At 36.5% G+C, this 72,089-nt stretch overlaps 2 pseudogenes; one reads left to right on the top strand and one right to left on the bottom strand.

Annotated features, from left to right (window-relative positions):
* The first annotated feature begins 24,985 nt into the window (after nucleotides 1-24,985).
* Nucleotides 24,986-25,103, top strand: LOC117716672 (small nucleolar RNA SNORA40; annotated as a pseudogene).
* Nucleotides 25,104-25,753: 650 nt separating this feature from the next.
* Nucleotides 25,754-26,094, bottom strand: LOC117715956 (synaptojanin-2-binding protein pseudogene; annotated as a pseudogene).
* Nucleotides 26,095-72,089: the final 45,995 nt, after the last annotated feature.

Genomic DNA, 72,089 nt, shown 5'->3' on the forward strand with positions numbered 1-72,089 from the left:
GCTAGATATTTCTTATTTACTTTACTGTCAGAGATGGCTGACTTGTTTTTAATTACTACCATTTTTCTTGGACAGTATTAATAACATATTTTCTTTGGTCAAAGGATCATATAATGAATTTTGCATTCCAAAGCATTTGTAAAACCAGCCTAACTTTAATCCTGACATCAATAGTCATACATTGTTTTCTGTGTGTGTGTGTGTTTGTGTGTGTGTGTGTGTGTGTGTGTGTGTGTGTGTTACATTGTAATTTCAATTTCAGAAGAAATAAACTGATTTGATTGGACAACAATCTATACTCATTAACCATGATTTACTCTAAGTCTTGGATTTAGGTAGTAAGCTTCTTAGGATAAAGAAATGATTGACCAATAGAATGACAGTTCTGAGAGTCACACACTTGAGTCAGCTTCTTACTTTAACTTGGATACAGAAAGACATAGGCACTTTAGAGGGAAAAAAAGATGACAGAATGCCCCCAACAATGCCTCTGACCACAGGAGGTATTTTATATTTTGGCCTGCAAGTCAGTTCATTTTCATCACGTAGCAATCTGTTCGAACACATTGCTGTGCTATGGCAACATGTGTTGCTATCACTTCCATGGCTATTTGGCTGATATCAACTGGGCTGACCTCATTGTGTTCTATCCTGTGCTGGATTAGTTGACTTTCACATTAGTGGTCAGGAACCAATACAAGAAAGAAAATTTGGCCATTCTATTGCTGATATGTCCTGTTGTCAAATGGTTGCTTCCAGGATAAGAGAGTTATGTGAGCATATCCCATTCATCATAGCCTGCTAGTTCACCTTGTTCATAATGTTCTCATAAGGAACAAATGAGGCACATTTCCATTGAAAACCAATGTTCTCTACTATCCTTATGTCATATTTCATGATATCTCATTGGCCAAAGCAAATCATATGGTGAAATCTTATTTTATATAGAAAACGAAGAGCCTCTACTATCTGCTAATGCAATTGGCTCAAAGGCACACTGAATGGCATCCCTGCTAAGATAGATGTAGATACTTACAACCAAGCATTGGGTTGATGTTTGGGACCCTATTGAAGAGTTAGGTGAAGGATTGAAAAAGTTGAAGGGGATGATAACCCCATAAAAAGACCAAGAGTATCAACAAATCCAGGCCTCAGAGAGCTCCCAGAGACTAAACTACCAACCAAAGAGCATACATGGGCTGGTCTGTGGACCCTGGCACATATGTAGTAGAGGACTGCCTTTTCTGGCCTCAGTGGGAAATGATGCACCTAATCCTGTATAGACTTGGTGCCCCAGGTAAAGGGGATGCAGGTAATGTTAGAAGGAATAGGAGGTTGGTGACAGAAGTGAAGGGGTTGAGGGAGCACCCTTTTAGAGGCAAATGGGAGGGTGGATAGGGTAAAGAACTGTTGGAAAGTGGTCCAGGAAGGTGGCAACATTTAGAATGTGAATAAATAAAAACAATTAAAATTATAAAAGAAGTGTGAACTTTGACTGTTCATTCTTGCCATTTACTGCAACTCATTCTGCTTCATGAACTATAGAAACCAGATTGCATGGACTTGGGTCCTGGTGCATTCCCATAGTATTCACTTGACCTTGACAAGCTTCTAATTCTTTCTGTACTGATAACCTAATAAAATATATGTTTATGATATCTTCCTATAGAGAAGGCTTAAGGACTAAATGCCATTTAAAATAATGCATTGAAGGATTTTTGGCAAAATAAGATTAACTATTATTATATTACTATTGAGAACCGATCTGCCCCATGCTTGGGGCCAAAATGTCATGGACTGCTCTGTCAAATGTTGGAACCCACACGGCCAAAAGCCTTGGGGGCAAAGTTGTTAGAGATTGCAGTGCCCCAAGCTGCTCCGGTCCATGAGTTGGGGTTCAGCAAGAGAAAGAGAGTGAGTATGGATATGAGTAATGGAGACCAGACAGAGTGTAATTCATTCCCATTTATTCTTCAGTCTCTCTTCTTCTCTCCAAGTTCCTAGTTCCTAACACCAAGTCTTAAGTCCTAATCCTGGTTCTAAGTTGCTAGTCTCTTTCCCAATTCCAAGTTCTTCTTCCAAGTTCAAGTCTCAAGTATAAGTGTCTAATCCTAGTTGCCTGTCTCGAGTCTCAAGTGCCTACTAATTTCTTCTGTGTGCCTATCACCTTTTATTTGTCTCACTTCTAAGCCATGTCTTTAAGTCATGCCCTTAGGTCTTATCTCTAAATCATACCTTTAAGTCTCAAACACCCAAGGGAAAATCCTGTGTATCTAAAACAAGATGTTATCAGAGTGTGCTCAGCTGTTGTAGGCTATTGTAAACAAATCTCTTGTCAGAGTATATGGCTCAAGATGGCTGCAAGGATGATAGCCGCCTTCTGTCAGCTCCCCACATAATACTAATAAAAATTTCTAAGTTGTCTCACCTTTAAAGGCAAAACTTTATTTTTCTATTTACATAGTCTGTTCCTAGTTAAATACGTACAACATTGGATCTTATGTGGGACTTTCTGTTTTTCTCACCATTTAATTTTTTCACATTTATTTGTTGTGCAGTGTCCTTTGTGGCATGATGTGAATAAATGTATATTCACCTTAGATAGAGGACTGATGACAGACCAAAGTAATAATATGACCAAGGTCCTACTTGTAGAATGAGGTTACGAATCTTGTAAATTTCTACTTGTAGAATTGAGGTTACAAATAGGAATATGAATGAGGGGTTATTTACATAAGCAAAAATGACTCAGAGATAGGTAGCTATATCACCAAAGCCTACGTGAAAAATGGTTTATAGACTTACGCTGCACAACCTGTAAGCAGGTTATAAAGTGTCCTTTCCAGTTAGCTCGGTTTGATTGAGCCTCTTGCAAGCAGCTCAACTTGTCTGACAGTCTTTACTACTGTAGACTGCTGGGATTGCTTGAAAGGCTTCTAGGTAATTCTGATTGAATGTCACTCAGCAGTTCTTACTGCTTATAAGATCTCACAAGCGAGGAAAATTGTGACCTGTTTCAGGTAATTTCTGAAGCTGGTTTGAGATACATCCTATGTTAATCTACTTATGGAGATTTCACCTTCTTTAGGACATCTTGTTATACCCTGTAAACATCCTGGCTTCTGTGAGCTTCTATCCAATTGGAAAAATTTAACCTCAGAGAAAATTGCTATGCAACATCATTTTACTATAAATTATTGTGATTATTTATAGTTAAATATGGGGGACAAGAATAAAGGAATTTCCTCAGTTAAAACCAATTTGTCCTTATTTTTTCTTCTTCTAGAATAGAAACTATGTCCCTAGACCATTCCTGCTTGTTATTCTTTAACTGGACATCTTAGTCAGGGTTTCTATTCCTGCACAAAACACCATGACCAAGAAGAAAGTTAGGGAGGGAAGGGCTTATTCAGCTTACATTTCCACATTGCTGTTCATCACCAAAGAAGTCAGGACTGGAACTCAAGCAGGTCAGGAACCAGAAGCTGATGCAGAGGCCATGGAGGGATGTTACTTACTGGCTTGTTTCCCCTGGCTTTCTCAGCTTGCTTTCTTTTAGAACCCAGGACTACCAGACAAGAGTTGGCAGAAGACACAATGGCCCCTCCCCCTTGATTACTAATTGAGAAAATGCCTTACAGTTTGATCTCATGGAGTTATTTTTTCAAGGGAGGTTCCTTTCTCCATGACAACTCTAGCTTGTGTCAAGTTGACACACAAAACTAGCCAGTACACTGGAGATCTTTTGTCTAACTCTTGCCAGGATTGGTGCTGTCTCATTCTAAGTACCTCTTTCTCACTCAAGACTTCCCAGTCATTATGATTAAAAGTATCTCTCACCATGATTTATGCACTCACTATGTCATGAAGAGGTTTATATACTACCTTGTATGTTCTGCTCTTTAAAATATTTATTACCATTCTCCTTTAGAGAATGTAAGGTTCATTACTGAATGACCCATCTATGCACATGATTCTGATACCTCCACGAGTGCTTTCTTTTTTTTTTTTAGTCTTATTTTTTCCATTTTTTATTAGATATTTTATTTACACTTCAGATGCTATCCCCTTTCCCCATTCCCCCCCTTAGAAAACCCCTATCCTATGCCCCCTGTCTACCCCCTCTTTCTCTCTCTCATCACCTAGCTTCTCCTCTCCTTCTTCTCCTCTTCTTACTCCTTCTCTTCCTATCAGTACTCCTCCCACCTTAGCTCCTCCTACATATCACCATTCCTGTTAAAATGAAACTTTTCTCTCAAAATACAATTAGAAGGTAATTATGCTGATTTATACCAGTGAGGTACAAGATAGTCCTAATACCCAGTCCATCATTTTGTTGACTAACCAGAACCTCTGTCATCTATCCTAACTAAAACATTTGGTTCTGAACCTGGCTTTAGGATGACTGTCAGCTGACAACCATCCACTCAAATCTTTTCTCTCAAGGTAAATAGCCAGGATTGGCTATGAGGCTGTAAGTTTTCAACCCAGTCAGAAATCCAGAATGACTGAGTTAACTATAATTGTGCGAAGCACAAAGCATAGCTTCTAAAACTTAGCCAATTTATAGAGACCTCTGAACACCGGACACTCCCTCTACTACAAAACGTTGGAGTACCTGTTCTTCCGCCTTCTGGCCCAGGATCATCTGACAGACCTTACTGCTGCAGAATTATTAAGGGCTGATTACTCTGTCTAGGCAGATATAATCAGTCGACTATTCTGCAAGTGTGTCCTTTTCTGGACAGTAATTTGTCTGTAAAAGGAAAGAGGCAATTCTTGTCTAGTGGCTGTCTCACCACAAATGGAGTAACTCCAAAGATGCTCAATTTCTTCTTAGAATTCAATATAGAAAGCTGTCAGGAGCAGATAGGTCTCTAATCAAAATGAACATTAACACAGAAATGTTTGTCATGTCAATTCTGTGGATTTCTGATGTTTTGAAAACCAACTATCTATGTAAGGTAATCTGGACTGTTGCCTGTTAACTCCACTCAGCTATTTCTAAATAAAACATAGAAAACACCCTAACAATAAACTCCAAGCCATGAATTTTCTATAGTCCCTTAACTCACAGGCTGACCATCTTAAATTAGTTATAAAAAGTTAAAGAAGGACTGGGTCTAAGCCTTGTATTCCTAAATGTGTTATACTGGTACAGTGTCTATGAGAGTAACAATATTCACCTCACTCTTATATCAATAAGAAGCTTGTACCAATGAAAACCTTAAAATTTGTAATCAAAGTAAATTAAGAATTTATATCTTCATCTTGATACTAATTATACAGATTTCTACTAATAGGTTATGGCTATGCAATAAACCCTAGCTAATCCTCTCTAGTCCCTCAAAACCACTACTTTTCCCTAGAAAGACAGCCCAACATTTACCACCTTAGTCCCCAAGCCCAGGGAATAGGGGCGCTGACTCTTCATTAGCTTCTTCAAGCTGATTATGTGCGTTGAGATATTAGAAGAGGAGTGGGGGGAAGAGCAAATTGATAAGCCTCTGATGCTGTGTCTTCACTGCCTCCAGATGGAATTCCCGGACCTCAGAGGTTTGAGCAGGTCTGCCCAGCTTGCTTGTTGAGTAGATACACCACCACGAGTGCTTTCTATGTGATGCTCTGTCAGCATACAGTTAACACACTTTCGAAAATCATACTCTGTTTCTATGTACTCCCCTGATACCCTTAGGTTTTAGTAAATATCTTCTCAATGACAGAGCAAACGTTAACTAGCTTCACTCTTTTCTGGCATAGTATGAAGGTCTCCAGTAACATTAAGCCCTTTTAAAAAATTCAAAGACAGGAACTAAACAGAAAGTTAAAAATGATGTTTAGAGACCCAAGGAAACTTGTGTCACACAGGAAAAAGAAAAACTAGTGAGCATGCTTGAAAGCAGCAATTCAGTTAGGTCTCTATTATCTGTGCTAATGAAGAGAAGCAATGAGGCAGATGATCCATAACAGCAGATAATGAAAAACTATTTGCATTTAGCTTTGAGATGCACCATCTAGAATCCTCAACTCATAAACAGGTTATATTCCAAAGGTCATTGGTAAATAGGTTATTTTATACTCTCAATAAATTTCCTAGGAAACAATATAACTGATTTATAGTGTAAACAATATTTAGTAACTAAAATAAGAACCAAATGTTATACCAGTTGACTTGAAAAATTGCTTTTCAGATTTCAGGTAGATATGTTCAGAAGCTTAGCCACACACAGATAGACTTTTTGCTATCCATTCAATCTCAAGCCAAGTTTCTGGGACCTACAAATCAAATATGGATGTGACAGGAGATGGGGTCCGATTCTGCAGTGGCTCAGTAGTAGAGGTATATACCTAATAGGAAGATATAATACTGTCTATGGAAGCTTTTAAGAGATTCCTTTGAAAGAAAAGGCAATAGTATATACATAAGATAAGCAATCAGGAGGGATAAGACTCTGTGGCACCAGCTTAAAATGTAGAATGCATCAAATTTCTGATAAATTGCAGAACTAATAGTCCTGAGTATATGAGATAACAGAAGCAGGTAGTGTGTATAAAAAGAGCGTTAAGCAGAATTAGCATTTTTCATAAGTGAATTAGAGTAGAATTCACATCATAGGCAGATGGTTGTCTAAAACCAAGAACACAGACAATATCAAACATGGTTTAAACAATAAACAGCAGTAATAGATAAAACATTCCAGAAATATAGTACAAATTTTTATCAAGTCTAAAACCACATGTATTATGATAGCTTTCGGTCTTTTCAATTTTTGTTTTTTAATATTGGGAAGGTGTGTTTGTGTTGTAGTACATGTGGAGTTTAGAGAACAACTTTCAATACTTAGATGTTTCAATAGTTAGAATTCATGGATGGAACTCAGGTCATCAGACTTGTACAGCCAGCTTTTTTACCCACAAAGTCATCTTTCTGGCCTCTGTGACTCCTTTTGTATAAAAACAAACATAAATAAAATAATTATAAGACTATAGTTTTGAAATAAACAGAATCAATAAAATTATATCAAAATTCAAAGGAGTGGAGCTGGAGATATGGATCAAAAATTAACAACATGTGCTTTTTTTCTAGTGACCCAAGTTTATACACTAGCACCCATGTCCAGTGGCACACAATTGCCTGTTGCCAACTATTATACCTTAAGGGCATCTGATGGCCTCCACTGCAATACACATCTACATGCACACATTCACATAAGAACAGTCAGATATTCACAACTGAATATAATACAAATAAATGAAATGTCACCAATCAAGGAAGTAAGGAATTTGAAATCACCATGACTGGTACGGTAAATTGCAATTTTTATCAAGGATCGACTTTAGTCCTACCAGGCAAAGGTAGTAGAATGAAAGGAGATACAGCCACACTGTCTCATAAATATTTGATCTCTTTAGACATGATTTCATTGATTATTATGCTCTCTAGCTATTCACTATATGCTAATTTTATGAATATTTTTATACTCCTTTTTTTTCTTTTTCTATTCTTGATTAGTTAATGACATTCTCAACAGATATTCTAATATATCCTAAATATAGTGGTAAGAACAGATTTGATTGTTTAGGTAATATCAAAAAATGAAGGAAGTTAGAGAATATGTCTTAAAGACATTTGGATGAAGAGTATTAGAAAGAATAGATGAGTTGAAAGAAGTCATAACAATTTATACCGGAATCTTTGAAGAATACTGTAAAACCTAGTAATAGAGAGACAGACACACACACACAAGGTAGAGGAGAATCTTGAATATGGTGAAAAGTATTACTTGGTTTATATAATAAGCATTTATTTCATAATTATATAAGTATTACCATATACAATATAAATTAATTAATTATTGCAATGAGTATTGGATTGAGAGACTGCTGATACATGAAAGATAATGCTGTACAGTCCATTAGAATGATGTTATAATAATGTAATTGGTAAATAACAAGGTCTTAGATCATGGTAGTAACAAGGGTTGAAAATTGAATAATTTGGTTCTAGAAACGTTTTCATCTGTGCGAATGAAAGAATGTGGTTCTTCTCTGCAAAGATGATTAGACTTTCAGGAGAGGTATAATTGGGAGGATTGAAAATCAAAGATTCTGTTTGGACATATCTTTAAGCTATATCAGACAGTAAAATTGACATTGTAAGTAGGCAGAATATATGTGAGCCTGGAATTCATGAGAAAATAAATATATTCTATAAGAAGTAAGTTGTGGATATTTAAGAATCTTAAATTATATTGTATGTAATATTTATAATATTGATTGCAGATAGCATTGCTATGTGGTATCATTTGTCATTCAAATTTATTTGGGGAAATAAAAATTAAGAGTTTTTTTTTTTAGAATCTTTGGAGAGTAAATTTTAATTTCAATAACCTTTGGCTTCTTACTCTTCATACAATATTCCATTTTATTTGACTTTTCATTTATATATTTGTATGTTCCTATGAGTTATGTTAATTTTGAAATCCAAGTCTAATCACCAATGGCTCCTTAAATATTGTTAGTTATTCACTCTAGGAGAACAAAACCTTCAAATTTAGAACAGAGTCCTGCTGTCGGTTGTTTTATTGAATTCAATATTCAAATTGCTCTTTCATTCAAAAAAGAATTGCTTCATCTCTGGTTATAGTTGTAATTTGTACTGTAGACAGAAACTAATCCTTCAAAGCCATTGACACTTATTCTTCCTGGTAAAGAGAAAGGAGCTCAGAGACCTGACTATTTTCTATTTAGATTATTGAGTACATTAGTTTAAGAAAATTGCCATAGCATGTTGTAGGCAGTTTTCTTATGCTAATTATGCACAAGGCACACAATCTCAAAATAGCATTAAACATTGTGTTGTTTTCTAAAAAGTACCAACTTGTACAAAAAGGGAGAAGTTTTAAAATATAATAATGACTTATTTTAATAAAAATCTTCAGAGTTCTTTCAAAACAAATTTGTAAGTTTTGGTTTAAGAGTTTAATTCATATTTCGTACTTCCCTTTGGTATAAGTGCTCCCCAACTTCACCATACCAACAATACTGTTATTTGATTTGTTTTTTTCCTACAGTGTTTTATATGACTTTTAGAATTTGGAGGTTGAAGAGGATACCATATCTGATGTACTGACGTGCATGGCCAAGTACTCTTCTAAGGTCATTTATAAAATTGATTTTATATATTCATCAGGAATTACTGTATGAATGTCAGACACTATATGAAGTCACACAATGAGATAGGTGCACAAGGGAGAACCAGGAAAACCCTTGTTGTACTTCAATGTTATCCCAAGGCTTTATTTTTTACTGACTACCTTGCATGGTAGCAGCTGATAGAACAGATCTTATCCAACTGTCCAGAACTAGGAGAACTGAGGCTGTATCTAATAGCAGGATAAGTTGTTTGTTCAATTCAGAAGGAAAGCATATTCTTCCCCTGCCTTTTTTTCTATTGGAGGGCGCTTCCTCAACAGTTGTATATCTTCTCGCATTGGTGAGAGTGACCATTTTACTCAACTTGGTGACTTAAATATGAATTTCTCTGGCAACACACTCTCACATTCAAAAGTAATATAGTCTCAAAATACAAGCATCCCTCAATTTAGCAGAGTAGACACAAAATTAAAGACAGTGTATAAATAACTTTAAAAGCAACTTTCTTGAATTTGAAAACCTTTTAAAGTTATTTTTTAAATCTCTAAATACCACTAATACCATAATAAATAGAATTTATTATTGTACTGGCATATAGTTAAAAATGTCCAAATTGGAGCTATTCTTGCCTATATTTATCAATATGAGAGTTGCAAGTGCATTTATCTTCCAAAGCAGTGATCCTAAAATAGCTGAGTTTGTTACCAATGTCTTACTGTGCAAATTTATAAAAAATGCTATAGAATAGGGTTTTAGTGTAATGAATTAAAAGATATAACTGACAAGATTTTCCCTGGAATTCTCAGTAAAAATGAAACATGATTTTAATAGTAATGTTGCATACAGAGGCTGAATTAGGAGCTGTTGAACTCATATATATATATATATATATATATATATATATATATATATATGGAGAGAGAGTGTGTTTTAGTAGCATAAGAAATTAAAATGCATTACAGAATTGAATATGCTCAAAAGTAGCCAGATTAGAGGTAGAAAATAGGGGAAAGGGTATCAAATGTGGATTCTAATGAGTTATCTCTAGGGCCACACAGAGAGCTGTCTTCTGATCTATGTGTTTTCCTCTTAAACACCTGCAGGAAGTCAGCCATATTTAAACTCATCTTCCCAGGCCAGAGCTCTGACAGATCAGAAAGTTAATTCTTTTCGAGAACAGAATATTTCTGACAATCATATGCTTTTGATAATGACTTGGCAGACATACATTTGACTCTTAATGCAGATATACATATCTCAATATTATTGGAGAATGTCTGCATTCTCTTGCAGTCATAGCTCTATTTTATTTTTATTTTGGTGTTTCACAATCAGGAGATCAAGGTATTTCTTTTCTTGGTGTGGTAATGTCATTAAGTGATGAGGCTTTTGGGAATGCCTCAAGGATTCCTTAGAGAAGAGTGCTAAGACTAATTCCAATAAAACAGCCTATTTTGAAATGTTTTCCTTTGTATGTTTCTGTCTAATGGTATCAGGATTGACATATCTACACTTGTTTCTCAAGTGTTCAACTTGTACAATTCTGCCAGGCTCCTGTATCTTACATAATGTATTACCAAATGGATATATTTTGCCTGTACTTGAATTGTTCCTAGCTTTAAGAAAATAATCTCTTCTGAGCTTTTTCTCTCTGCCTCTTTAATAATTGTCCAGATATTTTTATGACTGCCAATTGTAATAGGCAATGTATTTTGCTTCAAGGTTTTCATTAATATTACTATTAAAATTATGAAAACAGAGAGATGCCTCAACAAGTAAAGTTGCCTGCTTTCAAATCTGAAGACCTGAGTTTGATCCCAGGACCCACAACGCAGAAGAAAATAACTAATTCATAGATGATCTTTTCTGACCTTTACTTATTTGCTTGGACCTCAACACTGTCCATAAAACCCACTCCACAACATAAAGTAAATAAATAAAATTTAAGAGAAAAAAATCTCTGAAAACTACTCATACATTTAAAAATGCAAAGTCCATCTTTCCATTTTCTAATTCTCTGATTTACTTAGCACCTTAAAATACAGTAGTATCTGTGCTACACCCCAAGATAATAAAAGACCTATGGGGACATTTTATATATACTTTCCTGGGGAATTGCATAGATGTAGAATGTTGCTTGGGAGATATTATATAAAGAACATTCTACAGATGTTCAATTGTATAACATGCTTTCTTAGAAACATTGCCCTTGACATTTTCAATTTGTTCTAGGGAAAATAGTATCAAAATATCTTAGAAGTGTTTGCTTGAACATCATCCTAGTAAAAGCTTTAGGAAGATATGATTTTTCTACTTGATAAATCAGAACTTCAAATTGAAAATGTTTTGATTTGTTATATATTTATGGAGCTGGGAACATGTCTTCTCAGTTACTTAGAACATCTTCATTATCCTCAAAGGAAAACCACAGCCCTTAAATCCCTCTGCACTCCTCCCAACTGCTAACTACTGGGAAATAGCAACCAATTTTGTTTCTGTAGATTCCACCATTTTGGATATTTTATAAAATCAAACATCATATCTTTATGTCTGACTTTTTATAATTAATATGCTTTCAATGTCCATCACTATTATAGTATAGACTAATATTATTTCTTACCTGCTGAATAATAGTTCTTTTATACTCCAATACTTATCATTATTTACTCATTCTTCAATTGAAGGAATTTTGAATTGATATTATTATTATTATGACTGTTAAGTTGACACTACAATTTGGATATGAATAATATCTTACTCATCTACAATTGTGTAGATATCTAAGTGATTCTTAAAGCCAATTAAGTGTTTTGTAAGTACTTAATCATAATATCACCCCAGTTTTCGAGTTTAATTTTGATTGGAATTATTAGTTTATCAACTTTTATGATGTATGATTGACATGTAAATCTGTATATGAATAAGTTAAGTAACAGATGACTTCAGTATAAAAAAACTGAATTTATTACCACAATGAAGATAATGCTTTGACCACCTTAATCAGTTGCCCAGCAGAGGAGCATTTTTTTAGTGTGTGGCTGAGTATTTGTGGGTGCACGGATACATGTGTATTCATAGTGATTGCGTTTGTGATCTTTTCTCAGCAAAAGTCAAACACATAATATATTGTCATGAGCTATAGTCACTCCCCGGTGCATTAGGTACTCAGAATTTGTATCTAAAAGCCAAGGAAAGCACTTTGTCCCTGTACTATCATCTCCCCATCCTCTGGTAACCACTAATCTATTCTATTTTACCACTAATGCAACTTGATTTTAAGTTCCATGTGTAGGTGAGAAGCGCACATTTGTCTTTATCTGGTTTATTTATGCACATTTCAGTATTCCATGCAGTTTCTAAGGCTGAATATAGTTCCCCTGTACATATGTGACAGTAAGTACCATCTTTAGTTCATTTATTCATTTTATACTAGATGCGTAGTGGGATTCCATATCTTAGATATCATGACTAATGCAGCTATGAACATATGAGATTATATATGTCTTTGAGATGTTGATTTCATTTTCACTGCTCATTTCTCTCAGAAGAAGGATTTCTAGGTAATGTGATAGTTTTGCCTTTTATTTTGAAGGAACATAGATTTGTCTTTCATAATAGCCATACCACCTTACATTCCTACCAATATTAATTCAAACAGAGCAGACCACACTCTGAGTTACTGAATCTGAAGCTGCATTTAAAACACCATCGGAAGGTTGTTCTGGAAAACTCTAGCAACAGATGTAAAGTAGGCACTCCGTAAATATTTCCTCAATTTAAATGCAATTCACTGAGAACTAGGGGATTGCAAAATATAGATCCACGTGTTCTTTTAAAATTATTATGTCTTAGACAAATGAACAAAAATTAAGAGCAGAAGGAAACATTAGATTTCATTGTTTAAAGGTCTACTATATATTATGTTGATTTGACTAGAATTGCATATTCCAGTTAGGTTAAAATCAAATAAAGCTGAGTAAAAAAGAAAAATAAATGGGATAGGATGTATTAATAAAAATATAATTCATACATGTAATAGTTATTGAAGATGACCACTATTATTCTGTCAATTATACAAATAATATATTTTTAAAATATTTTCATCAGTTAAAAGACTCAGACATTTTAGAGATTGCTGCCCTCCATATTAATTTTTTATCCCCTGATGGTCTTAGGTTATTTCTAAATCTCATTTACTCTATGCAGTGGTACAATAATGAGATAGATACATTTTGAAAATAAATTATTTTTAAATCCTGCTTAGATGGCACTTATTATTTGGCACCTTTAGGTTTGGTTCTTGGAATACTGAAGGCAAAACAAACATAATAGTTCTAGTATTAAAAACAACATGAATGAATAAGTACACATATCAACTTATAGAAGTTCTGACAAATAAGGTAAGATAGATAACATTCTGATTAATATCACAATCTTCTAGGAAGGAGACTGGTGATGGTTCTTGGTTATCAATATTCCTGTCTTAAAGTTAGGTAGTAGAGCTTGAATGATAGCTCAAGATTAAAAGAAATGTCTGTACTTGAAGAGATCCAGAGTTCTGTTCTCATTACACACATGATGATGAACAACAAATCAAAATATCAGTCAAGGAAATTATTTATATTCATATTATTTATTTATTCATTATTTATATTTATCAAATTCACAGAAACTTTTAAAAATGTTTTAGGAGAAATAATTAGATTACATAAAAGTAAAACTTTATTACAGGATGCAAAAAATTGCACTTAGGTTTAAGATGTGCTTTTATTTTTAGACAGTTTTATGTAGTGCCAGCTGACCTAAATTTTGCTATATAACTTCTGGAAGCCTTGAATGTTATTATCCTTTTTTTTTTTCCCACATTCTAAGGTCTAAGATAACAGGCATGTACCATAACTCCTATGACATTAGGTATATAAACACAAGACTTTAATGATTCTGGGTTAGCAACCTTCCACAAGACCTATATATTCTACCAGGGTTAATTTAAAAATCTTTATATTGATTTAGTTGAATAATTATCCAGAATTTTATTTAATGCATAGAAAAGGCTAATTATATACATATCTTGGAAGATACTTTCTCTATTGTATTGTTTCTCAGTTTTATGTTGATACTGTCCTTTCGTTCTTCCCTTCAACTATTGAAGTTGAAATTCATTTTAGTCCTTGAACTGGAAAAAATAAATATAATGTCATAACGATTTTTAAATTGATTTTAGTTAAATGTTATATCATTTAAATGATAATGTAAGTTATAAATAAAAAGAAAAATGAGATGGAAAAGTTATCTTAATCATGGGAATGCAAATAAAATAAATGCATACTTTATTTTTGACTATTTTTTCTATTTAGGCTAAAAATGTATAGTTAATCCTTTTTATTTTTTAATATATTTTTCATACAATATATATTGATCATTTTATTTCTTCTCCCATAGTCCCTCCTAGTTCCACCCAACTTTTTGTTCCTTCTTTGTATTCAAAAAGAAAAATGATACAAACATACATAAAAATGGAGTCCACTTTGTGTTAACTCACTACTCCTACAAATGAGGTTTACTGTGGAATGGGATTTATAAAGCTGGTGTCACTCAATGGAAACCAAACCAAACCAAAACAAAACAAAACAAAACTTATTTCCACCCTCCATGAAGCTGTCTAATGAAAATAGTGTCCTGGTTCATCATAGTACTTTGTGCTACTTTTCCTTTCTCTACAACAGCATTTTTTTTGGACTTGTATAGATCTTCCAAATGCTGCCACAGTGTCTGTGATTTCATATATTCATCAGCCAGGTTTTGTCTATGAGACTCTTTCATTGGGTCAACCACCACCTGTGCCTCTAAAAATCTTTGTATTTCCTCCTGCTCATAGGTCCTTGAGTTTTGAAGGAAGAGGTATAATAATGGCATTTTGTCTAGAACTGAGTGCTCTAAAGTCTCTCATTCTCTACACATTATCTAGGTGTGGGTGTCTGTGTTAATTACTGCCGGGGGCCAACCCCCTCGCCCCCCTGCTTGGGGGTCAGAGGGGGAAGAGAGAGATGCAGCTTTCTTTCTTCTCCTCCTCCCACCATCCGGTTCTTCTTGAGGCAGCCCCTATGCTACTGTAGCTGACCTGCAGTCAACATCCTGGCCCTAAGACCAGCAAGGTGTTAAGTAAATAGCCTTGTACTATCCTAAAAACTTCTGAGGGTAAGAGACTGCAGGCTTAACACCTGTAGCCTAACAGCAGAGGATTAGGCAACATGGCCTTTGTTCTATCTCAGCAGGAACCGCTGGGCTCTAACTTGCAGGAAGAAAAGACACTTTAGAAAAGTTACTATAGAGTTTATTAAGTGTAAAAGGTATCCTATGAAAGCTATTTGAGGGAAAATGAGGAAAGGTCCTGAGTGGGGAAGAAGAAAAGATTCTAACAAAGTAAAAAACCTAAGGGAGAAAAATTCTAGGCAGGGGGAAAGGAAAGGGTGATGGGGTCCTAACTAACTGACTAGTCTAACTCACCATTCTAACTGCTCATTCTAACTTCCTATTCTAACTGAACTCTCATCTCTTTGTCCTCAGAACTTATACATCTTTCAGAGTACATGGTCACACGTTACAAGGTTCATCACAAGTTCACACCAAATTTCAAGTCATAAATTGAAATAGAAGTTTACAACACAGAATGTTTACATGAATACCAATTAGGAGTAATTATCTAACTAGACATTCATCACCTGTCTAGCTCTACAGGTTCGCAGAAAGTTTGAAACTATAACTTAAGAAATTAGTGAAGTTTTGTATAGATAAACCCAGGCAATATTTTCTCTTCTGTCCTGGTACCTATAATAAATTGTGGATTCCCTCTAGTAACCTAGGCTAATGGTTTTATGACCTCTTGGAATGTGCTCTGAGCAGGAGAAGGTCCAGTTACTATCACTCTTGGGGCAATTAACTGATAACACTCAGGAGACTGGCAGAGTTCTCATTGCAGTTTGACTATGCCTAAGGGACTTAATAGCAGTCCTGATATAAAAGAACTTAATAATCACTGATATAATTTTAGGAATTCTTATAAGATCATCATTAAGACTTAAGAAGTCATCTATTTGTCTATATAGCATCACTACAAGGCAGTACATCTTCGTGGATCTGCAGAGATCTGCTACAAAGGGGAGTGCTATTGCTTGGTGATATTAGCATATGTCTAATAATAGTAATAATGGGAAAAGCATATTAATAGCAGGAATCTTTCTCAAAATCACGTCCACCACAGCCTTGCTAATGGGGCACACTCGTCGCAGATTATATAATAATCCGAGGCAAGCATTTCAGGATGATCATCTGCTCATTATTAGCTTGTCCCATTATGGCTCCCAACAAATTACCATCTCCTGCAGGAAGCTTTTCTAATGAAGGTTGAAAAATTCACTGACTACCAGGTATAGCAACATATTATTAGGTGTTGTTTAGTTGCTATGGTCATTTAGAAGAATAATAGTTGTTAGTAGGTTTCCTTTAAGGTCCATGACTTATTTAGTCCAATTCTTTGCATCATTAAAAGTATAGGCATGGATTCTATATCAGAAAGCAAGCCTTACGTTCAACTTTAAAAGCTTTGGTTACTCCTATTACATTTGTACCACTGCTGACAGGTGAGTATGACTTGCAGGCAACTCATGATTGCAAATTACAGTGTTTGCAGTTGGGTGATATTGATGATTAGTTTTCTCTTCTAAAAACATATATGGCACCTTCCAGCATGATGAATACTAATCAGTACAGAAGAAACTGCTGCTTGAACACCAGATCAATTTCTTTTTAGCCATTAGGTAAAATCAGATTAAACCTACTTTAAGATTTCATCTTACCCCAGAGTGCCAAATATCAATAAAACAAATGACAACTAATAAAAGCTAAGATGTGTAAAAAAAAAGTAAGCATTTATTTATTGCTGGTAGTATAGAAACCTGTTATAGAAACTATAGATATCGCCGGGTGGTGGTGGCGCACGCCTTTAATCCCAGCACCTGGGAAGCAGAGGCAGGCAGATTTCTGAGTTCGAGGCCAGCCTAGTCTACCGAGTGAGTTCCAGGACAGCCAAGGCTATACAGAGAAACCCTGTCTCAAACAAACAAACAAACGAACAAACAAACAAAAACAAAAAAACAAAAAAAGAAACTATAGATATCAATGCGGATGTTCCTTAAAAGGATGAAAAGACCAACTGGACAATCCAGTAGATCTATTTTCAGTCCCAAAGGACTCCATCTTACAGCAGAGATACTCATTCATGTTCATGCTGTTGAATAGAAATAAGTTGAAAACAGCCTATAAGTCTATCAACTGGTGAATGGATAATGAAATGTAGTACAGTTATACAATGGAATAGTATTTGACTGATAAAAATGAAATTATACAATTTGCAAGTAAATAGAGCTAGAAACAATCACTCTAAGTGAAGTAACCCAGATCCAGAAAGACAAATGTAGCATATTTTATATGTAGCTGCTAGATTTTAAGCTTCACAAATGTGTATTTTCATATTAATAAACAATCAGGCTATGTAAGTAGTAGGAGACCAGGAGTAAGTAGGTAAATTTGTAAGAAAAGGGACATTGAATATAGTGTTATAAAGCAGATACTAGAATAGAACGATTCAATGTCAAGAAGGATGTGAGGACAGGGTAAAGGAGCAGATATGAGAAGGATAACTGACTCTAAAGACTTTCTGAAAAGCCTCATTGAAACTTACTCCAGTAGAAACTTCCCATTATATGATCATACATAGTAGTTTAAAATGAATTACAATATAATGGGAAAGAAAATGCATATAGTGGATATAATTCCAAATAAAATTGAAAGTACCAGTAATGACATATCTTTTAGAGTCATTGTCCAAAAAAGTTTCATAGAATCCTCCAAATATAGCAGGCTACTTCCAATGCCATTGGTCACCCTTCCAACCTGATGGTAATACTCTATTAATAAGACCACTGCACAATGAAAAACATCTGCTCTAAAAGGACAGAAATGTACACTGGGTTAAAAATTGTGAACTGTAGATTCCTGGCCAAGAGCACGTGTTCCTTCCTGTCTGTGCTCAAGCACTGAGCAGATCCCGAGCTGCAGCTCTGCACCCAATGTCACAAAACCCAGAGGAGGAGGTGCTCCCAGGAGCTCCAATGCCAGCAGTATCTTAGATAAGGAAACAGCAACACCTGCCCCAAACAGGGAGTAACTGGGACCCACTGGGACAAAGGAATTTACTCCTGGCCTGGAGCACTGGTTTCTTCCAGTATGCACCCAAGCACTGAGCAGATCGTGGGCCTAAGCTCTAACCCCAGCAGCAACACCCACCACAAACAGTTCTGACAAAACCAAGATAATAGATCTGACAAAACCAAGAAAAGACAGGCTCTAGTCAGAAACAACACAGGTAGCACTAAGGATATAAAGATGGCAAAAAGGAAGGGCCTAAGCTCTAACCCCAGCAGCAACACCCACCACAAACAGTTCTGACAAAACCAAGATAATAGTTCTGACAAAACCAAGAAAAGACAGGCTCTAGTCAGAAACAACACAGGTAGCACTAAGGATATAAAGATGGCAAAAAGGAAGGGCCTAAGCTCTAACCCCAGCAGCAACACCCACCACAAACAGTTCTGACAAAACCAAGATAATAGTTCTGACAAAACCAAGAAAAGACAGGCTCTAGTCAGAAACAACACAGGTAGCACTAAGGATATAAAGATGGCAAAAAGGAAGGGCCTAAGCTCTAACCCCAGCAGCAACACCCACCACAAACAGTTCTGACAAAACCAAGATAATAGTTCTGACAAAACCAAGAAAAGACAGGCTCTAGTCAGAAACAACACAGGTAGCACTAAGGATATAAAGATGGCAAAAAGGAAGCACAAGAACATAAGCATCAGCAACCCAGAGTACTTGACATCATCAGAACCCAGTTCTCCCACATTAGAAAGTCCTGAACTCCCCATATCACCAGAAAAGCAATATTCAGATTTAAAATCATTTCTAATGATGATGATAGGGGACATTAAGAAGGACTTATATAACACCCTCAAAGAAATTGAGGAGAACACAGGTAAAAGGTAGAAACCCTTAAAGAGGAAACACAGAAATCCCTTAAAGAATTAAAAAAAAAAAACAAAAACCCACAACCAAACAGGTGAAGGAATTGAACAAAACCATCCAGGACATAAAAATGGAAGGAGAAACAATAAAGACATCACAAAGGGAGACTACCCTGGAGATAAAGAACCTAGGAAATAAATCAGGAGTCATAGACGCAAGCATAACCAATAGAATACAAGAGATAGAAGAAAGAATCTCAGGTGCAGAAGATACCATAGAAAATATTGACACAACTGTCAAAGAAAACACAAAATGCAAAAAGTTCTTAACACAAAACATTCAGGAAATCTAGGACACAATGAGAAGACCAAACCTAAGGATAATAGGTATAGAAGAGAGTAAAGATTCCCAAATTAAAGGGGCAATAAATATCTTCAACAAAACTATAGAAGAAAACTTCCCTAAAATAAAGAATGAGATGCCCATAAAGATACAAGAAGGCTACAAAACTCCAAATAGACTAGACCAGGAAAGAAATACCTCTCATCACATAATAATAAAAACACCAAATGCACAAAACAAAGAAAGAATATTAAAAAGCAGTAAGGAGAAAAGGCCAAGTAATATATAAAGGCAGACCCATCAGAATTACACCAGACTGTAGGAAGCAGCTGTTAGCAGTGGCTATACATTTGCATTTCCAAGATGGCGCTGGCCACGTGTCTTCTCCAGATGTAAACAATTATCTGCGCAGTTGCTAGGCTGATAGGCGTGCCAAAGTCACTACCAATCCCTAGGCATAATATTGGGTGGTGAGCGAACAGCCAATCAGAAGTGAATACGTCACTCTAGACTGTACTTAAGCCGGACCTCTTCCTCACCTCTCCCCTTCCGCGCCTCTCCGTGTTTCCCCACATGTGTGAGAAAGATTAAAGCCTCGTTTTGCAGTAACTACCTGATCTCTGCGTCTCGTGCTTTCTTCCCCACGGATGCAAAGCTCGAGGGGGCCGCGTTAGACCAGACTTCTCACCAGATACTATAAAAGCTAGAAGATCCTGTACAGATATCATGTAGACCATAAGAGAACACAAATGCCAGCCCAGGCTACTATACCCAGCAAAACTCTCAATTACCATAGATGGAGAAACCAAGATATTCCATGACAAAACCAAATTTACACAATATCTTTCCACAAACCCAGAGCTATAAAAGATAATAGCAGGAAAGTTCCAATACAAGGAGGGCAATTATACCCTAGAAAGAGCAAGAAATTTTGTTGAGTATAGGCCTTTGTAGTAGGATCTGATGATTTTTTTAATTTCCTCTGTTTCTGTTGTTATGTCTCCTTTTTCAGTTCTGATTTTATTAATTTGAATGCTGTCTCTGTGCCCTTTGGTTAGTCTGGCTAAGGGTTTGTCTATCTTGTTGAGTTTCTCAAAGAACCAGCTCCTGGTTTTGTTGATATTTTGTATAGTTCTTTTTGTTTCAACTTGGTTGATTTCAGCCCTGAGTTTGATTATTTCCTGCCATCTACTCCTCTTGGGTATACTAGCTTCTTTTTGTTCTAATGCTTTCAGGTTTGCTGTCAAGTTGTTAATGTATGCTCTTTCCAATTTCTTTTTGTGAGCACTTAGAGCTGTGGTTTTTCCTCTTAGTACTGCTTTCAATGAGTCCCACATGTTTTGATATGATGTGTCCTCATTTTCATTTAAATCTAAAAAGCAAACCTGGCAGAGGTCTGGTCCAGGCCTCAGATCTGAGAACTAGTTTCTAAGACACTGTCCAAGTTAGAGCGCCTGGGATCCCTGCTTCCTCTGGGTTCTTGGAGGTTGGGGGCAGAGCTGCCACCCAAGATCTGCCCTGGCCCAGACCGGAAGGGACCAGTGTTCTGGGCCGGGAGTGACTTCCTGGGTCCTTGTGGGTCCCAGTTACTCCCTGTTTAGGGCAGGCCCTGCTGTCTGCTTACCTAAGATACTGCCCGAGTTAGAGCGCCTGGGATCCCTGCTTCCTCTGGGTTCTTGGAGTTTGGGATCTGAGCTGCCACCCAATCACAAAAGAACACACATGGTATTTACTCACTGATTAGCGGAGATTAGCCCAAAAATTTGAAACAACAAAGATTCAACTACCAGATGACATGAAGCTCATGAAGAAGAAAGAACAAGTGAGGATGCCTAGGTCTTTCTTAGAAGGAGTAACTAAATACCCAAGGGAGCAAATATGGAGACAAAGTGTGGGACAGAATCTGAAGGGGGGGTTGTATGGAGACCATGCCACCTGGGTACTCATTCCATGGGCAGTCACCAAAAATAGACCCTGATATGGATGTCAGGAGGGGAAAGCTGACAGCAGCCTGATAAGGCTGTCTCCCTAGAGGTCCCCCAGAGTCTGACATACTCAGAGACAGATACTTGAAGCTATCCATTAATCTGATCAAAGGTTCCCTAATGGAAGAGTTAGAGAGTAAACTGAAGGAGCCTTAAGGGCTGGTGGCCCCATGAGGAGAGCAACAATACCAACCAGCCAGAGCTCCCCAGGGTCTAAACCACCAGCCTAGGAGCACATATGGAGAGACACATGACTCCAGCTGTATATGTAGGGGAGGATGGCCTTGTTGGGCATAGGTGGGAGACAAGGTCATCAGTACCTTGAAGGCTGAGCACTGGGGGGGGGGGGGGAATATGAGGGTGGGGAGGGGTGCTGGGGGTAGGTGGGGTAAACACCCTCATAGAAGCAGGAGAAGGGGGGATGGGATAAGGGGTTCCTGCGTGGTGGGGGAAATGCAGTAAGGGGATAAAATTTGAAATGTAAATATTATATCCAATAAAAGAGGGGAAAAAAAGAAAAGCAGTTAGAACCAACATTCTTAATAAAATGTCAGCCCACTTAAAAAAAATAAAAAAAAACTATCTTGATACTAAAATTTGTTTTGAGAATTGTATATTGCAGAATGATTAGCCTTGGTGTATCTACTCAACAAGCAAGCTGGGCAGAGCTGCTCAAACCTCTGAGATCTGGGAACTCCATCTGGAGGCAGTGAAGACACAGCACCAGAGGATTGTCAGTTTGCTCTTCCCCCCACTCCTCTTCTAATATCTCAATGCCCATAATCAGCTTGAAGAAGCTAATGAAGATTCAGCACCCCTATTCCCTGGGCTTGGGGACTAAGGTGGTAAATGTTGGACTGTCTTCCTAGGGAAAAGTAGTGGTTTTGTGGGAATAGAGAGGATTAGCTAGGATTTATTGCATAGCCATAACCTATTAGTAGAAATCTGTATAATTAGTTTCAAGATGAAGATATAAATTCTTAATTTACTTTGTTTACAAGTTTTAAGGTTTTCATTGGCATGAGCTTCTTAGTGATATAAGAGTGAGATGAATATTGTTACTCTCATAGGCATTGTACCAGTATAACACATTTAGGAATACAAAGCTTAGACCCAGTCCTTCTTTAACTTGTTTTTTTAACTGATTTGAGATGGTCAGCCTGTGAGTTAAGGGATTATAGCAAATTCATAGCTTGGAGTTTATTATAAGGGTGTTCTTTATGGTTTATTTAGAAATAACTGATTGGAGTTAACAGGCAACAGTCCAGATTACCTTACATGGATAGTTGGTTTTCAAAACATCAGAAATCCTTAGAATTGACATGACAAACATTTCTGTATTAATGTTCATTTTCATTAGAGACCTGTCTGCTTTAGACAGCTTCCTATATTGAATTCTAAGAAGAAATTGAGCATCCTTGGAGTTACTCCAGTAGTGGTGAGACAGCCACTAGACAAGAATTGCCACTTTCCTTCTACAGACAAATTACTGTCCAGAAAAGGACATACTTGCAGAATAGTCGACTGATTATATCTGCCTATACAGAGTAATCAGCCCTTAATAATTCTGCAGCACTAAGGCCTGTCAGATGATCCTGGGCCAGAAGGTGGAAGAACAGATGCTCCAACGTTTTGAAGTAGAGCAAGTGTCCAGGTGTTCAGAGGTCTCTATAAATTGGCTAAGTTTTAGGAGCTATGCTTTGTGCTTCCCACAATTATAGTTAACTCAGTCATTATGGACAAAACTAATGTGCAATCAACATCTATTAAGTGACTGCTAGACTGTCAGGAAAACTGTTCATAATCCTGTGTCAAAACAATGTCTAATAATTTATTGAAAAGATGGAAATTATTTTGTTAAAGTGAAAAAATTAGGCTTGATTCAATTATCCTTAGTACTTTGAAACCACTTTATATGCTGCCTGAACAGGACAGCTCCCACCTCGTCAACACCCCTGCTATTTTCTGGCATCTATCATCTACAATGTGGACTCAGGCTTTCCTTAGAGATGCTCACCACATTTCCCTGTACCCTCTACAAACAAACAAAACTTATTCCTTCCCCTTTTCTGAAAAATGGTCCACTGACCATATTAAAACCAAAACTAGTGTTTATAGCTTTGGGGGAATGTTGTGGCCCGAGCTGCCCCATGCTTCGGGCCAGAAATATTGAGAACTGCACTACCCCATATGTTTGGGGGCCAAAATGTCTCGGACCATTCTGTCAATGTTGGAACCTGCACTGCCATAAGCCTTGGGGGCTAAATTGTTAGAGCTTGCACTGCCCCAAGCTGCTTCAGTCTGCTGGTCAGTGTTCAGCAAGACAGAGAGTGAGGACAAACTCGAAGAATGGAGACCAGAGTGTGATTCAATCTCATTTATTCTTCAGTCTCTCTTCTCACCAAGTTCCAAGTCTTGAGGTCCTAGTCCCTAGTGCCTCCAAGTTCCAAGTTAGTTCTTCCAAGTGCTAATTGCCTAATGCCTAGTAATTCTTCTTCCGAGTTCTCTAGTCCAAGTGTCTTCTTCCTCAATGCCTAATTCCTACTCCAAGTTGTACTCTCTAACCTAATTCCTAGTTCTAAATTGTACTCTTCTAATCCTAATAACTTTCTCCATGTTGTACTCAACTCTTCTGTCTGCTTCTCACCTTTTATATGTCTCACTTCTAAGCCACACCTCTAAGTCACACCTTTAAGTCATGCCCTTAGGCCTTGTCTCTAAATCTGATCTCTAAGTCATGCCCTTAAGTCACACACCTTTAATCTCACACACCCAAGGGAAGATCCTGGGTATCTAAACCAAGATGTTATCAGAGTGTGTTCAGCTGTTGTAGGCTATTGTAAACAAGCCTCTTGTCAGGGTATATGGCTCAAGATGGCTGCAAGGATGATAGCTGCCTTCTGTAGGCTCACCATAGGGGAAAATACACAAAAAGAAAAACTCAAATCAATTCAGGCCTTCTCATCTTAACTCAATCAGAGTCCTGCCAGAAAGGCAGTTCCTTCTCTTAGGCTTTGCCTGATACTACAAACTGAAAACTGTTGAGTGGCTTTAGGGGTCCAAGTGCCACCTTGAGGAATGATCTTTTTTCAGTTGTCTGGATGGTTTATTTGGCCCTCCTGCATCCCATCCCCATGCCAACAGATCCTTGAACAGTACTGTGAAATAGACTGGCAGGAATCATCTTTATACCCCAGTCTTTTGAACACATTGACTTGAGTAGAGCTACCTTACTACAGTTTCCCACACCACTATAGCTACTGTGTAACACAAGCTGTTCTACAATTTTTAACTAATTGCTTCAGTCATTATTTTCCTAATGCCACTGACTGAGCATTGTCTTTTAAAGCTAGCTTTCCCACCCCCATTATACATGCTCTGCCAATAGTTCTTGAAGTGTTTCAGTTACAATCATCCCTTAGCATTGTGTATGTTTTTAACTTGTAGGCAAAGACAGACAAGCAGAAAAAGTAAGTTTTCTTTACAATCCAGAACTTATTCTTCAGTATGAGTCTTGATTATATATAAAGGAATATGATCCCCTAGTCCCCAAAAAATTGTCCATTAGAAACCCAGGAACCAGTAGTTTTCTCACCTTTTTAATTCTATATAAGGCACCAATTTTATGCTACTCTGTGTGTGTGTGTGTGTGTGTGTGTGTGTGTGTGTGTGTTATGGTATATATGTATTTTCTTTTTTAAATAAAAAAAGAAAAGAAAAATCCATTCACTTATGTCCAATATAGGCATCTAGGTATATTGTTACGAATTAAAGGCCACAAATACTTCCCAAGGAAAGGCATTTAAAAATAAAAAAAAGAAAAGAAAGAAAGAAAGAAAGAAAACAAGCTCCTCCTTTCACGTAGCACAGCTAGCCTTCAAAGCATGCCAGCTAAGAAAAATGTATCATCCATGGAGACAAGAAGACTGAGCTTTTCCTCTTTGGATGATAGCTGAATTTTTATTGGCAGTTCTAGTAAAATATATAACTTCTCGTTTATTCTAAGCAAGACTCCCCTCCCCAGCCCCCAGCGTTTTTTCAAATAATTCCTTTACTCTTTCATTAGAATTGAAGTCTTGAAGATTGTGAATAACAGGGTTTTTGGTGATAAGCAGTCACTTTAAATCATGTGTTGGCTACTTGGAGAAGAAAGAACATGGAAGGGTGTCAGTGACCGTGAATGAGAGAGATATAGTTCATTGGACACACTGGAAGACAGCAAGCATTTCAAAGCTGCTTTTGGTATCTCACGAAGCCCCAAACTGCTACCATGGTGAGGGCAAAGATTGGTAGCAGCACCATAGCTACAGGAACTCCACTTGGCTCTCCTTTGCCTCGATGTACTATAGGTCCATTCTGCACTGGTAACCTGTGCTTTACTCTCAGGGACACAGCACATCCTTCACTACAAAAGAGGTCTACAGCATCTTGGTGCAGCACGTTCTTCAGGTCTTGACTATTTACCCAAGGTTCCTCTCCTCAGGTTGATCTCTTCCTCCATGACTAAATAATCCACCCATCTGTTCATATCTCACTGTTCTCCAGGCAGAGACCTGGGGTTAGCGGGTGCCCAGCGCAGGTGAAGGTGAATCAAGCTCCATGCCTTTCTATCAAACTTTCAAAGAAGACTTAATACCAATTCTCTATAAACTGTTCCACAAAATAGAAACAGAAGAAACACTAGCCAATTCATTCTATGAATCCACAATTATGTCATACCTAAACCACATAAAGATCCAACAAAGAAAGAGAACTTCGGACCAATCTCCCTTATGAACATTGATGCAAAAATTCTCAATAAAATTCCCTCAAACTGAATCCAAGAACACATCAAAACAATTATCCATCATGATCAATTAGGCTTTATCCCAGGAATGCAGTTTGGGTTCAATATACAGAAATCCATCAATGTAATTCACTATATAAACTCAAAGAAAAAAACACATGATCATCTCACTAGATGCTGGTAAAGCATTTGACAAAATTTAACACCCCTTCATTATAAAAGTCTTGGAAAGATCAGGAATCCAAAACCTAAACATAGTAAATCCATACCTAAACATAGTAAAAGCAATATACAGCAAACCAGTAGCCAACATCAAACTAAATGGAGAGAAAGTTGAAATAATTCCACTAAAATCATGGACTAGACAAGGCTGCCCACTCTCTCCCTACCTATTCAATATATTACTGGAGGTTCTAGCCAGAGCAATTAGGCAACAAAATGAGGTCAAAAGGATACAAATTGGAAAGAAAGAAATCAAAATTTTACTATTTGCAGATGCTATGATAGTATACTTAAGTGACCCCAAAATTTCCACCAGAGAACACCTAAACCTGATAAACAACTTTAGCAAAGTGGCTGGATATAAAATCAACTCAAACAAATTAGTAGCCTCCTCCACTCACAAGATAAACAGGCTGAGAAAGAAATTATGGAAATGACACCCTTCACAATACCCACAAACAATATAAAATACCTTCCTGTGTGTCTAACCAAGCAAGTAAAAGACCTGTATGACAAGAACTATACAAGTTCCTGAAGAAAAAATTCGAGGCAGATCTCAAAAGATGGAAAGATCGCCCATGCTCACAGATTGGAAGGATTTATATAGTAAAAATGGCTATCTTGCCAAGAGCAATCTTCAGATTTAATGCAATCCCCATCAGAATTCCCACTCAATTCTTCATAGAGATAGAAAAAGCAATCTTTAAATTTATTTAACAAAAAACCCAGGATAGCAAAAAATAGTATCAACAATAAAAGAACTTCTTGGGGAATCACCATCCCTGACTTCAAGCTGTACTACAAGCAATAGTGATAAAAAATGCATGATATTGGAACAGAGACAGGCAGGAGGATCAATGGAATAGAATTGAAGACCCAGAAATGAACCCCCATACCTATCTATGGTCACTTGATATTTTACAAGAGATCTAAAACCATCCAGTGGAAAAAAAGACAGCATTTTCAACAAATGGTGCTGGTTCAGATGGAGGTCAGCATGTAGAAGAATGCAAATTGATCCATAATTATCTCCTTGTACAAAGCTCAAGTCCAAGTGGATAAAGGACCTTCAAATAAAACTACGTACAATGAAACTAATAGAAGAGAAGTCGGGGAAGACCCTCGAATACCTAGGCACAGGGGGAAAGTTCCTGAACAGAACACAAATGACTTATGCTCTAAGATCAAGAATTGACAAATGGGAACTCATCAAATTGCAAAGCTTCTGTTAAGCAAAGGACACCATCAATAGGACAAAGTGGCAACCAACAGATTGGAAATTGAACATAGTATTACCTGAGGACCCAGCTATACCACTCTTGGGCATATACTAAAATAGATGTTTCAACATACAACAGGGACACATGCTCCCCTATGTTCATAGCAGTCTTATTTATAATAGCCAGAAGCTGGAAAGAACCCCAATGTCCTTTAACAGAGGAATGGACACAGAACATGTGGTACATCTACACAATAAAGTACTATCCAGCTATTAAAAACAACGAGTTCATGAAATTCTTAGGCAAATGGATGGAACTGGAAAATATTATCATGAGTGAGGTAAACTAATCACAAAAGAACACACATGATATGCACTCACTGATACGTGGATATTAGCCCCAAAGCTCACAATACCTAAGATAAAATGCATAGAGCACAGGAAACTCAAGAAGAAGAAGGAAGACCAAAGTATAGATGCTTTGGTCCTTCCTAGAAGGAATATCAAAACACTCAACTAGAGCTCCCAGGGTTTGAACCTCCAGCCTGAGAAAATAAATGGAGGGACTCATGGCTCCACCTGTATAGTTAGTTAAGGGTGGCCTTGGTCCCTGAAAGTTTGGATTCCCTAGTGTTGTAGAATTCCAGAGCAGGGAGGCAGGAATGAGAGGATGGTGGGTGCATACCCAAATAGGAGGATGGGGAATGGAATAAGGGGGTTTTGGGAGAATGGGGGGAGATAACATTGAAAGGTAAATAAATAAAATATCTAATTAAAAAAAAAACAGATAATGGTCTGGCAATTGTAGCCAAGCAGTCGAGACTTTTGTCAACAATTTATTACTGGTATTTTATATAATCCTCAAGGACAAGGTATTACGGGAGAGGCCCATGGAACTTTACAAAGATTAGTGAGACATACTTTTGCTGAGACAAAGAATGATGCTGACCTGTGAGCTTTCTGAGTGCCCTGACAAGGGTGAATGGGAAGCTGTATTGGACATATGTTCCTGACCCACCTTTGGTTGACTATATTCCAGATGGGACAAGCTGCCTTGCCTCAAGAATTTAGATCTTGAGGGATAGAAAATTGAAAAGAGATATTATGTCTCATGCATTCTTCTTAAAGGTGACCAGCTATTAGGACTCAATCTTGTACTGGTCTAGAAATCAATCCAATAGGGAAATAACAGTCTACTTTTGGAATACTGGATCTGGACTTTGTCAGAGACATATTTGGAAGTTAGCTGTGGCTCGTTATGATGTCACAATAGCAAGAGATAAAGTTGGGAAAGCATCTGGATTTCAAACAAGGGTTGGCCCATGTATTAAGGCTCTTTTAATTTTCAAGCTAAAATTGGTTTTGTCTCTTCTACAGTATTTATTGTAATTGCATTGACTGTATAATTTTCAATTATGTTAGCATGTTGAAACCTGGCATGTTTGTTACAGGAGTCTATCAACCAGTTTTTGTCTCACTACCCTGGAAAAAAAAAACAACTTGATTCACTGAAAAAAGTTTGAAAGTGCTGGAAGAAGTAAGTTAGGCTTTACATAGAAGCAAGAGGGTAGCAGGCTTGATTATTGCTGGTATAACAGCTTTAATTCCTTCTTTTGCTAGCACCACTGCTTCTGCAATAGCATTGATACAAGGAGTTAATACAACTATTTTTGTTAACCATCTATCAAAAAATGTTACAAATGTATTGAGTATACAAAAGGATTTATATAGGTTTCTGGAACAACAAATGATGCTTTATAACCCATTCAAATTATCTGAAGAATGTTCAGGGTTCAAGAGTTAGGAGCTATTCCAAGTGTCATGACAAATATCACTGAAGTAATTTTACTTTTGAAATTCACAATGATTGTCATTATAATTAGAAAAAAGTTTAAAGACACCTGTAGGATATTTGGCATAATCCTAATACCTCTCTGGGTATTTTAAATTTGCATAATAAGATTATAAACTTAAAGAATGCTGCTCTGTTGACTTTTGATGCTGAAGATAATGCTGATAAAATTATCCATGGCCTGAGGTCAGTATTTCCATTTTGGACAAACATCGGGAGCTTGTTCAGGCTAGCACTTCTTGTCCTGGGAATGCTTTTATTTCTGCCCACTGTGTTAAAGCTTTTAACAACATCAACATGTTTGCAGCCAAAGTATGTAGCTTGAACATGAAAATGAAACCCTAGACAGAGTTATTAAATTAGCAGGGTGGCAAACCAAGGACAGGTAAGATTCTGCACAAAGCCTTACCAACCTAAGACATAAGTGCATTGCTTTTGATAATGCATATTCCATGATGGGTAAGGAAAGCATTCTTGTCAGAACAACCCAAGTCAGGTTTAGTCTTGTTAACTAATTAAAAAAGGAGGAGAGGTGGAGAGCCTTTGGGGCTACTTGGCAAGAAACTGACATGGGCCAAGGACAAGGAAATGGACTGTCTTGGAAAGAATATGACATTGGCCAAGGACAAGGACGTAGGCTTCAAGTAAGAATCTTACATTAGATTAGAACAAAGAAGTAATTTCAGGTAAGAATCTAAATCTTAGGCTACAACAAGCAGTAATCTCAGGCAGGAATCTAAATATTAGGATAGAACAAAGAGATAATTTCAGACAGGAATCTAAATTTTAGGCTAGAACAAGAAAGTAGGCTTCAGACATGAAAATGACCTTGGGCTAGAATAGGGAAGTAGGCTCAGATACTTTCGTCATCCTGATAAGCCTCTAGAAACAGTGTTCGTGGGAGTGTTCACATAATTGGGCATAATGCCTTGCTTTTTCTTTGGCTATTTGTGTTTATTGTACTGCTTGTTCCTCAACTATTCGCATCTGTTGTATTGCTAGTCCCTCAACCTAGAACTAATCTTAATACATGCATGTAATAAAAATGGCATAAAAGCATAAGGGAAGAGGGGGTATAGGATAGGGGGTTCTAGGGAGGGGAAATGGGGAAAGGAGATGACATCTGTATTGTAAATAAATAAAATATCCAATAAAAATAAATAAAGTATAAAAAATTGTTAACTGTATATAAAAATCTAGAACTTCTGATATTATTAATGAAAATTTCTGTTACTTCTTTAATAATTAATAGCACTTAAAGTTTTCAAAAATAAATATAATATACCATACAAATTTATTTTGTTGGGAAAAATTATGAAATATTTTTCAGCTATTCATCTTTTAAAAATTTTTTGGAATAAAAGTACAATTATACCATCTTTCCTATTTTTCTTTTATCTCCAACTTTTCCCATGTAGATACACTTTCTCATGTTCCTGCCCTTCTTAATTCTTAACTGTTGTTAATCATGACTGCATGCGCACACACACACACACACACACACACACAAATAAAACCTGCTATGTTTGCTTTATGTTGCTAGTACATATATGATTTCAGAGTTGACTAAATAATATTGGATAATTAATTGGGGCCCTCTTTCCTGTGAAGTACAATTTATCTGGTACCTAGCATTTATTAATTGCCTATAGTTCATTGTCTAGGGCTTGGGCCCCATGAAATTTCCCCCACTGATGTTTAGCATTACCTCTTTGTTGAGCTTGTTCAGGTCTGAATTAGGCAGTTATTTTAATTGGGCTTCATGGGCATAGCTTCTCTGACATTACAAGAAAAATGAAAATTTAGACCAAAATTTGTATTTTTCTGATTCAGAAATTATGTGACAACTTTTTTGGTGTGATCTCTGAGCCTCATATGCAAGACTTTTGTTGTGGATATATCAGATAGGGCATGATGTTACATTATTAGCAGTCACTTCTTACATAAGTGAGCAAATACCCATATTCCCTGTTATAATCAAGCACTTTTTGGAAAGAAATACCTCAAATATGAGAATGTAGGGCATGATGTCACATTATTAACAGTCACTTCTTACACCAAGTGATTAAATACCCATATTTTCTGTTACAATCAAGCACTTTTTGGAAAGAAATTCCTCAAATATGAGTATGATAAATAAGAGTATCAACAGTTTACATTTTATAATTTTATTTACTATTTAAAATATCATTTGCTATGATCATGTTTGGTAAATTCCAGCTATTCTGTAATGACTGACACGTAAGTTAATAAACATAATTCACCAAATACATAAGAACTAAGAAATAATGATATTAGCATCCCAATGGATGTACAAAAAGACTTTGATAAAACTCAATATCCATTTATGCTTCAAGCATGGAAATCTTAGGGCAAAGTGAGAAAGTGTCAATATAACATAGGTTATATATAAATAGGACTATAGTCAACATCATACTAAATGGAGAAAAACTCAAACTGTATTCATTATAATCAATAACATAACAAAGCTGTCTATATTGTCTCCAGCCCTCTTCAAAACAGTGATTGAAATCTTAAAGAGGAGAAAGAGAGAGAGAGAGAGAGAGAGAGAGAGAGAGAGAGAGAGAGAGAGAGAGAAGAATGTGTACAAATAGACAAAGAGACATTAACTATGTCACCAAAACCTCAGAAGTAACAACTCCCACTAAGAAGCAGAACACACAATCAATACACAAAAGTCAGTAGCTATCTTATATTTGCATGACAAGCATACTAAAACAAATCAGTAAAGCAACTCCATTCATAAAAGTAACAATAATTATTAATTAAAATACCTGGAAATAAACCTGACCCCATAATGAAAACATTCTTATGGCCTATAACGTGTGTTGCAGAAATTTTCCTGATACATTTTATTTGCAGTGGAGCTTGGTGATTGAGCAGTAGAAGAGGTAGGCAGAGTGAGGAGAGAGGAAAAGAAGAAAGGAAGAAGAAAAGGAGGAGAAGGGAGGAGTGAACATAGAGGAAGATATATGGGTTGCTAGCAGTCTCGGGTAACAATTTATATCAAAAGGTTAGATATTGAATTACAGTTCTAATTGTGTGGGCATCTTCTATTTTTAACATTTCCAAATATATAAATCTATTGACTAATCTTTAAGCTTTAAGAGTCTCATTTCTACCAGTTACTGCAAGAATGGGAACTATTGTTTGAGGCATAGCCAGAAACCCTGAGGGTGTCAAGGTTGGCCCAAGGGCCATGGTTTGGAGCATGGTCTCCATGGAGCTGTTCAGTGGAACCCAGCCTCCACGTTAATGTCTCATATGTCTAGCTGCAGAATTCTTTACCTCTGGATGCTTCTATTGTGGAAACATGGCAGGTGGTCCAGGTAGCTAGCCAGACCATGCTGCAGCTTTAATAACTATCTCCTGTATCAAACATGAAAACATTAAGGCTTTGAAGAAGAAAATTTGGAAGCATCAGAAGATGAAAAGAAATTCCATACACATTGATTGAAAGGATAGAAAAAAATGACATTTTCAAAAGCAGTATACATATTAAATACAATCAAAATTCTACAAAGATTCTTCAAAGATATAGAAGGGTAATCTTAAAATTTATAAGAAAGCACAAAAGACCAGAATTTAATTAAAAAAAAATCTGATCAAGAACAGTAGTGCAGAAGTTAGCACCACATTAGATTTCAAACTAAATATAGAACTATAATAATAAAAACAGTATTGTACTGACATGTAAACAGATACATAGATAATTGGGATATAACATATATTAGTCGGTTAAAATACTATTTATTTTTGACAAAAGCCCACAATATACTTTGAAGAAAAGACATCTTTAACAAATAATGCTTAGAAACACAGATTTCAATATGTAGAAGAAAAACTATTTCCCTGTACCTCACCCTGCATAACAATACCTCATTAGAATATTCAATACACAAAAACTATCAGAAAAGTATATAGTGTGCAAATTAACACATAGGCTTTGGCTGAGATTTTCTGAATATGACTTCCAATAGCACAAGAACAAAAAATAAGAGCTTATAAATTGGATTTCATGAAACTTAAAGGTTTATGTACAGAAAAATAAACTGCTTCATGGGGAATTAGCCAATAGAATGGAAAAAATATTTGCAATTAAGCATTTGCTAAAGTATTAGAAACTAGAATATATAAAGTACTCAAAAATTTAAACTCTCAAAAGCAAACAATCTAGGTATTTTTTAAAACAAGATTTGCAACTGAACAGAGAGTCCTCAAAAGAAGAAATACAAATTGCTAGAATGTGCTTTTGACATATGTGTAACAGCATCAGGTATCATGGAATTTCAGATTAAAATTATTTTAATACTCTACCTCTGTTCATCAGAATGGGCATGATTAAGAATCCAAAGGTCAATAAATGTTTTCATGGGAAAGAATGCACACTTACATACTGCTAAAGTGGGTGTAAATTACTGCCACCACCATGAAAATCCGTCTGTAGGTTCCTCAAGAAAACTAGTCATAAGACTACATATGATCATGCTCCATTATCTTTGCAGCTATAGTTACAATATCCAAGAAATGGAATCAGCCTAAATACCTTTTTTTACAGATTGATCATGTTAAAACATCTTGGCCAAAAGTAATTTATGAAGAAAGTGCTTATTTTGCCTTATGGCTCTAAGAGTTGAGTCAAATTGCACAGAAGGAATGTCATCAAGGAGCAGGATCAAGAAGCTGAGAGACAGCATCTCCATCATACAAGGGAAGCAGAGAACATGTGAATACAAAATGGGGTGAGGCTATAAACTCTGAACATTTACCTCCAGTGATGTATTTTCTCCAACAAGTCTTTACCTCCTAAAAGACCAATAACATCCATGTCTTAGTTATTGATCTATTGCTATGAAGAGACACCATGACCATAGCAACTCTTAAAATAAAGCATTTAATTAAGAACTGGCTTATAGTTTTAGAAGATTAGTCTATGACCATTATGACAGGAAGCAGAGAAGCATGATGCTGGAACAGATCTTATATCCTAATCCACAAGTAGTAGGCAGAGAAAGAAGGAGTGCTGGGCTTCACATAGGATTTTGAAAGCTTGATCTCAAGTTACATACCTCCTTCCAAAAGGCCATTTCTAATCCAATAAAGCCACAGCTCCCAATCCTTCCCAAACAGTATCATTAACTGGAGGATAAACATTCAAACACATAAGCCAATGGAGCACATTCTTTTTCAAACCATCACACTGTATAAACAGCACCAGAAAACAGCAACCAGCTTTTCAAATATTTAAGTCTATGTGAATCATTTTTTTTCACTCAAACCACTACAATTTCTATTTATTAAAGGATAATGAAAATGTAGCAAAACTGCACAATTGATTGTGCTCAGTTTTAGAGAAAAATGAAATTGTAAAGTTTGAGTGTGAATAGTTGAAACTTAATACAAAAAGGGAATAATCAAGAAAACAGTACGAAGAGAAAAATGGTGTTTATTCTCTCTCATACATCTATTCTAGCCTTGTTGCTTCAGTTTTCTGTGTTTAACATGTAGTACATCTAGAAGACAAAATGGTTATCCAGCTAAGACATGCAGAAATAAATTTGAGTGTAGATACGCCACAAAGCTAGATAATGGTGGTCCCATAAATATTAAACAACAACCCCAGTGCTGAGAGTAGAGTATATCTTTGAGAGATGCTGGTCATGGAGGATCTGAGGCCTCCAAAGCAATAAAAGATCTTGCTCATAGTTTATATTTCCACATGAGCTATTTGGGAAGATCATACTGATAAAGATACCAAACACCTTGGATTCAATCAAATTAGGGTTGAGCTGGAAGACTCCTCTCTTCTGATTACTTTTCACCCTGCAAGATGGCCAAGTCTAGATAAAAGGAGAGTAAAAACATCACTTGTCTTACCTCACTGAACACACTATGGACTATTTGTCAGGCAAGTAGTATGCCAACATGTCAGGCAAGATCTGTTCACTGGTATAACAGCTATGGGAGTAGCTATATCTGATTAGACTGGAACCTGTATCATAAGAGGGAATCATACATATTACTGTAAAAACATGAAAGAAAGAAAAGAAAGGACCATGAAGCTTTAGGTCCTAGGGGAAACCTATTATAGGTGCTTTGTTTAGTATCTAGTTGTTTTCTCACTGGTTAGCCCACCAGATTCTAATAGGTAATCCAAGGATCAAAACAGAGACTCCGGTTAAGTGCTGTGGGATTCAAAAAAGTCAGAAAGATATTTTTAAGGAAAACTGAAAAATGAAGCAGATAAGTTGGTGAAATATAAGAGAGGAAAAGGAGAATAGCTGAAGTGTATTAGATACAGACTTTTTATGTATTTTAGTAGTTCCTCAATAATTACAGGATACCCATTCACACAACGTACTCTAATCACAATTACTCTGTTCCCCAACACCTCCCAAATATCACTCCCTTCCTTCCCACCCAACTTCGTATCTTTCTTTCTCCAACAAATACTTGCATGTGCAGCCTTTCACTGAATGTTGGTCAACATAGTAAGCCTATAGTTTTATAGAAAACTAACCCTTCCTTTTACACCAGCTACATATTCCCAGGCATTCCATGCTGGCATTGGTCTACTTAGGACTTGCATATATTTTGCATACAGTCACAAGGGTGAATTCAGATGTGCAGTTTTCCTGCTGTGTCTAGAGCACACTGTTTCTTTGTAGTATCTACTATTGATGACATTTTTGTCCTCTCTTCTCCAATGTTCCCAGAGTCTTGGAGGAGTGGGATTGGTATATATTTTATATTTTAGGATGAACATTCGGTAGTCTACCATTTTCTGCACTTAGCCAACTTGTAGGTCTCTATGTTGATCACATCTCCTAAAATCCTTCTCTGATGAAGTGGAGAGATGCCTTAACTTAATGGTATAATGATAGGTGGTTAGCACCTGGTTTAATTCAATGTTCCATTAGGAGAATAGTAGTAAAAGATTCTCTCCTAGGTCTGTGATCTATCTATTATCTTCATCTTTAGATGGTGCCAGATTAAATTGAATCTGAAAGTGATTGGTTATTTTCACATTTAAACCACTATTGTACCAGTGGGTACTGTTCAGTAGGTCCCTTGTTATTGTAGATCATGGAATTTATACCTGGATGAGACTGATGATTCCATTTCTCCCCTGGAAGTACACATGGAACCTTCAAGCAATATGAGAGCTAGCCACTAGGTTAATCAAATTTGGTTTATGCATGTCCTATGACTTAAGTACATGTTTGCAGCAATGGGGTCTTAGCAAAAAATTTTAAAGGAAGCTATAGTCAATAGGCTATGAAATTTGGGTGTCTTTGGGACTAAATGGGCAACAACTCCAAAAAAAGCAGTTAACCCGATCTTGGGATTTGGCTTTTTATTTATTAGTATTTTGTGTCTAATAGGTGTATGTTTTCAAATAATCAAATTTATTAATAAAAGGTACAAAAAGATGAAAATTATATGGACTATATACCAATTCTGTCCTCCAAGAGGACAAGGTTAAGGGTCATTAAAAATACAAAATAGAACTTAACATATCAGTGGGCGGTCCTATACTTTGACTTCATAAGAAATCTTTTGAGTAACAAGACAGAAGGAGCTGGAGCAGAACTCCATATCTTACACTAAGCATAGTGTTTGTCCCAATATTCACTAAAATTCTGTCACAAGAGCTTGTAAGAAAGGACCAGTCTTCTTTTATGAGACTTTCTGCCAAGAAAGTAAGGGTATACATAAGTAGTTATTTAGAAAGCAAATTAAAAATGAGGTATTTGAGTATATTTGTTTTGTTCAGTTTGTAGGAAAACAAAATGTGTTTGCTATCAATTAGACTTCACTCATGATTCTGAAATTTCAAACTGGTGGCTGTAGAATGTAATTAAAACAAAGGAACAAACAAAAAAACAGGGTGGGGGGGCACAGGGGGAATAACAAGCTTGTGGTACCTGCATCTGAGGTCTTGCCCAGCCCCCACGGCTGGCTCTAAGCAGCCTTCTGGCCCTGATGCTTGTGCTTGTCTTGCTAAACTGACCAAATCAGTTTTCCCTGAAAATGCCTAGAGCTAGCTGCATGCTCAGGCCATCCACTTTTGTGTCTGGTCTACAGAACATGAACAACCACTCCGGTCTCGCTCAGCTCTAGCTGCAGCTATAGTGAAAGGAAAACACTAGACTTACATTTATACCAGACAGATTTATATCAGTAAGTCTCCAACCCCAATATGTCCATGCAAAGAACTCACAGCTCAGTATATTTACAAGCTGCAGGCCTAGAATGGGCAAATATACCTCTACACTACTCTATTGCCCAGCTATGAAATCCCTAGTTACTTGTGGCTCCTCCAGTCTGCATGGGTCTGTTCCATCTTCCACCTCTTTTTCCTCCATGATTTTATTCCTCCATCCTCCATTTTGTCCTCCTCTTTTTATCCATCTGTACATCTCTAAAACTTCCAGCCCTGTCTTTTCTTTCCACTGAATAATCACAGGCTCTAGCCTTTATTTGATCAATTAAGATTTCATCTGAAATCACATGAGTACATGTTCTACTTTTCATCCAGGCACCCTTGTGGAAGCAGAATTAACATCAAGATACAAACAGCAATCCACAACAAGTAGGTTTTATGTATTATTTCCAAGTGTTCATGGTAAGCCAAACATGCAGGGCCAATCACATGTTTAGTTCAAGTCTGGTTTTCTAATACTCAGAATGTCACAGTTTTATAAAGGGGAAGGCAATGTGAATCAGTAGAAAAAGTACTGATTTCAGAGCAGCATTGTACTTGAGTACAAAATGTGTTGTACTTGGGTCACAAAAAGCAAAGTACTCAGTCTCAGTTTTCTATCTGAAATGATGTGATGATAGAATTTCTAGTGCTCAGGATTGCTTTATGATTAAAGGTTGTGGTGCATAAAATACACTAAGCGGAGACACATCACTGCTCCCATTTTTAATGTAAGGTGGTAAAGGCCTCTGCCTTCAATTATTGTTATTAAAATACATTGAACCCTGAGTTTTCATAGGCTAAGTAAAACCTGGAGATTTGAAAACTTCTTGCAGACAAGAGGAGCATTGGTTTGAAACAGTAGGTCAGGACCACAGATCAAAAGAATGAAAGGAATCTAACACTTGAGTAACTCCATTGAGTCATTTAACTAATCAAAACTAAATTCAATATCACTCAACTCCTTGACATATGTTGTGATTAATGTACCTTCACAGAGTCAGTTTCTATTAGATATTCAGTAGCATTTGGCTAGAATTTACTTTAGAAGAGCCTTTCTTATCAGCTACTTTGGAATATGTGAGCCATAGGTATATGATGCAGAGAATGAAGATGAACAGTGACAACCCAAGCATGTGTTATTATATTGCATTTCTTAGCAATCATATTTAGATTTTCCAAGTCCTTTTAGACACTTCTTGCAACTCTATGTTTCTGCTTATTTAAGACTCCTTTATTCCAATGTATCAGAATAAAAGCTACTTAATAGCCCAGGTCACAACTTCTTCCTGTTCCTCATTTGGCAATACATCTTGCATATGATAAAACACCATGTAAATGAATGAGTTCAATCTATAATCCAGAAATAATGATTAGTTCTGAATAAGCAATCTGACTGATTCAGGGATTATTGATATCCCATATTGAATACGAATAGGAAGTTATTGTTAATATGTTTTATACTATATCCTACTCGGGTTTTATAATGTATTTTACAGAATTAAAAAATAGAGCAAAAGGACACTTTGGAAATTCAATAAAACATTAAGAATTCATTTATAAAGCTGAGAGAAATTAAATGAAGATTTGTAAGTATATCACTTTCTAACCAGATAATTAGGGCTCCACCTAGCATTCTTATTGTGAGGATTATGAAACATTACAGAAATGAAGCACTTACTGATGCAGTGAGCACTCATGCATGCTCAGTAGTAATTACTACTCTGTGCGTATAAGCATTCAACTTTTATTCAATTCAACAATGCCACAGGGTAGTTTTTCTTATCTCTGTGGTTTTTCTGAGGAATTTGAGACTTAGGAAAATAAGCAAATGTCTTAAAGACCAACTGAAAGCAGTTCATCCAATGTATGTTTACATATATGTTCACACAACCACAAAATGAAATCCACATCTGTTATGAAACAATGTGATATATAGTAACAAAAAGGCCTTTTCAGGTCAAATGAAGTTAATTTTCTCTAAAAATTGAATAAATGAAACACAGGTACACTATATACATAACAAAAATATTGGTATAAACTTATATTTGCAAGGAATCAAATCTATCCTAGTAGGTTGAAAGAAAATATCTCCTTTCTACTCCTCTGATTAATGTGCGTTAAGGCTATTTGTTATGCAGTTCCAACTAATTTATTAGAAGCTTATACAATCTGTGTTAGCTTCTCCAACTTGAATGCCATCGGTATGTACCTTTTGATAAAGGGAGATTACTGCTTGTTTCCTAGCTAAATTTGTGTCAGCAAGTCACTTAGATCACTGAAATATAAGAATTGCTGATGTAATGAAATCTATAGCTGGTTAATTGCATCCAGTTTTTAAGTGAAAAGCATCTTCCTTACAACCATCAGCAGCATCATTGAGGGGGTTAAGTGCAATCTGAAGGCTCTTATGCAGCTCTATGGTGCCAAAACTGCTGACCTGGTTGTTTCTCCATCAGCTCATGCTGAACCCAAGATGAGGAAATAAAATAGAAATTTCGAGTCTTTATGTAAACATCCAGATGACATATTCTGCAAGGAAGGCAGTTTTGAATAATAAAAACTTTCATGCAGAATTTTCCATTTTATTGTGTACAAAAGATTACTTCAAATATTATGCAAATGGGGATTGAATGTGCTTTCCCAGCTGTGTGGCAGAGTGTTTTGGATGACCCATCCCTGAAATCTGTTATCATGAGTAAATGAAGAAGGACTTTTAAACAACTTCTCTAGGACTTTTCTACAGGACCTAACTCTACAAATACATTCATTAATTATTATGCAATCTCAAGTTTTTTTTTTCTGAATTCACCAAAATAATTTTCCACTATGAATATGAATGCTATACTGATAGCTTTTCTTAAGGAACCATTTATTCACAGACTTTAAAAAAATCAGAATTTATACAATATGTAAAATTCAATTATATTTTTTATGAACAGAAGTAAAGTACCATCAAATTCAAATTTATTTAAGAGCCCTTTAAAAAAATATTTTCCAACATACTATTTTCATCTATTATTTGGGGAATTTCATTGGTTTCCCATTCTTCCCAGGTCCTCCCTTCTACCCTTGTGCCTATTTCCCCTTACCCCTCAAAAGGCAAAGTTCAGTAAGTGCGACTTGTGCTGTCCAATTAACTCTCACCCCATTAAAGAAAACAGTCTCTGTCCATGTCTGCCCATTCATATTCCCTCCCTGCAGTAGATCTCCTGGGAGGCCTTCAGACTGTTGGGTCTTCAGAGAAGCCATCAAGCTGTTGTCCTGTGTGAAGATGTTCTCCAGAGGGGGCCTATGGAGTGTGGTTTCTGATTATGTGTGCAGCAGAATTCTAGGGAGGCTTCAGTCTGTTTGGGTCAGTTGCCCTGCATTCCACAGAGCCCATGGGAGGTCTTCAGAGTATAGTGTCTATTGCCTAGTTACCCTGTGTACAGTGGAGCTCCTGGGATGCCTTCAAGCTGTGGTGTCTTCAGGTGAGCAGAGAAGCTAGCACTCAGTTGCTCAGTTGCCCTGTTTGTGTAGTGGATCTTCTGGGATGCCTTCAGACTGTGAGGCCATTTGCCCTGTGTGCAGCAGATCTCCTGGGATGCCTTGGGCTATGGTGTCAGTTACCCTGAGTGCAGTGTATCTTCTGGGATAGTTCAGGATTTATTGTCTTCAGGGGAGCAGACTAGCTAGCAGTCTGTCTCCACAGAAAAGACAAGTTAGAAGGGGAGCAGTTTTCGGCAGGCAGGAGTGGGGTTTTTTTTTTTTGGGGGGGGGGAAGGTGATGCGTCCCGAGTCCACTGTTCTCCCTGGCACTTCAGGAGGGTTCTTATCAACTGCTCTAAGTGGAGCAGATCTTCTGAGATGGCTCAGGATAGGATGTCTTCAGGGGAGTAGACTAGCTAGAAGTTTGTCGCAGCAGAAAAAGATCAAACAGAAGGGCTGAAATGTTTTTACGACACAAAATTTGCAATAACATTTTCTCTTTGAGTTAAGATCCCAGCTTCAATGAAAGATAAGAGTGAACAAATATTAGAAAAGAAATTTCCATGTCTTTAAACCAATAATTTAAGGTAGCACATTTCTTATATAACATTATCTGTCAATTATTTATATAGATAGTAGAATGTTTGATGTCACATAGACAATAAATAAAAAGTTATTTTTCCTTTGAGTTCTTGACAATGACAGCAATACATGTCCTGTTTTGCTTGCAAATGGTTTTGTGTGTGTGTGTGTGTGTGTGTGTGTGTGTGTGTGTGTGCGTGCGTGCATGTTAAATATACAGTCTTGTGGTAAGAGCATGACACAGAAGTCATTTATTGTTTATATAAATTTGTGAGAAAGATCTTTGTTCTGTGTGCCTTCATTTTTTCACATTTGTTGGCAGTGCTCAAGAGTTTTCTCTATTTAAATGCTTACAGAAAATTCAACTGAGCTAATCATTGAGCTCTAGAATGTACCAATGCATACAATGCACTTAACTTAAAATTTAATTATTAAAATGGTTTTAAAATTCCATTATGTAATTTGTCATTCAGAACAATAATCATGTATGTCAAAGTTTCAACATATTTTCATATGCATATATATGTGATACATATATATGAAATTATATAAATATATAATATATTTGTAAAGATATTATATATAAGAATATATATATATTTTTACAAACAATTTGCTCAGAGTCAAGGAAGCAATACTTTACTTTGAATTCTTAAATTAGGACACTTGCTAGAATTCAGTTAGTTTACCACAAATACTGGTGAGACCAAGTAAATGCAGAGAGATAAGATGCTTCCCTTATTCTGTCTATCCCAGAACTACTAGATTTTTGGCATCAGCAGAAATTCTCATTATTCCAGTTCCCTCACTAGATAGCTTCACCATCTGGTCTTTATTTATGTGCCATTCTGCATTGTCAGATGATTCAATGTAGCTAATTTGTGGCGCTTTCTTCACATGCATGATCAATAACATAAAATTAGCCCTGATTTAACACCAGGTGATCTGGTCACCAGAGTATGTGGTAGGTTTCACTCCTTCAGTTCCTGATCTAGTTCAGGTTAAATGTCCGTTTCTAGGGGACTATTCCAGAACTCATAGACCAGCATGGGGTCCATATGTTCCCTCACAAAGCATGCTGTGCTTATTATAATTGTCATTAAATAGCAGTTTGCATAATCATTTGTCTCAGGCTTAACTTATCCTATGCATTGTGGACTTCAGAAAGCAAGGTAGTTGCCTGGCTTAGTTTTCTCTTAGTGTTTCACAGTTAAGCACTAAACCTGTATATCAGAATCTTCAACATATTTCATTGAATAACTACGTCTTGGAACCAAAGATGTTATTCATTATTTTATAGAACCTTTAATATAGCAGGCACATTGAACATTGTTAAATAATGTCTTGGCAAAAATTAACAATGCTATTTGTTTTTGTATTTTACTAAGAATCTTAATACTAATGGAAATCGGCTATTGCATATAGCCTTTGAGATTTCTCCCGTACAGTGCCTGGAGATATTAAAATAAAACTTCCTGGAAAAAAAAAAAAGCACAATGTACAATGTAAAAGAAATGTTTTTTTCCCTTGAGAAAGTCCATGTTATCACTCAGACCAATATTACAAAGAAAAAATGAAAAGAAGCTTGTTTCTAATAAAGAATTAAAGCTATTTAAATGTAATAATTTTAGGCTGCTATGTAACATTTTTTGTCCTAAAATTTGAATTTCTGAATTATATTGGTTTAGGACATAATCAATAATTTATACCTAGTGACAGAGATCTGTAGCCACATATTACACACACATACACATACACAGCAGGGAGGGAGGGAGGGAGAGAGAAAGAGACAGAGAGACAGAAAGACAGAAAGTTAGAGATGATCTTTTGAATACACATAACTAAATGAGATGTCTTCATCAAATTTCTCCCCTTAGAGCTCTGGGATCCCTATAAATAAAGAAGCAAAAAGATTATAAAAGCCTGTCTTAGTTAGGGTTTTACTGCTGTGAACAGACACCATGACCAATTCAAGTCTTATAAAAGACAGCATTTACTTGGGGCTTGCATGCAGGTTCAGAGGTTCAGTCTATTATCATCAAGGTAGAAGCATGGTAGCATCTAGGTAGGCACAGTGCAGGCAGAGCTGGCAGTTCTACATCTTCTGAAGGCTGTTAGTGGAAGACTGGCTTCCAAGTAGATAGGATGAGGGACTTAAGCCCATGGCCACAGTGACACATCTACTCCAACAAGGCCATACCTCCTAACAGTGCCACTCCCTGGCCCAAGCATATACAAATCATCACAGAGTCAGAGTGAGATTAGTACATAAGGAGTACAAGGCTGACTGAATCAACTAAGTAAGGCTCATAATGAACTCACAGAGACTAAAGTGGCATGCACAGGGTCTGCAGAGATCTGTACCAGGTATTATGAATATATATTGTAGCTTTCAGTATACTTACTATTTTTATGAGAACCTGGAGTGTGTGAATCAGTGTATTTCAGATTCTTGTACCTGCTTCTGTGGCACCTGTTCTATTGGTTGCCTGGTTTAGCCTCAAGGTGATTTTTTTTATCTCATTGTATTCTATTTTTTCATGTTTGATTTTTTTTCTCTCAGAACCCTGTTCTTTTTCTAATAATTGACAGAAAAAGAGTGGATCCAGAGAGGAAAAGGTTTGGAGAAGAACTGGGAGGAACAGAGGGAAGGCAAACTATTCAGGGTACATTGTATGGGGAAAAATTGATATACATATGTATATACATGCACACACACATGCACACACATGCACGCACACACAAAACAAAATGAAACAAAACAAAGCATAAATAACTATGAACATATGCCTTCTCCAGAGCCACAAATACTAATAAATAAATTTATTTATGCATTAGTAGTATTAAACTACAGAATAACAATTTCTTATAAATAGAAACATCTTTTAAAATTTCTAGTGCACAAAGTCCATCTGTTCTTTAAAAATCAATTTATACTCCTGTGTTAGCATAGAAAGGCTCTATCAATTTTCTTTATAAAATAATATTTTGTGTTATTAGTAAAAACAGAAGTACAAAAATAAATGGTCAATAAGAAACTTAAAATGACCCACACTTTGTCTCCATATTTGCTCCCTTGGTTATTTAGTTACTCCTTCTAAGAAAGACCTAGGCATCCTCACTTGTTCTTTCTTCTTCATGAGCTTCGTGTCGTCTGGTAGTTGAATCTTTGTTGTTTCAAACTTTTGGGCTAATCTCCGCTTATCAGTGAGTAAATACCATGTGTGTTCTTTTGTGATTGGGTTACCTCACTCAGGATGATATTTTCTAGATCCATCCATTTACCTAAGAATTTCTCGAATTCATTATTTTTAATAGCTGAGTAATATTCCATTGTGTAAATGTACAACATTTTTTGTATCCATTCCTCTGTTGAAGGGCATCTGGGTTCTTTCCAGCTTCTGGCTATTATAAATAGGGCTGCTATGAACATAGTGGAGCATATGTCTTTGTTATTTGTTGAGGCATTTTCTGGGTATATACCCAGAAGTGGTATAGCTGGGTCCTCAGGTAGTGCTATGTCCAATTTTCTGAGGAACCGCCAGACTGACTTCCAAAGTGGTTGTACCAGCTTGCAACCCCACCAACAATGCAGGAGTGTTCCTCTTTCTTCACATCCTCGCCAGCATCTACTATCACCTGAGTTTTTGATCTTAGCCATTCTGACTGGTGTGAGGTGGTATCTCAGTGTTGTTTTGATTTGCATTTCCCTGATGACTAAGGATGTTGAGCATTTCTTAAGGTGCTTCTCGGCCATTCGAGTTTCCTCAGTTGAGAATTCTTTGTTTAGCTCTGTACCCCATTTTTTAATGGGGTTATTTTGTTGTTTGGCGTCTAATTTCTTGAGTTCTTTGTAAATATTAGATATTAGCCCCCTATCAGATGTAGGATTGGTAATGATCTTTTCCCAATCTGTTGGTTGCCGTTTTGTCTTGTTGACAGTGTCCTTTGCCTTACAGAAGCTTTGCAATTTGATGAGGTCCCATTTGTCGATTCTTGATCTTAGAGCATAAGCCATTGGTGTTCTGTTCAGGAACTTTTCCCCTGTGCCTAGGTATTCGAGGGTCTTCCCCAACTTCTCTTCTAATATTTTCAGTGTACCTGGCTTTATGTGAAGGTCCTTTATCCACTTGGAGTTGAGCTTTGTGCAAGGAGATAAGAATGGATTAATTTGCATTCTTCTACATGTTGACCTCCAGTTGAGCCAGCACCACTTGTTGAAAATGCTGTCCTTTTTCCACTGGATGAATTTAGCTCCCTTGTCAAATATCAAGTGACCATAGGTATGCAGGTTCATTTCTGGGTCTTCAATTCTGTTCCATTGATCGTCCTTTCTGTCTCTGTACCAATACCAAGCAGTTTTTATCACTACTGCTCTGTAGTACAGTTTGAGGTCCGGAATGGTGATTCCCCCAGAGGTTCGTTTATTGTTGAGAATAGTTCTCGCTATCCTAGGTTTTTTGTTATTCCAAATGAATTTGTAAATTGCTCTTTCTATCTCTATGAAGAATTGATTTGGAATTTTGATGGGTATTGCATTGAATCTGTAGATTGCTTTTGGCAGGATAGCCATTTTTACTAAATTAATCTTGCCAATCCAAGAGCATGGGAGATCTTTCCATCTTCTGAGATGTTCTTCAGTTTCTTTCTTGAGAGACTTGAAGTTCTTGTCATACAGATCTTTCACTTGCTTTGTTAGATTCACTCCAAGATAATTTATTTTATTCGTGGCTATTGTGAAGGGTGTCATTTCCCTGATTTCTTTCTCTGCCTGTTTATCCTTTGAGTAGAGGAAGGCTACTGATTTGTTTGAGTTGATTTTATATCCAGCCACATTGCTAAAGTTGTTTATCAGGTTTAGGAGTTCTCTGGTGGAAGTTTTAGGTTCACTTAAGTATACTATCATGTCATCTGCAAATAGTGAAATTTTTACTTCTTCCTTTCTTATCTGTATCCCTTTGACTTCCTTTTGTTGTCTAATTGCTCTAGCTAAGACTTCCAGTACTATATTGAATAGGTAAGGTGAGAGTGGGCAGCCTTGCCTAGTCCCTGATCTTAGTGGGATTGCTTCAAGTTTCTCTCCATTTAGTTTGATGTTGGCTACTGGCTTGCTGTATATTGCTTTTACTATGTTTAGATATGGGCCTTGTATTCCTGATCTTTCCAAGACTTTTAACATGAAGGGATGTTGAATTTTGTCAAATGCTTTCTCAGCATCTAGTGATATGACCATGTGGTTTTTCTCTCTGAGTTTATTTATGTAGTGGATTACATTGATGGATTTCCGAATATTGAACCATCCCTGCATTCCTGGGATAAAGCCTACTTGATCTTGATGGATAATTGTTTTGATGTGTTGTTGGATTCGGTTTGCGAGAATTTTATTGAGTATTTTTGCATCAATATTCATAAGAGAGATTGGTCTGTAGTTCTCTTTCTTTGTTGGGTCTTTCTGTGGTTTAGGTATGAGTGTAATGGTAGCTTCATAGAATGAATTGGGTAGTGTTCCTTCTGTTTCTATTCGACGGAATAACTTGAAGAGGATTGGTATTAGGTCTTCCTTGAAGGTCTGAAAGAATTCTGCACTGAAACCATCTGGCCCCGGACATTTTTTGGTGGGAAGATTTTTAATGACTGTGTCTATTTCTTTAGGCGTTATGGGACTGTTTAGGTGGTTTATCTGCTCCTCATTTAACTTTGGTACCTGGTATCTGTCTAGGAAATTGTCCATTTCATCCAGATTTTCCAATTTTGTTGAGTATAGGCCTTTGTAGTAAGATCTGATGATTTTTTTAATTTCCTCTGTTTCTGTTGTTATGTCTCCCTTTTCAGTTCTGATTTTATTAATTTGAGTACTGTCTCTGCGCCCTTTGGTTAGTCTGGCTAATAGTTTGTCTATCTTGTTGATTTTCTCAAAGAACCAGCTCCTGGTTTTGTTGATATTTTGTATAGACAAAGTGTGGGTCAGAATCTGAAGGGGGGGGTTGTAGGGAGACCATTGTGTCTGGGTATTCATTCCATAGGCAGTCACCAAAAATAGACGCTGATAGGGATGTCAGGATGGGAAAGCTGACAGCAGCCTGATAAGGGTGTCTCCTTAGAGGTCTCTCAGAGTCGGACATACCCAGAGACAGATACCCACAGCTACCATTAATCTGATCAAAGTTCCCAATGGAGGAGTTAGAGAGTAAATTGAGGGAACCGTGAACCATACGGGCTGGTGGCCCTGTGAGGAGAGCAAGAATACCAACCAGCCAGAGCTCCCCAGGGTCTAAACCACCAGCCCAGGTGCACATAGGGAGAGACACATGACTCCAGCTGTATATGTAGGGGAGGATGGCCCTGTTGGGCATAGGTGGGAGACAAGATCATTGGTACCCTGAAGGCTGAGCACTGAGGGGGGGGGAATCTGAGGGTGGGGAGGGAGGCTGGGGGTAGGTGGGTAAACACCTTCATAGAGGCAGGAGGAGGGGGGATGGGATAAGGGGTTCCTGGGTGGTGGGGGAAATATGGTAAGGGGATAAAATTTGAAATGTAAATATTATATCCAATAAAAGAGGGGAAAAATAGAAAAGCGGTTAGAACCAACATCCTTAATAAAATGTCAGCCCTCTTTAAAAAAAAAAAACTATCTTGATACTAAAATTTGTTTTGAGATTTGTATATTGCAGAATGATCAGCCTTGGTGTATCTACTCAACAAGCAAGCTGGGCAGACCTGCTCAAACCTCTGAGGTCCGTGAATTCCATCTGGAGCAGCGAAGACACAGCATCAGAGGATTGTCAACTTGCTCTCCCCCCCACTCCTCTTCTAATATCTCAACGCCCATAATCAGCTTGAAGAAGCTAATGATGAGTCAGCTCCCCTATTCCCTGGGCATGGGGACTAAGGTGGTAAATGTTGGGCTGTCTCCCTAGGGAAAAGTAGTGGTTTTGTTGGAATAGAGAGGATTAGCTAGGGTTTATTGCATAGCCATAACCTATTAGTAGAAATCTGTATAATTAATATCAAGATGAAGATATAAATTCTTAAATGGCACCACTTTACTTTGTTTACAAATTTTAAGGTTTTCATTGGCATGAGCTTCTTAGTGATATAAGAGTGAGATGAATATTGTTACTCTCATAGGCATTGTACCAGTATAACACACTTAGGAATACAAAGCTTAGACCCAGTCCTTCTTTAACTTTTTTAACTGATTTGAGATGGTCAGCCTGTGAGGTAAGGGACGATAGCAAATTCATGACTTGGAGTTTATTATAAGGGTGTTCTCTATGTTTTATTTAGAAATAGCTGAGTGGAGTTAACAGGCAACAGTCCAGATTACCTTACATGGATAGCTGGTTTTCAAAACATCAGAAATCCTTAGAATTGACATGACAAACATTTCAGTATTAATGTTCATTTTCATTAGAGACCTGTCTGCTCCGGACAGCTTCCTATGTTAAATTCTAAGAAGAAATTGAGCATCCTTGGAGTTACTCCAGTTGTGGTGAGACAGCCACTAGGCAAGAATTGCCACTTTCCTTCTACAGAAAAATTACTGTCCAGAAAAGGACACACTTGCAGAATAGTCGACTGATTATATCTGCCTAGACAGAGTAATCAGCCCTTAATAATTCTGCAGCACTAAGGTCTGTCAGATGATCCTGGGCCAGAAGGCAGAAGAAGAGATGCTCCAACGTTTTGAAGTAGAGCGAGTGTCCAGGTGTTCAGAGGTCTCTATAAATTGGCTAAGTTTTAGAAGCTATGCTTTGTGCTTCCCACAATTATAGTCAACTCAGTCATTCTGGATTTCTGATGGGGTTGAAAACTTATAGCTATTTACTTTGAGAGAAAAGATCTGAGTGTATGGTCATCAGCTGACATTCATCCTAAAGCCAAGGAAAAAGCCAGGTTCAGAACTAAGTGTTTTAGTTAGGATAGATGACAGAGGTGCTGGTTAGTCAACAAAAGGATGGACTGGGTATTAGGACTATCTTGTACCTCACTGGTACAAATAGGCATAATTATGCTCTAATTGTATTTTGAGAGAAAAGTTTCTTTTAACAGGAATGGTGATGTGTAGGAGGAGCTAAGGTGGGAGGAGTACTGAGAGGAAGAAAAGGAGTAAGAAGAGGAGAAGAAGAAGGAGAGGAGAAGCTAGGTGATGAAAGAGAGATAGAGGGGGGAGACAGGGAAGCAGATGTTCATGTATCTCCACCAGTCAAAGATAGTTGATATATCTAGGTTGGGTAGTGGGTTACACCTCTGATTGAACAATACCAAACTTATAAAGCCTATGATTAACATTTCTTAAAAAAATGTATAAATGCAAAATGAAAAGGGGGCATGGGATAGGGGTTTTCTAAGGGGGGGGGGGGAATGGGGAAACGGGATGGTATCTGAAGTGTAAATGAAAGATCTAATAAAAAAAAAGAAACTTAAAATGATCATTCATTAATATTTTAATAATGAATTCCTTGCAATAGACCCCCTCATAGATCATGTTCCATCTTTTTTCCTTTTTTATTGGATATATTATTTATTTACATTTCAAATGTCATTTCCTTTCCAAATTTTCCCTCCCTAGAACCCCTATCCCATCTTCCCTCCTCCTTTTTGCTTTTATACCATTTTAATTACATGCAGGTATTCAGGTCATTCTAGGTTGAGGGACTAGCAATACAATAGATGCAAATAGTCAAGGAACAAGCAAGATAATAAACACAAACAGTCAAAGAACAAGCAAGGCAATAAACAAACTTCTGTGAACACTCCTGTGATCATTGTTTCTAAGGTCTTATCAGGATGACCAAAATATCTGAGCCAGCTTCCCTATCCTATGTTGGCAACAAAAGTACATGACTTGAACCTGAAAGTGGACCCCCAGACAGAGTTATTAAAGTAACAGGATGGTAAGCCAAGGATAGGTAAGATTTTGCACAGAGCCTTACCAACCTAAGACATAAGTGCATTGCTTTTGATAATGCATATTCTATTACAGGTAAAAGAGGCATGCTCATCAGAATGACCTAAGACAGGCTCAGTTTTGGTAAAGAAACAAAAAAAGGGGAGAGGCAGAGAGCTTTGGGGGCTGCTTAACAAGAATCTAACATGGGCCAAAGACAAGAAATTGGACTGTTTGGCAGGAATATGATATTGGCCAAGGACAAGGAAGTGGGCTTCAAGTAGGAATCTGATATTGGGCAAGAAGTAATTTCAGGCAGAACTCTAAATATTAGGCTAGAACAAAGAAGTTATTTCAGACAGGAATCTAAATTTTAGGCTAGAACAAGGAAGTAGGTTTCAGACATGAAAATAAAAACATTTTCTACATTCTAAGAAAGGTACCAAATAAGGTACAAGAGGCCCATTAACACATAATAACCAGAAAAGTGATTGTACAAAATGAAGAAATGATATCAAAGGCTGCAAAGGAAAAAAAAAAAAAAACCCAAGTCATAGGTAAAGGCAGGCCCATCTAAGTTTTTTGTTTCTTGGTTGGTTTGTATGTTTATTGTTTGTGAGTGTGTGTATTGTAATTGTATTGTGATTGCTATATTTCTCCCTTCTCCTCCCTTCCTTCAAACCTTCATATATATACTCTTTCTACTCCTCTTCAAATTCATCAAATTCATGGCCTCTTCTATAATATATATGATTGAAGGCTCATGGAATTTTCCTATTGCAGTTTGGCATGTTTGTTAATATGCCCCTTGTTCATCTCAGACTTATACTTTAGTGGTCATGTTGATGGTATTTTACAGGAATAAATTCTGGTATTATTTGGAGATCCAATTTCACAGCAATCTTCCCAGTCCTCCGGCTCTTAGAATCTTTCTCTCCCTTCTTCATCAATGTTCGCTTAACCTTTGGTATAGGGGTGTCTTGTAATGTATCTGTTTGGACTGTGCTCCACAACTCTGCATATAAATGGTTGTGGCTTTTGATAGTGGCCTCTATCTGTTTCAAACAGATATTTTCTTGATGTGGGATAAAGACTGCATTTATATGTTGATATAAGTACACATATTTATATATTGTTGTTAGAAATTGAGTTGGTTTAGTAAATTAGTATTTGTAGATTCTCCTCCAATAACCATAGTTTCAGGAACATTGATCACTTAGCTCAACTTGTAGGATCAATATAGTATCCCTTTTGCTGAGTGGATATTAATCCTAACAAGATAGCCATTGATAACTGTCAAAGTGTGTATGCATTTCTGCACCCATAGAGTTTTTATAATATGCTGGTTATTGATGTGGTTCATAGGTTGGTAGATCTGTTGATTACCTCATATCTGAAACATGCATGATGTCCTCTGATACCATAAAAGCTAGTCCTCATGGAGGGTACGTTCAACATCTGACTTTTTAATTGAGACTCAGAAAGCCAGAAATACCTGGACACATGTTCTATAAGCTCTAAGGGACAATATTGTACAATACCCAGCAAAACTATCAATCACTATCATTTTATCATTGGAGATAAAAAAAAAAGGTTACATAATAATAAAAAAAAAAACAAAGTTAAACAATTTTTATCTGCTGATGCAGCTATACAGAAGACCCTAAAGAAAAAATTTATTCTGAAGAAAAGGTTAAGTATTATCCAAGGGGACACAAGAAATAAATTATTTCAGAATAGTTAGTCAAAAAAAGTAGAACAATAAGAAGAAACTCACAGCACAGTAACAACATAATTAATTATTTTTATATTATTAAACACTGTTTATTGAAAGCTTTCAATATTAATAGTTTTAAATCATCAATAAAATCACACAGACAAAAATTGATTAGAAAAATAATAAAGTCCCATCATTCTGCTGCAGGCAAGATATATAACTAACCATCACAGACAGATATCACCAGAGGATAAAAGGACGGAAGCAGTACCATGGACTCAAGGAGCAAGTAGGTATGAGTAGGTATGACTATTTATGTAAGGAGAATGAACTCTTAATTCATAAGTGAGAAAAGAAGTACTGGATTATGAAAATCGGTATAGAAAGTTGAAGAGAGAGGATTATAAAGACAAGAGTGAAAGATCAACATCAGGATCATACAACTATGAATATGAATGTTGAATAAGAAAGACAGAACTTTGGTTTATAAAAATGTTTTTAAAAAGTCAGTTCAAATACAGGTAAAGATAAAAAAAGGTGAGTCAACTGTTGAGGAACAGAAAAACAAGTGCATAAGTGTTGAAAATGCTTACCTACAACCTTAACACTGGAAAGGCAGGGAGGGAAAGACCACCAGGGCTTGCTGACTAGGACAGTCCAACTGAATCAGTGAATTGCAGGTTCAGTGATAGACTGTGTTTTGCTATTGTCCAAAATACACACACACACACACACACACACACACACACACACACATATTCACATACACTAACTTACTAAAACCTCACAACAACAATATGTTTGAAGTATTGTCTATCTATTGATCTATAAGAAAATTTTTAATAGCTACTTAAGGACTCTGTTGATGTTTACATTGTTAAGATATGATGGAAAGATGACAAATCATAAAATGTATTGGAAATTAAGATTTCCATGATCTTGCATGATTAAAGAGGAGAGATAGTTGCTTTATCTTTTCCTATATCTTATTGATGTTTATATCTCCTACTACTTTGTAAGGTAAATACAGTACCTCCTTTCAAGTCAGCTTTGGTAAATGTTCTTTTGAATATTTATTTATTTTTTAAAAATTTTCTAAGATTACCATTCTTCAACTGTAAACCATACTCTCTGTGTTACATAGAATCCACGAGCTGTATCTGTTTGTTTGTCTGGTTTTTTCTCAACTGTACAAAAGACACTAAGGAGTTAGATGTACATGTGAAGTTCATTCTGTTTAAGTTCATCCATTATACTTGGAGTGAAAATCTATGTAGTGACCATGAAGTTTTATGTTTTCTGTGATCTAGACAATTCACTTATTAGTATTAAATGATAAAATCTAAGACATTTCACAGTTCCTTCCAATATAATGATTTACGTTTTGACTGTTGAAAGGCAATATAAAAGAAATTACCAATATCACTGATGTTGTCTTCCAAAGGCCATTTGAAAAAAAAAAAAGTGTCTTTAATGATATTACCATGGAAGACACAGATAGAAACCTTTGATAATGATGGAAAAAATATGATTTGTGTACATGCCTATTCTAGAGTGCTACTAGGATAGCATTTTGTCAATGCCAGCTAATCAACTGTACATTGCAAGATCAAGAACACTACATTTCTGATTGAATTTTAGAAAAAAAAAAGTTTTACTAGTAATATAAAAAGAAATAAGCAATACCTGAAAAAAATAGGAAGTTGTCATGACCAAGGCAACTTAAATAACAAAGAATGTATTTTGGATTATGATTCCTGTGGGAAATCTCATAACAGCAGGGAAGACATGGCAGCAGGCATATGGAAAAGGAAGTTCAGAGATCAGATGTTCAACAACAGACAGGAAACGATGTGACTGGAAGTAGTATGAGGCTATAAACTCTCAAAGCTCTCCTCTAGTAAACTATTATGTCTAGCAAGGCTTTGCCAGCTAACTTTTCTGAACAGCGTCACCAATTCTTCAACTATCTGAGTCCTATGAGGGATATTTCCTGATCAAAACATCAAGAAATAGTCCTCCTAAATGATCTGAGTGGAGAGGTTCACTGTTTCAGAACAGAAGATAGAACCACAGGATCAACTCTCCTACAGAAAAAAACTACAGTAAGGGTGCATTCTATCGATTGCTTTTTCATAAGGTAGGATGCATCTTGATATTGCTAACTAACAAAGCTTTTAAAAACACAAGGAGTGGGTATTTTACATTTACACTTTCTTTTGCAATCTGGAAGCAGCATAATGGGCTTTTCTTCCTTTCCTAGTACCTTTGCTCCTCATTATATCTCCCTTTACTTCTTCCTGCCTCCTTCTCCTATTTCTCAGTACTATTAATTCTATTAGTGAGGGAACTGAGCTAAGTTATGGTTAGCATCATTGGACTACTGCTGCCTAGTCATGGCTGGCTTCCGTGTGTCTAATATACATTGTCTAAGTTATCTTTGTTCATATAGTTAACAGAAATGGCAGAGTGTAAACTAGTGTGGTTTACTAATGTATTTGTGGTTTTTTTTTCCTTCTGCAAACATTAACTTTGGCTGTTATGGTTGTGTTGCAACTTTGATAAAATATATGTATTACATATATGCTGTGTTTTAGAAAGAAAAAGTCATCATTCTCCCAAGCAGATAGAGAAAGAAAATGCTGTCAGAATTCCTATTTCTTAAACAACAACAACCAAAAATTCAGTGTGGTTGGAGACAGGCTTTCTTATTTGCATCTGATAAAAGTTAGCTTGGGAAGTTATAATACGAAGAGGTGACCTCTGTCCAGTCTGACTTGTCACAATTTTCCAGTGTCTTTACTCATTACAGGCTTCCTGGCTCTTCGCATAAAAAAAAAAAAAAAAAAAAAAAAAAAAAATCCAAACTTCAGAACAGAGAATGAATACAAAACTATTGCTCTAAATAAATTGGAAAGGAAATCAACTGTCTACAAGATTCAAGACACAATCACAATGCCTGTTTCTAACGTGGCCACTCACAAAATGACTTTGTCAGGAAACACCTTGTTTCAAAAAACAGGGTCACAAAGTTATTTAATTTGAAAGAAAATAATCACCTGTCCTCAATCACACTTCAGTGTAAGAAGGGACGCTAGTTAATGGAACAACACACTTCTAACATGCTGAGTTCCTGTCTTAACATTTGAAAATTAAATTACTTATTATGCTGAAACTTTATAATTACCAATCACTCTACTATCTCCAAGCCCATACCTGTTTCAGAATACAGGGAAAATGAGACTTATCTCCACCAAGTCGTTTCATATGATGTTCTTATGGCTTAAGATCGTTCAAATAGAAAACCCACAACGGCTGGCTTCGCTTATCATTCAGAACACAGACTCCATTCAAGCAGTGAAGTAGGTTTCAAATTCATTTCTTAGCACTTCCTGGTGCATTTCCATAGTAGTCTTATACGATTTTTGTATAGTTTTCTGCCCTTACCCCTCACACAGAGCTTTATTGATTCCATGACAAATAATTCAGTCAGCTTGTAACTAGCATGTTATTTGGAATTTCTCTTCAAGGTTTTCTAGACCATTCTCCTTTACAAATAGAGTCACTTTCTTGTTATTTATTCTACTGAATGCAACAAAAGTGGATTCAGAGAAAGTTATATTAGCTTTCCCAGGTGAGGAATAAAACTGACTTATAGTCTATCCCTGGTTTGGTTGCGGAGAAAAGTTCTGCACACTTGAGATTTGTGTATCTTTCTGCTTGTTTGTTGCTATTTAAATTTAAAGTTGCAGGAAACCATGCTTGTGGACACAATATAATGTTTATGTTTTGCTGTTTTGACTATGAAAATGTTACATTTAGATATATCTAAAAATTTAAAAAAAAACCAAACTGGATGGCAAGGTAATTAATGATAGAATTTTCAAAAGTCACCTTGTAATTATAAAATGACCCATATAATTGACTAAGTTTGAAAATTGTCCAAAATATCTATTTAGAACCAATGGGCAGTGAACAAGCTACATTAGAGTTCACACAGGTAAATTAAAGAAAATAGGAGTGTCAAGAAAGATGAAAACCAAATAAAACAAAACCTCGCAACAGGAGGTCTCAGCATTGAGTGAGAGCAATATGTACAACTTTAATCTGTACTCTGAGGAACCAGTATATACATAAAAATATCCAAAGGGTCTTTGTGACCTAAGGGATCATGCCATCATGCTAGCATTTGCAGTCAAATTAAAGGCAACATTTACTCTGGTTACAATACAATAGACTGCTATAACATGGTTTGAGACCTTCAGGTTATGACATAGGGAAGAATCCATGAGTACTTAGACCATACTTGTGATAAAATATGAGCCAAGAGGTCATCGCATCACAGGAAGAATCTTACCTAGGCACATTGCTACTAAATCAGGAGAATCTAAAAATGTCATTATTTTAGGTTCATTAACTGTTTCTGTGTGTGATACCATAATGAAAAAGCATTTTAAGCAAGAAAAGGTTAATTTAGTGGGTAAATCTAGGCAGGATGAACCTAAAGCAGCTGGTCACATGACACCCAACGTCAAAAGAAGCAGTGCATACATACGTCTGCTCTTTTCTTTCTCCATTTGCATAGTCTAGAATTCCAATCAATGGAGTGTCCTCCAGTTCAGTTAACAAAAATCAAGATAATTTCCCCCAAAAGGCATGCTCTGAGTTTCATTTCCCAGGTGATCCCAGAATTTTGCTTCATTAACAATTAACATTAAACATTATATTAATACATTATGGCAGTTTCAAGATAAATCCAGATAGATTTTGAAATTATCAGGATGTACATTGAGCAACAGAAGAAGGCACTTGGAGGTAATCAAAATAAGTTTGTTGTATAATGGGAACAAAGGCAATGATTTAAACAGAAAAATGGCACATTCAGAAAACAGCCTTAGCTGAGCCATCATCAGTGGACACCATGGAGGCATGTGGATTCAGGAAGTAGCATCAACAGTTTGAGCAACTGACTGGTCAGTGGCTTCTGGTAGGTTTGGTAGGCTGATCATTTTGGATGTGCTTTACAGCTGTAAATTAACAGTATTTGAATTGATTACTATTTTAAATGAAAAATTATGAAGCCTAGTCCCAGTCGATATCTATAAATTAACTCTCCCACTCCAGGCTTGGGAATCATTGAGAAAGAGCTTGCTGGGAGATTGTGCATCCTGGTAATTTTAGAAGTCACACCCATAAAATATCACCAACGTGACTGTTCCAATGTGAGCTGAACAAGGACACCATCAACAAACATGAGAAGGTGGATAGAGAAAAGTCCACAAGACTTTAACTCTACATAAAGATCTAACAGCAACTAAGAAATGCTGAAGGTAAGAGAAATAGTCTGACCCAGAAAAGAACACACAAATTGGTTATCTAATACCAAAGGGTCAGTCATGAAAATAAAACCTATAAGCAACATTATATAGACCAAATATATTATATTTAGAATTACATATATATATATATATATATATATATATATACACATACACATACATATACATATATTCATTCACAACAGTTAAGGGGAAAAGATACCATGGGTTGAGAAAAGAGAAAGGCGAGGTGTAATAAGTTTGGAGAGAGGAGAAGGAAAAGAAAATAATACAATCATATTATAATCACAACAATAACAGAAAAATAATTAATCTTTTAAAAATACACTTGATTCCTCTTGGGTCCTGGAGAGATGTCTCGGCAGTTAAGCAAGTTTGGTGTTGTTCAGCAGATCTGAGTTCAGTTCCCAACATCACATCCCATGTGTAGCCTCTGAGCTCTGTGGACATCTATGTGCATATGTGTCTATACATACCTATCACATACAGATACACACATGCAAATTTTAAAAACTTAAAAAAATTAAGTAAAGTTTTAAAAAGTGATGCTGTTGTTCACCAGAACAGCTTAAAGAGGACAGCTTAAAAGCTCAGTGAATTTTTGTCAGAAAGAGTAATAAAAACAACATAGCACTAGTGTTCTCTATATTAAAAACACAGAGACCACGTGGAAATGGATTCTCACATGGAAATAAATTTTAGGATTATTTATGTGACTCCTTTTGTTTCACAACTGCAAGTGCATCTGCATTCATAGTAGTGAGATGACTTTTACCCCTGTGACAGGTTGTGTGTAGCAACAAATGTAACACACAGGAACTTTTATAAAACTCAATGAGATCCATCCTTTGGGATAACTGATTCAATTGTTTTTCTAGACTTCTGTACTCTGTCAGACACAGACCTAAATGTTCTCCAATGGGACCTGAAAGTTAAGGGAATTACTTGATTTAAAACTCAGTTGGAACAGATACATGGTTCCTAAGCATTAGGAGTCCTGTGACCTGGCTCGTCTCACCCACAGGCAGAAGAATACTATGGCCATAGAAAGGAGACACTCTGAGAGCTACAAAACTGCTCATTGTCATTTGGTTCTTGTTTAATGGCTTTTTTTCGCTTGATATAATTTAACTGGGAGAAAGGTTTAATGCACAAAAAAATCTTTAGCAACTTGGTCAGAAACTAGTTTTGATTTATGACTGTGCGACCCTCTGCCTCTGTGAAACATCTTCCATTCAGCTTCTGTCTAGGCAGCTAACTGTAGAATCACCATCAAGGTGGGCCATATGGCCGATCAGCTGGGCATCTCCTCAGGCAAGCTCAGAGCTTCCCTTTGATCAAGTTAATATGTGGTACTTGAAGAAAAGTGGTACACATGTGTTAAGCAACCCTCTTTGTGCAATCTTCTTTCTCTAATATGGCCACTCCCAACCTGTGGTAGGGACAAATCCAGACTACCAATTTTGATTTGATATTCTAGAAGAAATCGTGTACACTTTGCTTCCTGCAAAATAATTGACTTTTCCTCTTTCACATTCATAGCAACTCTGATTTGATCACTTTTATAGATAGATGCCACAGAGCCACCAGGAAGGATTGTATGGTTTAAAGGAGATGGACAGCCTCTGTGCCACAATGTGATGGGTAAATAAGTCAGTAAAGCTGAGCATCCATACGTCCCAAGGTTAGCAATCATGCACTGAACATTACCAATAAAAAATAAAATGAATCAGTGATTTTGTATCATACAGAAAATAATATAGGCTGTAACTTAAGAAAATAAATGTCTTCTACAATCTGATGATGTTTTACTCAGGCTTCCTAGAATAAATAGAGATATGAAGAGCTGAAAACACAATTTATTTAGAGAAGTCAGAGCAGGAAGAGAGATAGAATGTAAGCAGAATGGTAAAAGCGAGACTAAGAGAAAACTAGGTCAAGATTAACAAGTGAAAATGAGTCAAAAAATGTGAAGGAGTTTTAAGAGCCTGAGAAAATTGAACATTCTAGGATAGGAATATAAAGGAATTGCAAAGACTACTGGGATCAACAGAAAGCAACTAGAAATTGTTCTCCTATAAAATAATAACACAATCCACATAGGAGGCTGGATTTGAGAAATACTGTTTTTCATAAACAATACACTTTTCTTAAGGGGAATCACTAGTCCAGTTAGAGAATTATGCAAATCTAGCAAAGAACTATATCACTTTTATTACTGTGTGATGCTTGTCTAACACACTTAATGGAAGTATTCTTTAGAGTGTACCATCATTGAAATGCAAATTGCATTTGTACTGAGGAAGAGAGAGGTTTAAAACTACTGTTTCACCCTCTAGGATACAATTTGTTCTTAGCACAGGTTTCTTACCCACTTTGGAAACCAGTTAGCACAACTTCTGACAGACTGAAATCCTTGTGCATTTCATTTTTCAGTATATTTAAGATTTTACCTTAGCACTTTCTTTAATTTTGTCTTGGGCTCCTCTTTTTGATAAATATTTCCTGACATTTTCTTGAAGTTCAGTGATAAAAGGACATGTTAGTTTGCCTGCATGATTTCTGGCTATGCAACTACCCAAGGTAATTTGTGTTCATGTATTCACTTAAAAGTGTTGATACGGCACCTGCGACTTGTCAAGACCTGTTCTAATTATGACCTATATGGTTGGAATAGAACACACAAGCCCTGACATTACATGATAAATGATCTATGTGGAAGACAGCTATCAATCAAATACCAAATGACTTTATGGAAAAAGTGAGACATTTGAGTTAGCACAGTGGCGTGGAAAATTACTGCCTAGCCTTTTAACTCTACCTAAGATACAAGATGAAGAGGTTGGTCAGCCTGTGTATATCATGGAAAGAATGTCATGAATAAATAAATATTCTTTGAAATATCAATGAAAAAAAATGCATCCTCTCTCAGAAAATCTCAAGCATGTGAAGTTGTCCAGAATTCATTATCTGGTGTTCTGTGATACAAATTCATCCATAAAATAAAAAGCAACAGAAAATTATCCTCTGAGAAAATTAAATAGATATTGTCTATTTACAAAGCAGAATTTTAAATTTTCAGATGTCATTAAATATACAAAAATTCTTGATAAAAAGAAAAGTCATGTCATGCTGCCCCCTAGTGGACGTGGATAATTAAAAGATGGTTTGCTTTATAACAGCCCATGCCTGTGGCACTGCAATATTCCCTTCAATTCCTAGAGACATCACATTGATGACCCACAGGTAACGTATCTCATAAGCTATGCAATTCTTACAAAAGTCTCACTAGACATAAACTGTGCCATTTCGGATATCTCTCTTCCGATTGTTTTATTTATTATCCCAATTGCTTTTTTACTAGTCCCAAATAGCAAAAATAACAACATAAACAATTTCCAGTTGAACAAGAAATACTAGACTAGGTATAACATACATTCTGCCTAACTTTGCTACCTAATGAATTCAATAGACTTCATCACAGTACTTCTGACTCATGTGCTATTTTTGTTCTCCCACCATGGCTACTCCATGATTTTCTTCCTGAGTTTCCACTGTATATATACCACCTCTGAATGTTTCTGTTGCTATGACCTACTGACCTCTGTTATACTTTCTATTTACATAGTTTTCTAAACAGAGCTGCAAGGCTCTCTGTACTTACATCTTTGACACACTCTTCTCAAGCTCTCTTACAAAGCATTCCCTGAAAGGCACATTCTGGTGACATCAGTCTTTCCTTGGTTACTTCTCAGAAATAATGCATTTTGAAATCATTGAATTCTCAATTTCCCTTTCTGCCCACAGCTTTCTATGACTTGAGTTATCAATGACCATTTTTATTTTTCTTGCAGTGGGAAAAAAAAAAAAAGGTGTTTGTGAAAGTATCTCATTCTGGCTTCAAACCCACACTATGCCTTAGGGTGTCTTTGAATTCAGTTCCACCAACCTGCAGCTCTCAAGTACTGAAATTACAGACAGTAGACAGTTCATTTTAGTAAGTTTCTGTTGTAGACATGACATAATCTTACATCATCTGGGAAGAGAGAACCTGAACTAAAGAATTGTCTGAATTAGAATTGCCTATGGACATAGCTATAAGATATTGTCTTTATTGCTAAACACCATCAGAGGTGAAGCCCACCGTGGGCAGTACCTTCTCTATGAAGGTAGCCCTAAGCTATAAAAGGAATCTAGTTGAGCCATCCAGAGAGCATGCTAGCAAGCATCCTTTACTCTCCTTAGTTTTTGCCTTAAATTCCCGTTCTTATTTCCTTTAATGATGGAGTGTTACTTGTAAGTATAGACTGAAATAAATTATTTCCTTCCTTAAGTTGATTTTGGTTGTGGTGTGTATTACATCAACAGAATGCAAACTACCACATATCATGTCAAACTAAGGCTCTGTTCTCTTATCAATGTTCTTTTCCCATAATACACACACACACACACACACACACACACACACACACACACACACACACACTATTGAATGATAAAACATCTGATGGGGGAGGAATCTTCATGGAAAGCTGATTAGTTTTCATTTGGTTGGGTTTTTTGTCTTGTTTTGTTTGTGGCTCTGTTTTCGTAAACGTGATTTCAAGTATAGTTTACTCACTTGATACTATATATTCAAACCTGCTAGATGAGAATGAAGATTCTCTATTGGTTTGTTATTGTTGCTTTTTTACTTTTCATTAAGAAATAGATGTTTGTCTCTTACTCCAATAGCCTTTCTCTATAAGACTAGAGTAAATAATTATTACCATAACATTTCTGTTTATCAACACCCACAGCTCTAATTAACTTCTTCCTGTCTATGTTCAAATGATAACACATAGGACAAATTGAATGATTCTTGCTTGATTCACATGCTTGCATGATGAACAGATAATTGTTGTCAAAGATATGAAATTATGCAATAAGCCAGAGTGGATTATGTTTGCCTTGTGGACATATTTGAAGTAAGATAAGGAAAGAGTTAACAGAAGTGGTTGGCCAGTTGCACCCACCAGCCTAAATCACTCATCTCATCATTAAAGGCCTCTTAGAGCCTCATACATAGGACTGTGACTACATCTATTCCTTGAAGGAATTTTTCCCTTACCTGTAATTTATGCCATATTGCTATGTCTCTCTCATGTTCATTCAAATTTGGCTTAGACCTTAATCTGAGTGGGCTTGGTAAACCACGGTCCTAGTCTTGAGGTACCCAGAGCAATCCTTGACCCATATAGCTAGCTCATAGTGGCCAAGCTACTAACTGAACTTGTAGCTCTGTGATAGTCATGGTATTTACAGATCACAACCTTTAAGACTCCTTGGCTTGATGGCGATTAGCTCTTCTTTCTTCCTCTTTACTGGGTGGGCATTTCTCTGAAGCTATGGCTGGACATCAGTTAGGCCTCCTTAATTTCTCTCAGTGCATGAACATTTGAGAAATTAAAATTGAAATGGTTCAAATAACATAAAATTTAATGAAAATACAGTTTTATTGGCTATGTCTGCGAATTAATTTTGTAAAAGAATAATAAACAGAACCACATGTATTATAGAGTAGTTAGGTGACCAGTGAGTTCATATACATTTATTAAAGTTAAATGTCTGAGACAATATTGTCAACCACTGATACTATGTCTCTGGCTCCAGAATTTATCAGCTTTTAGGTTGAATTGGCTGTTTCAGTTCTTGGATTCTTCCCAAAGCTCTTGTGATATGTAGACATTTCATTTGCATACAAAAAGGAACACCGCATGGCTGGATAAACCAACCATCTGGCCTGGCAATTTATCTGGATTATTACTGAACTGTACAAAACTATGTAAATATGTATTCCTAAAATTCCAATTGCTTTGTTATCCATCTGCTTTATAGGCTTTCCTTTCAGTAACCCTTAGGAGACTGGCTCATTTGCTTTCTCATCTACTGACATCCAAATGTGCGTGTGCACATGCACACACACACACACAGGTAGTGTAATGAGAAAGAGGGAAGAGGGAGAGGGAGAGAAAAAGATTCTTTTGCTGTTGATTGTTACTACTAAAGTCTAGACATAGAGTCATACACAGTCATATTTTGACCTGATTAACATGTTATTTGGTATTTACTACTTGAGTATCCATAAAAATTCACTTTTTCCTAAATCCTCATTTCAAATGTTTGTATTCTCTCCTGCTCCTGGATGCCTTATGCTTGAAGGTGTATAGTCCACTTTAGAAACTGACAGTTAAGGGGAACATAGGAATATAAATCCTGTGGGCAGTTGTTAATATAATAGGTAAATTAATTATGCCATCTTGTATGATGCAAGTTCAGTGTTTTGAAATTGAACTATTTCTATTTCCTCAATTCTTTATTATGGGGTAATACTTATTATTAAGCAATAATAAATCCAATGGACCTCAGTAATTGTGGTATTTCATTGTTCTGTATGTGTTTTGGTAAACCCAAAACTCAATACACTATATTCATAGCATAGAATGTCAGGAACACTGAAACAGAACAGCTTGGGTTCTAATTCTTGTTCTTCAAACACAACTGAATCATCTTGGGCAGTTTGGTTACAGGTTTTGTTTTTCTAATTACTCATTTAAGAAATACACTCTTATTTGTTTTATTTGTTTATATTGAGGTTAAGATCCCACACTGTAGCTCAGGTTGACTTAGAACTCACCTTGTAGTTTAGGCTCATATGAAGATGAGAACAATCTTTCTGCCTCAGCTTCCTTCCTGACTGTTGAGGTTATAGGCCTAACTCATCTTGCCTGGAAAAATAACACTTGCTTTCCAGAAAAGCAAAAAAGTTTTTTTTCTTAAGAAAGAATAAAAGAAAGAAAGAGAGAGAGACAGAGAGAGAGAGAGAGACAGAGAGAGAGAGAGAGAGACAGAGAGAGAGAGAGGTTAAAAAAGAAAAAAGAAAGCCCATCTGCCATGCCTACTCTATATGAAGTATTCCACTTTCAGTACCTCTTCATATATGCAGCCCTTAACAGTAATGCTCTCACTGTTCTCTGGCCCCACTGGTTTTATAAGCAAACCTGCACTTGAAACGTTCACTCTCTCATTTGATGAAAACTTTAGCTTTGTTAGCAAGCTCTGGACCACAGTTTTGCAGAAGTTCATTGCACAAAAAGTGTTAAATGAATCCCCACACTTTTATTAAAAGATAATCATAATGACATATGAGCCAACAATACTAGCCATATCCTAAAGTTCCTCTTTGGGTCTTAAATTTATCACCCTGTTCAAATATCTCCCCTCTATTGTTTCAAATCTCTCTCTCTGTCTCTCTCTCTCTCTCTCTCTCTCTCTCTCTCTCTCTCTCTCTCTCTGTCTCTTTTAATATGTCATGACATTTAACTACATTGTACATAAAATATTCCTTAATACTTTTTATGATTATTTTGATTCAGAGAAACATATCTATAATTTTTTTTCTCACTTGCTGCTTAGCCGCCCATTCTTTAAAAGGCACTCCATGGTATTTACTAAATTGGTGAATACACGTTTCAGTGAATGAATAGTTACATAAGGGCAGAAAAGCTCTCAAGAAATTGACCCTTGCAGTATACTGAAAACCTGCCTTCATGAAATTCTAAAACGTATTTAGCCCAAAGACACAAAGCTACTTATGCTGCCCTGGTGTTTCTTTTCATACAGAGACAATGAATCATTCTGAATTGCAGTGCTGAGGACCTTCCAGCAAATACAAAATGCCCTACAGGACATTTATCTTTCATTCTGCATTATATTTTTAAATGATAATTGTTGTCATAAATGTTCTTACCCCCATTTCAGCTAGTAAAAAATTTGGCCTGCTTCAATAAAATGAAAGGTGCCAGATTGTTTACAGATGAATTAATCATGACATTATCCCTGCAACTTTTAAATTACATCAATTACATTGCATTTAGCATCACAAATACCCTGCATATTAAACAAATGGAATCTTTTCTTCTATTAATAAAGATTAAATCGTGAACTACCACTACTTAAGTAGCAATGTGACTGCAGTCAATGGCTCCCAGGACAGATAAGAAATCTTGTTCTGTCACAGAATGTATGCCGTCCTTTCAGAGACACCATCAATCTTTATGAAATTTGGGAGCATTCATTTTCTTTAGGAGTTCATCTATGGATTGATTGTAACATTTAGATATGGTTGGCTGCCTAATCTGAGAACTCTGGAGACCAAAGTGAAATAATTCCACATTAAAGGGTTCAGTGCTTAGGCATCCTTGTGAAGCTGAAGACAAGCCTGCCCATTCCATGTCTAATTTAACTTCTCAGATTCTTAAAATATTTGACTTTAGTGATCGATGTCTTTTGAGAAGAGTCATTTTGATGTCTGAATCAAGTCAAGTAGTGACTGAATAATGTATTTCAAACAACTTCTGTAAATTATATATAGCTACACAATAAAGACTGAAAGGATTAAGTATATTAATTAAATACATGGGTCTCAAAAAAGTACTCAATATAGGACTATTTAACCCATCATCTTCATTTTAACTTTTGTTGCCTTTCCTATATTGTAATATTCTCAAGTAACATTTCTTCTATTTGTGACCCTTAACCAGAAATGCAAACTACAAAATGGATAGTTGCAATGCATGGCCAAAGTGTCTACTGCAATGTCTTCCCTTATATGTTATGTATGTGAGTGTGTGTGTGTGTGTGTGTGTGTCTGTGTGTGTGTGTGTGTGTGTGTGTGGTGTGTGTGTGTGTGTTGACATATCATGGAAACTTCATAATTATAATACTAAGACACAGAAATCCATCCAGCTTTCTTTTCTGCAAGTGTGATAGAGGCAAGCAAGAAGGAAGGAGAGTTCAACTGGCAGCCATACCACAACAGAGCAAAAACTGAGCTTTTGGCATAGGGTGACACATGCAAGTCACAGTCATTATGTCTGAGCTTCAGCCATATAGCCTTGCTGGACTTACTGACTGGCTTGGGTGGACCCAGAGCTTTGTGTGACTCTGTTTTCCTTCCATTCAATCAGAGGAACTTTTAAAACTATTCTTTAGAAAGGAGATGGTCATCAAGCAAATAAATCCAGTATTAATGGAACAGTTTCCTATTTTAATTAAGTTAACCATAAATACTGATTTATTCCAGCAGTTTATGTCCTTTTATTTTTCTGTTTTAAGCATCAATATCACCCTTTACAGCTTAGCTTAGCATCTACACTGAATGATGTGTGAATATTCCCAGTGTCTTTATTAGAACAGAGATGATAGCCATTAGTGCACTCAAGGTTAGGTAGTGGTGCTAGTGTAGCAGCTAAAACCATCATCCTGTTATCAGTGGTGTCTGGAGGAATGTGGGAAATTGTCAAAGCATTCACAACCTAGGAGAAAGCAGAATGAAATATGAGACTAGAAGCTCTCGCTTTAATTCTCTGATGAATGAAAGTCTGAGCCATGGAGGGAATGGGATTGAAAATGAGGGATACGACTACCCCATAATCCAGTGCCAAGAACTGAGTCTGATTTAGATAGCATGAAGGTTGTGGCTTGTATCCAAGAAGGAGGAAGCCTTTTAAAATTTTGCCTTATAAATCTCACACATTTTGAATTATGGGAACCTAGTTCTTATAGGTATTTCTCAAAGATTGCATTCACATTGTGTTTTTTAAAAAGCACATAGAAATCTAGATGTTAGAGAAAAAGTACATAACATAACCATATATGTGAATATTATCATTATGACTGCATTGAACTGTATCCATTTGAAAACAGAAAATGAATGAGATATAAGTAATGATAATCTCTTAGTGAAATTATTAATGGACATTTTTGGAATTTTTCTCTTCTGGATTTTTTTTCTAGAAAAATGATATGGCGTTTCTGTACAAAAAATTTCCTAAAGGAACATTTAAATTCTAGTTTGCTTTTTGAGTGTCTGTTAAATAAACCTCAAGAAAGTAATCAGCACTTTTACAAACATATTTTTTAAAAGTATAAAATGAAAAATTGAAAATAAAGAACATTTCTTTTTAAATTATCTCTACTGTCTTTCTTCACAGCCAAAAAAAAAATATTTCCAAAGTCAAGTAAGCAATATAATCTTACTTTTCATCTCCTGCCTGTCTCTAGACATACTTACGTCTGATTTTCCTTCACAGTTCCCACCATGGTTATGCTCATTGATCAACAAAATGTCACCAAATCTCATGAATTCTCAGCATTTTTCACTTGCTTGCTTCTTCTTGTTAAGATGTGGATTTCATGCAAGTTACATGCTATCACCTTTATTATAATTTTCATGTGTGTCCAGACCTTTTCAGTTGTCAATCATTCTGCTCTTTTCTGTCTAAACTCAAAATAGTACAAAACTAAATGGCATGTGATAGCTGGTTCTGTCGTAAAACACAAATGCTTAGATTGTGATATCTGTCTCCCTGAGCTCAACATCTGCAGTCAGAATAAAAATTCCCAAATGACTTCCCTGACTTTTCTGATCTTGTACGCACACATGTAACTACCTGCTCCAAAGAGTACTAGGATACCTCATACACAGCTCCAACCAATAGAGAGACTAAATCAAGTCAGATGAGCTTCTTATCTGGTGTTCTTGAGGCTACAAGTTACATAGTTATTTACAGAGTTGCATAAGTGAGGATTGTGAAGGCAATGTTCTGTATGAACCTCTAAAAATCATTTAACACAAAGAACTGTTGATTCTAACTCACAAATAAATTTTCATTCTGGCCACTTGCCTGGACCTGTATTAACATCCAAATATATAGCATTTATGTTCATAAATGAAGCCATCTCTCAGGCATCATGATAATTTACAGCATTAATTTATGGATCAGGATTTTCTAATGAAATAAAGCAAAACAATGAATTATGTGAAAACAAAAGGAAAGTGATAAATTATAGAAGAGGAAAAAATGCATAGGAGGAAGATAAGATGACTCTGAGTGTGAAAGTTTTCACTGTACCAGCCTGGTAACCTGAGTTCAATTCTGGAACTCACATAAAGAGAACAATGAGTCCCACAAAGTTGTTTTCTGGTCTCTAGGCATATGCCACAGTGGGTTTCCCCACTACACAAACACATTTATATAGCAACTATAATAATAAATCAAATGTATAAAAAATGGTTACAAAGATTTTTAAGATTATTCATTACAATTTTAGTTACAGGGGTATATTTATACAATGTAGTTACGATTTTAAATAACATGTAAACACAAACTAAAAAAACACTGTACTAACTACATAACTTTCTTTCAGATTGTGTTGTCTAGTCTCTAAACTACTTAAACTTTTGCAGTAGTAATCCTTAATTATTGTACACCTATTTTGGTGTTTCCTTCTGTATTCATGACTTATTTACTGCTTGAACATAATACCTAAAAAGAAGAAACCGAAAGAAGAAACTTAAGAAACTCAAAGTGTATTGTAGCTCTTGGTTTGTGTGACTAGAGGTCACCATGGAGGAAAAGTCACGTGGCAGGCCGGGTGTGAAGCTACGGACCAGAGCGTGTACAAAGCTGTAGCAGGATCTAAAATCTTCAGGCCCATTCCCAAGAGATCTACTGTTTCAAGCAAAGTTCCAGCTTCTTAAGGTAACAAAACTTTCAAACCCTGTCATTACCATCAAGAAGGAATATAGTTTTCAATGCATCGGTCTGTGGAAGACATTTCACTTTCAAATGCAATAATCTCTCTTTTTAAAATTCCTTATTTCATTTTTACGGTCTAGTCTTAATCCATCTCCCTCCTAGTCTGCCCTTTTCTCAACTGCTCCCCATCCCATAACTCCTGTCCCACCATCTCCAAGAGGAAGTCTCCACACTCCACCCTACCCCCTCAGAACTCCCCCCTTCCTGGGGCCTCAAGTCTCTCAAGGGTTAGGTGTATCTCTCCCTGAGGCCAGACCAGGCAGTCCTCTGTTGTATATGTGTTGGGAGTCTCGTATCAGCTGGTATATGTAATAATCTCATAAACACAGTGTTTTTCTAGTGTCTTTCAAAATATTCAAAGCTGTAAACACAGCCCATTGGGCCCTGTGTACTGTGTACCACTAAGTTGCTCTCCACTTTTGTTAAGCTTGCAGAACAGTATTGATCACTCCTCATGACTCGGGTGCATCTAGATCTTCAGAAACACTCTCTCCTCTGATCTCCTGGTCCTCTATTTGAAAGGTAGTGCCAACATTTCCACGGACAAACATTTTCAGTTTTTGATGTATCAGTTTCCATGTTATTTCCTCTTCCAAGTCAATGTATCAGGCTCTATTGCACCCTGGCTATGAGTTTAGGTATGGTTCTTTTCTTTTTCATTTTCTGTGGCATATAATCAGCCTGTGCCTTGAGCACATGGATCGTTGTACCTAAGTACTGTCATGTTTTCCCAGAGAATAGTAGCTATCTTCTAGATAGCTATCAACTCAGTAGAATAATTAGCATTCAGTAGGTATAGATTGAAGAAAAAAAGTAGATATTATAGAACACAGAAATATCTACAAAACAGAAGAAAAAGGAGGAGGAGGAGGAGAAGGGAGAAGAGAATGAGGAGGAGGAAGAAAGAGAAGAACAACAATAACAATCTATGTTTAAGTGCATGACTGTGTGTGTGTATGTGTGTGTGCGTGTGCGTGTGTGTGTGTGTGTGTGTGTGTGTGTCTTTCTTCTCTAAAGTGATTAAAATTCTTGGTGTTTTCCATCACTGTCTACCTATGAGGAAATTAACTATACCTTCGTTATATTTATATTCAATCCTAAATTCACCTTTGGTTCTTTCTGGTTGGAAAGTATTCATGCTTTAATTTATCTCACCATAAAGCAGTTTGAGCAAAACATCTAAAACTCTTAAATCTCCTTAACTACCAATCATTATTAATTGACCTTCTTAAAAGCAGAGCCTCAGATAAGCACACAAAGTTTATTTGGTGATCTCAAGAAGCAGCAGAGTAAACTTAACACTGGGGTTATAAATCACTCCTAGTGACCTTGCCTATAACATACAGGAGGCCTGCCAATTGTCATCATTGCCAAAAATTTTTAAAAATGAAGAGAGGGGGGAAGGAGTCAATATTAAACGATACTACCATAGTACCACAACTGCCACTGTAGAGGTTTCTGAAATTAGCAGACACACCTTTCAGATAAATATACTTCACTGTAGCATGCTGGGCCATTGCCAGCTACCTCTAGTATCCCAGGAGATAAGACCTGTCAGGAGCAAGTGAGATCTCAGGAAAAGCCAGAGCAACCAAGGAATTAATGTTTAGGTGGTACTCTGCATCCTACCACTGGGGACCATCCTGAACGCAAGACACTATCACTCTGCTGGATAATCTCTAGAATCTGCCAGTTTCTGAGAGACCAGCAGGCTCCACACAAGCTCACCCAGCATCCAATCTCAGTCACTGGCAGCCCATAGCACATGATGCAGTTGTTTAGAAAGTGATGTACTGACACAATCATTAGTCATGATCTTTAAGCAATGTTTTTGTGAATGGCCATTTTTCCCCTGAAGATACAATGTTCTTATTTACTTTTTCTCATGACAATTTTTTTTTCTTGTTTTCATGTTATTTCATTGATGCTTCCTCAGGTCCCTTTGCTGATTGTTTTCATGTTAAAAACTGAAAATTAAGAGCACGAGCCAGACCCTCTTTTACTCATTCTATTGTGCTGTGTTTATTACAGCCTAGTGATAGCCTGGCTTCTCTACCACTGTTTCTGTTGTTTTGTCTTGATTTTTAAGTAGTTTCTTCAGTGCCTGCATCTCCAAAGCATGTAATTACCAAAACCACATTTTTCTAACTACTCTGCAAGGCACAAGAAAGCAACGCAGTAAGTATCATTTATCATGAATCTGTGTACTTGGACTGTCCTGTCCTGTAGATCTGCCTAGTTTCACTCAGTGTGAAAGTAGCACACCTTCTATAACACAGTCTCGTGGGTAAGAGGGCGGGTCTAAGACCATGAAGCGGCACATATTATCATGTCCTCAGCAAGATCCCCAAAGTGATCTGACACTCAACCTCAGAAACATCTTCAAGCACTAAATAAAAACTCACTGTGACATTTGTCCACAAAAATCACCACTTCGATCACCATTAAGAAGGGAAGTAAGATTTAGGCATTAGCAACCAAAATTGTGGTCATGAGAAAGATCACAACAAATCTACTTTGGTTTTTAAAGTGGAAATAATTCAGCGAGGTTTCAGAAAAAAAATATTTTCTCTGGT

The sequence above is a fragment of the Arvicanthis niloticus genome, chromosome 10 (assembly GCF_011762505.2).
Source record: "Arvicanthis niloticus isolate mArvNil1 chromosome 10, mArvNil1.pat.X, whole genome shotgun sequence".
Taxonomy (NCBI): domain Eukaryota; kingdom Metazoa; phylum Chordata; class Mammalia; order Rodentia; family Muridae; genus Arvicanthis; species Arvicanthis niloticus.